Raw genomic sequence first — 72,089 nt, 5'->3', positions numbered from 1 at the left:
ATCTCCGTTTGATGGGGTAATAGACTGATCATTGCGGGTAAAAATAACCAAACAATGATAGTATAAATGATGAATGATGAGGATGGATAATTTTCAAGTGGAAGACAAAAATTTGCGGACTATTCTATTCAATATTACAGCTTTTTGGAGTAGGAGTTTCCCTCTCTACCACACAATGGAACTGGCACTCGTACGGTGCCTTCGTAGAATACTAAGAAGTGAGTTTCCCTCCTCTTAATCAATTTGTATTGCCATATATATTAATTAGTGTTCCTATTAAAAGCATTCGCAACGACTCGATATATGGTTTAATTTTAGAGTTTTCCATCACGGTAGATGTTTAATGTATAATATACTAGCTATGCCTGCGGTTATACCCGCGATATTTATAGCCTATACATTATTCTGATGTATAAACTATATTATTGTAAAGTTTTATCAAAATTTGTTTAGTAGTTTTTATGTGAAAGAGTAATAAACATCCATCAATACTCACAAACTTTCGCGTTTATAATAGCTTTAACCCGTGGCTTCGCTCACATTGAATATATTAAATAAGTTTATTACTGGCTGCAAGATAAAGTAACAAAATGTTATTTTTTATTTTTATAAAACACTAGCTGTCCCGACAAACGTTGTTTTGTCTTAAAATAAAAAAAAAATTAGGGGCTCTACCCCTAACATTTAGGGGGATGAAAAATAGATGTTGGCCGATTCTCAGACCTACTCAATACGCTCACAAAATTTCATGAGAATCGGTCAAGCCGTTTCGGAGGAGTATGGGAACGAAAACTGTGACACCAGAATTTTATATATAAGATTAAAAGTATTTATATAATGATTAAGACGGCGTGGTTAATTTAATTGACTTATATAAAAGGAGGCAATTCTAGCTTCTAATTATGAAAAATGTCATGTTTCTATTTAATCGACGATATATATTTTACTCACCTAGGAACGTGTCTCATATTAAACCAGTTTAATACAGTCCTTCCGTCACACTATTTGCTCCAGCTGGCTTTTCCAGCTTTAACGAACAATTGGTGAGAGCATAGCATAGAACCCACGGCATATTTACTTGACTTATGGAGCAGCTGAAGGCCAGTTTCTGTCTTACTGATATAACTTTAGTCTGAGGGCACCTCGAACTCGAACCTCGATTTCGAACGTCCTAATTTCGATCTCCGTTTGAATTGGACGGTAGATCAATCGGAAGCCCACATCCACCACTGCATCATCATCCATTTAAAAAATCTTCATAAAGTTAGAAGATTTTTTAAATTATCTCTTGTCGTACGTATATATTATATAAATACATAATTTTAGTGTCTACCGGTGCCCGAAACTGACTAAAATCAGTATTAATACTTTAATTGTTATCTTATCTGTGGTCTTAATTGTGTAGTCTTTAATAGTATAAGCTATTATACAGGTATAATATAATAATTTGAGTAATTACATTAGTACAGTTACATCAAAATGCAGACTATACTTTGTGCGTTATAGTATTATGCGAATGACAGTTGTTTTATGTAATAATAGCTACTCGCCCCGGTTTTGAACGAGTGTTCATGTATTATATATATAAAGCATCCTCTAGAATCACTCTATTAAAAAACAGCTTCAAAATCCGTTGCGTAGTTTTAAAGATTTAAGCATACATAGGGACAGACAGCGACAGCGACTTTATTTTATACTATGTAATGATGATTTAATTATTATGACGCACTCGTCACCCTACTGCGCCGTGCAACATTCTGCATCTGTGGCGCATTATTTTGCGCGGGAAAATGAAAGGCGACAAAATGGTTTCTTCTGCAGACATAGTAATAAATTGTCATGCTCTCTTTATATGCCTGTAATTTACTTATATTTCAATATACTACTTTTATATACAACAAACCGAATATTAATACAGCTGCTAGTAACATACCTAACACAGTTAAAAAAAGGAATTACGTGATACGGTGTGACTTCTCAACAGGGATGTTATGGATATGAAATTTCGGATAATTTCGGTTACGGATATTAATTTTTTATGTAAATTCTATAGGAAAATACAAATATATACATATAAATACAATTGGAGTGTCTGTTTGTAATATTGAAATAACCGGTTTTTAGTACATGCATATGAATATAAATAAGTAGCTAATAAAATGGTTACATAACGTGTCTCAATTAGGTTCAGCCCCTATCCGGTATTATCCGAAACTTTTATTTCGGTTTCGGTTACGGTTACGAATATTTTTTTATATCGGATATCCGATAGTTTCGGTTACGGTTACGGAGCGTAACATGCCACCTGCTTCTCAGTCCTCCGCAATGACAAAGCATGAACGGTATAATGTGCGTCACGTAACCACCTGAGATCCATAGTTCTGTTCTTGTATACCAGTTGAGGAAAATATAATGATTATGAATAATACGACTAACTTTTTTTTTTAAGGTTTACACTGGAAAGATGCACTCGCCTGCGCTGACGGTTTACGCTGGTGGGCTACCAGTGAAGGATGATAAATGAGGATGAAGTCGGGGCAATTAGCCAAGTTGGCAAATGATTTGTGATGACGACCTCGGTGGTATAGCGGTTAGCACACCGCTTTACGATCGATGGTCGCGGGTTCGATTCCTCATACGGCACAAACAATTGTATTCATTAGTATGATTGTTTGTATCGGTCTGGGTGTTTTCTATGTATAATAAGCATGTATTTACGAAAAAAAATATCTATGTATATGTATCAGTTCTCTAGTACCCATAACACAAGCTTAAGCTAGCTTAACTTGGGTCTAGATGGCGCTGTGTGAATTGTCCTGAGATTATTATTATTATTATTTATTACACCTACTTTTAAATTACTTGATTTACATGATGGTTTCTAAGTGGAACTGCATGGAGGTCAACCTGACATGGTACGTAGCTAACTATGGGTTTATCTGTCCATATTTCTAACAATACCCTTCCCCCCAATACGACCAGGTATTAGATTGACATAATTAAATTAAATTAAATTAAAATTAAACATAATTAGATAACAAGTTATAACTTCGGTGGTTTGGCAATTTAGCACACTGCCTAACTTTCTGATAGTCCAGGTTCGATTCCAATACCTGACAGACTTTTCTATAGATGTTGTTTGTCTTGTCTATATTATGAGTATATATATTTACAAAAAAGTATTTCTGTTAATTCACTAATACCTAATTAAGGATAGTTGTGTCTGTCTGTACTCTCTGCTTAGTTTGCCACTATATGGCGTATTATGAATTAGGTATTTAAATATTTATAATAAAAAGTGGTAAAATGTATCTGTCAACCGTAGCATACTACTGCGCGAGAGTTAAGATATTTCTTTATGACTTAAACACGTTTATAACTATGCGTATAGTCATTAAATTACAGTGACAAAACGGTGGGAATTTACACAGCGTTTTAACTTAGGAGAATCAAAAATAATTTTATTCTATAATATTCATTAGACTACTTTTGTATATATTAAATGAAAGGATTCAAGAAAAATAGAGATGTGCCTCGCAAAGTTTACGAGTTATGGGAGATCACGGAGAAGTTTGGCAAATATCAGGCATTGCAATACGCTTGCATTTCCTTCGGGACAATATTCGTTGCAATTGTCAATATTAATTATATATTTATTGCTAGTGACCTTAACTACAGGTAAGAAACAAAAAAAAATATTATATATTCAAGACATTACAATAATCTTTACATAGTATAAAACAAAGTCGCTTGCGCTCTTTGTTCGCTTATATCTTTTAAGTTACGCAACGGATTTTAATTCAATAGATAGAGTAATTCAAGAGGTACGTTCATATGTATTGTACATGCGTGTTATAGTATAGAACAACCCGAGAAATTCAAAGATCAGTAATGTGCCCGTGCAAAGCTGGAACGGGTTAGTATTATAATATATAAAATTCTCGTGTCACAGAGTTAGTTGCGATGCCTCCAAAACTTAGCAGTTTTTTATGAAGTTTTATACCTATATTCAGTAAGTTCTGAGAATAAGTGTGATATAAATAGTGTCATGTGATGATAGTGTGTATATAAATAAATAAATAAGTTCTTATCAATTTTTTGTACCCTAAGTGATAAGGATGGCACAATTTAATAACAATAATATCTCAAGACAATTCACACAGGCCCATCTAGTCCCAAGCTAAGTAGAGATTGTGTAATAGACATAGATTGGGTACTATACAACTGATATAAACAGTTGCCATGTACATGGATACATTTTTTTGTAAATAAACACATATTATACATAGAAAACACCCAGACAGATACAAACAATCATACTCATGAATACAAATGTTTGTACCGTGCGAGGAATCGAACCCACGAACATGGGATGGTAAAGCGGTGTGCTAAACCACTAGAGCACCGAGGCTGTCGATGATGTTTATAATTATAACATATTATATGAATAGAGTTAATAGGAGGGAAATATACTTTCATATATTATGTTATCTGTGCTTTCATTAAGGTTTCCGATATATAGGCAAAAAATAAAATATATTTTATATCCTTCCGGCGGTAGGACATGCTGACCTGATATGCAAAGAACTGGGATTACAAAAAACCCCTTGAAATATATTTTTATAATAACAAAATTTACCTTTTTCAGATGTCGAATCACAGAATGTGAGACTACGGAAGCTGCATATGAAACCCCACCGTGGGGGTCAAACGTGTCCGTAGACAGGTGTTCGAAGCCCGTTCTGAACGAAAGCTGGTCGCAAACACAGTCGTGTACGGCCGACAGTTTCTCCAGTTCTATAGAACCCTGCACGCAGTGGATCTACGAGAGTAACAACACCATTGTAGCGGATGTAAGTTATAACTTCAGACCAACATGATATGGGAATATAGTAATATTAAAACTACTCATAGGATTCCAAGCTAATTTACTTATAAACTGTTGACTGACACTGGTATTCTATATGCGTTGAAGAGGGACAAATGTTGGGGCCTTAGGGTGAGCCTCTATACCCTGGAAACAATCCCCGGGTAACTGACAAAAAATTGACAGCCTCTTGGGGCGATTTACTGGCTAACTTAAATTTTAAAAACTAAGCTAGGCATTATTATATACAGAAATTATTTACACTCTTAACTTATAAACTAGACGACCTCGGTGGTCTAGCGGTCTAGCACACCGCTTTACGATCGATGGTCGCGGGTTCGATTCCTCGCACGGCACAAACATTTGTATTCATGAGTATGATTGTTTGTATCAGTCTGCGTGTTTTGTATGTATAATGTGTATGTATTTACGTAAAAAAAAAAATGTATATATATATGTATCAGTTATCCAGTACCCATAACACAAGCTTTAGCTAGCTTAACTTGGGTCCAGATGCGCCGTGTGAATTGTGTGTGAACTTTACATGGGGTCTGGGATTTTTTAAATATTTTATTGTTTTTACTTTTTAATAATTACATCAAATTTTTATAACAGCAATTATTAGTATTGCATATACTAATAATTGCTATGAATATAATTCAGGCGCTTGTCAACTTATAATCTATGTCAATATTATTTTTCATGTCTTTTTAAAACACTTCAATATTTTAACAATTCCTACTGTACCACTACGTTAAAACAATAATACAAATTAAGAAGTGATTGCCATTAGCAAATGAACATGTTTCTATTACCGTGAATTTCAGACAATCTTCTAATATATAAAATTCTCGTGTCACAGTATTTGTAACAAATCACCTCAGAAATAGACAAAAAATACGGGACTACGCCGGGAAATACGGGACTTCTGGCAACGCTAGTGATAAGGGTGTTGCACCGCATTTTTCTTTTATTTATTTAATAATTTTCTACTCTCGGCGGCCGATAACTGATTCATTTATATGGAAGAACAACGTATGGAGTCAGCGTACAAGGTCAGCTAGTAAATAAAAAATATCTTCTACTGTATTCATTCTTCCAGTTGGACCTGGCCTGTGAACCTTGGAAGATGAACCTGGTGGGTACAGTGCATAGCGCCGGTATGCTGATCTCCATGATTGTAGCCGGCTGGATAGCAGATAGGTATAAGAATTAAAGACATTACGCTTCCCTCTTATCGATCCCCAGTCCAATTCAAACGAGGGGCCAGAGCCAAGGTTCGAACCACTAGTAGTGCCCTCAGACTAAAGTCGTATCAGTCAGGCGGGAGTTGACCTTCAGCCGCTCCGTAAGTCCTTCCGCGGAGTGCCAACTGCACTTGCTCCCTATCGTCCGGTGAAGCTGTAAAGGCCAGCTGCTGCAAATAACATTTTTGTAGTCCGAAAAAAAAAATGTGTTTTTTTTAAATTGATGGTAATGTAATGGCATACTCGTATGCGCTACTTGTTTACGCTGACGGGGCACCGATGCAGGATTATAATATGAGTATGAAGTTAAAGTCAATTAGCCCATCCTGACAAATTGGTGTCATAATGGTTTTAAGAGGGAACTGCGTGAAGATGGTACATTTACATACATGGTATGGATGGTACATAAATACAATTACAACCTGACATGGTACATTCCTACAATATTGAGGTTAGTCAACATTACTAACAGTCAGAGACATTTGTTATTGGAGATTTCATGGTGTTAATAACACTTGACAAGCCCACATTCCGTCGCATATATATATATTGAAGCCAAAGCCGGGGGTAAACTTATAGCCGCGTCTCGAATTAATGTTTGTTATTATTATAGGTGTTCACTTTAGCGGAGAGTCAGTCAGAAATATAAATTGACACACAAAGTTTTTTTGGTGACGACCAGATTTGAACTCACAACCTTTTGGATGTAAATTCAGGGTAATAAACCACTAGATCTCAACGCTGTCATATAATTTACTTTTAAATATAAATACTTGTTATGTTTACTAGGTTTGGACGTAAACCAGCCGTAATATTCTTCGTAGTGGGCACGTGTATGGGACACGTCAAGACTTTCGCCACGTCCTATTATATGTACATAGCCATAGAGTTCATTGAAGCGGCAATTTCCGGAGGTGCTTTCACTGCCAGTATGGTACTCTGTAAGATATTTTTTTATATAAATAACTCTTACTAACGCGGGAATATATGCCGATGGTTCACCATCAGATCTACACAGAAATTTACTATAAAATCTACTCTACTCACTGATCTGTAATAGATCATGTAGCAATTCTTTTGTGGACTCCTGCGATACGGGTTCACCTAATGCGGGGTCCAATGTATAATCAACTTTATAATATTTTGAATGTTTTAAAATAAACTGAAAGCTAATCTCGATCTCAAAAAGTCAGCTTTAACAGTAGTCTCGCGGAATACTTCTATCGGTTCCGTAGAATACCAGGAATTCGAACAACACCTTAATAACCATTGAACGGTGTACAGCTGTACGGGTATCTATTCCCCGTACTTGTTTGTAAGGTTGCGGGTGCAGGTGGAAACAAGAAAGACAAGTGTAATTATCCTCTCGAGCAGAGTTCGGTGGTCTGTACTAGCGATGGAAGCGGAATGAATTGTGCCGTTTTTTTTTTTTTTTTTTTTCGGACTACTCTAATGCTGTTGGCCGTAGCTGGCCTTTACAGCTTCACCGGACGTTATGGGGCGAGTGCAGATGGCACTCCAAACCCGCGGAAGGACTTATGGAGCGGCTGAAGGCCAACTCCTGCCCGACGGATACGACTTTAGTCTGAGGGCACCACTAGGGGTTCGAACCTCGGCTCAGGCCGTCGTAATTTCGATCCCCGTTTGAATTGGACGGGGGATCGATCGGAGGGGCGCCCGGGGGCGCCGGTGTGGAGCGCCCGGGCGCGCGCAGGCGCCCGGTTGAATGCGCGATATTGTGTGTTTGAGGTCGTCGTCTTCGCCGGCGAGGACGGTGTCGTGTGTGTGTGTAAAAGTGTGGTCGGGGTGGAACGGGTGGGCCCGTGGGGAGGTTACCTGCCGTTATGGGGTCGTCGGGGTCAATGAGAACGTGCCTCGGGCGACGTTGTCGCGTATGTCGGATATTACTCCTCGGTGCGTAGTCGACCGCACTGACTATAAGCGGATTAGGGTGGGATTGGGCAGAGTCGAAGTAGCGTCGAGACGCTTCCTTCATAAACTGCTTGATGGAGGGCAGATTAAGATCGCGGTGGAGATCTACGCTGCGAACGAACCACGGCGCACCGGTGGCTCGACGCAGAAACCTATTCTGAATGACCTGCAGTCTGTTGATTAAGCAGTAGGGTATGTGGGCGAATACGGGACTAGCGTAGGTCATGATGGGACGGATGCAAGCCTTGTATAATGTCAGCTTGTTGCGAAGCGACATTTTACTGTGCTTGTTAATAAAAGGATAGAGTCGCCCTAGTATAAAGGCGGCTCGGTCGCGGACACGCTTGATGTGAGGACGAAACGTTAGTTTCCTATCTAGGGTGACGCCGAGATATTTCGTTTTCGAAACCCACGGGATGTTTTGGCCGAATAGTTCGATCGGGTGATTCATAGAGTCGAATTCCCTGCTAAAGTACACTGCTGCACTTTTTTCGGGATTGACTTCTATGCGCCACCGACGGAACCATTCGCCCAGTATCGTTACGGCTTTCTGAAGCCGTCTGGCTATTGTCGCACGGGACTTGGCGGATGTAAAGAGAGCCGTGTCATCGGCAAACAGCGATATTTCGACTTTTAAGTCGGAGAATTTGGGGATGTCGTTGGTGTACAACGAGTAGAGCATCGGAGAGAGGACGGCGCCCTGAGGGACGCCGGCTCGTATGGGGTGCGGGTCGGATAACGCTCCGTTTATACGGTAGCGATAAGAGCGATTCGACAGGAAATCTCGTACAATGAGTACTAGCCTGTCGGGGACACCTAACTGATGAAGCTTGTAAATCAAGCCGTTGTGCCAGACTTTATCGAAAGCCTTAGCCACATCGAAAAATAGGACGCCTGTACCGCCTTTGGGGGACTTGGTGGCGAAGTACAGAGTGTTTTTGTGAATGTGCTCCGTGATGCGGTGCACTTGATGGACGCATGAGTGTTTGGCTCGGAAGCCAAACTGCTCATTGATGAGCAGGCCTTTGGAGTATATAAACTCCTTTAGGCGGGCGAGGAGGATTCGCTCGTAAAGCTTGCCTATAGCCTTGAGGAGGCTGATAGGACGATAACTGGACGGGTCGGATTTATTTTTACCGGGCTTGGGGATGCCAATGACCACGGCTTCTTTCCAGCTGTCTGGAAATATAGCGTTGGACAGCGCCGCGTTAAAAATAGCGACGAGTAATAACAAAAGTTGGGATGGCAGACTTTTGACTAATCTATTCGATATGCCGTCTGAGCCGGGTGATTTTTTGATAGGTAGTTGTTTAACTAGCGTTTTGACCTCATCAAGCGTGACTGGTGAGAGGGATTCGGTGGGCGGGGTGGACGCGATGCGTTCGACTTCGGTGTCTATCTTCTCGAGATGACCTGCCTCGACTGGGAGCGTGCTGGGGGAGCATTGGGCTTCTAAGTTGGACGCTAGACACTCAGCCTTGTCTTCGTCGAAGAAGGCTATAGTGTTGTCGGGTCGGTGAATTGTGCCGCGTTCGGCACCTATATTTATACTCCGCCCGCTCGCACCGTGTCACGTACTAGGTAACGATTGTGTTACGCACATAGGTGCGAGCGGGACGGATAGCGCGAAAAGACCACCTCTACTCGCTCCTTTATTTATTAATTTAAACTTTACAATACAATTATTTTTACCTATTAGGGAATTGAAACTACTACAATTATAAATTTTATTAAGCTAACAATAATCAAATATTTACAATAGTCGCGAACATATCTCCCGCCGCAGCTAAGCTGTATTTAATTCGAGTTCGCGTGGTTCGATTGGCAGGATTACTAATTTCTTCGTAGGCCGCCGAAGTATCCCCTTGTTAGTGCGCACGTCGACCGCCCGTATTTCACCATCCGGTCCCGGATACGTAGCCACCACCACGCCGCGCGGCCAGGAGTTCCGAGGCAGGTTGCCGTCCGCCACCAGCACCAAGTCTTCTAACTTGATGACTCCGTGTTTAGCTCGGGGCTCCCGCCGGTGTTGTAGCTGTATTGTGTGGGCGCGCTCTTCGCTTGTATTTTCCGTCTGGTGGGAATCGTCTTCATGAGACCACTCTTCTTCTGGTCGATATAGAAATTGCGGCCCCCGGAACCATCTGTGTGTTGAAGTGAAGTGGTGTGGTACGTCGCGTGTGGCATCATCCGCGACGTTGTCGGCCGTCGGCACCCATCTCCACTCGTTCGTTTTCGTATCTTCCATAATTTCAGCGACTCGGTGAGCGACGAAGGGCTTGAATGCACGTGGACCGGTGCGTAACCAAGACAGTACGGTACGCGAATCCGACCAGTAGACACGACGGGCAGGTTTCAGATCGTGTTCTTCGACCGCCGTGCGTGACAGGCGGCTCCCTAGTACGGCCGCTTGCAGCTCCAGACGTGGTATAGTGGTGACCTTGTTCAAAGGGGCCACTCTTCCCTTGGCTGCGATGAGTGACACACGCACCTCGCCGGTCACGCATACGGCCCGCCAGTATACGACACAGGCGTATTCATCTGAGCTCGCGTCGACGAATGTGTGAAGCTCCGTCGTACGTGCCGTCGCCACACCGGGGTAACACCGTGGTATTACCAAGTGGGGTAACTGCTGTGCGTGCGATATCCAGCTCCGCCACGCTGCTGCTTCCCGTTCTTGCAGTTCGGTGTCCCAGCCGATACCCGTGCGCCACGTTTCTTGTAATATCTTCTTGGCTTGTATTGTGACGGGTGTGGCCAGGCCCAATGGGTCGAACAGCGACATAACGGCGCGGAGGGCTTCTCTCTTCGTTGGGGTGCGTTCGTCTCGTATGATGTGTAACGGAAGTTTGTTCCCGTTGAAGTTGAACCCGAGACTGTCTTCCTCAGGCCGCCACACCATACCCAGTATCTTCTCAGCGTCGAGTTGCACCATGTTCTCTTCATTTCTATGTGAGAACTCTTCTCGTACATGGCGCGAGTTCGATGCCCAGCGCTGAAGATAGTAGTTCGCCCGGCTGTGGATGTAGGCGACCTCGCTTGAGACTCGTACGGCTTGCTCTTCAGTGTCGAAGCTAGCGAGGTAGTCGTCAACATAGTGATTGACAACCACCGCTGCAGCCGCCTCCGGGAACTCTTCTTTATGTAGTTCGGCGTTCTTGTTCTTCACGTATATCGCCGTGCATGGCGACGAAGTGGCCCCGAAGATGACGCTCTTCATCCTATATTCGACAGCTGGACCCTGGCGTCGATCTCCTCTCCATAGAAACCGTTGCATGTCTCGGTCTTCTTCTCGTATTGTGACACGCATGAACATATCCTTGATGTCCGCTGTGACCGCCACACGGCGCTGTCGGAACCTCATGAGGACCCCAGGTAGTGATTGGAGTAGGTCGGGTCCCGACAGCAGCATGTCGTTGAGACTAATGCCCCTTGTCTTGGCGGCGGCGTCGTGCACGATGCGCAGCTTGTCCGGTTTCTGTGGGTTGATGACAGCGAAGTGTGGCAGGTACCATACTCGTTCAGTCTTCACCGGTGGGGCGATTTCTGCATATCCCCTTTCTAACAGCGTGGTAATTTGCTGTTTATATCTGTTCTTCATGTCTTCATTCTTGTCGAGTTTTTTCTCAATTAACTCGAGGCGTCGCATTGCTGAGTCGTAGTTAGCCGGCGGCGTTGCGTTGTCGCGTTTCCATAGCAACGCGGTCTCGTAGCCTCCCGCCGGTAACGGGCGAGTTTTTTCTTGCAATATTTTCAGCGCGCGTTGTTCCTCTTCATTGTATGAGCGCTTCGGTGTGACGCCCAGTGATTCGAGAGCGAAGTGTTCTTTCATTAATCGCTCTATGGATTCTTCATTTTCTTGCCCGTCGACTAAGTGACTGATTCTGTGCACTTGCTGTCTCGCTCTCGCCGCTCCCGTGCCGTGCAACACCCAACCCAGGTCGGTGAGTGATGCGACCGGTTGTGTCTTATTGCCTCTTCTGACTTCATGTGCGAGCAGCAAATGCCAGTTGTCTTGACCCAGCAGAACCGTCGGTTGACCTTCTTCATATGTCAGCTGATCTATTATATCGTACAAGTGTGGACAGTCTTCTATTGCGCTGCGTGATACTGTTTGTGGAGATAACAGTAGTTTCTTCATGGTTCGCGCAGACACGGCATGATCTTCCGATCTTCGTCCCCGTATTGTGAAGTGGACAAGCTTCGATTCATCGGCGTTTATGCGTGTCCCGGCCACGGCCTCTATGTAGAAGGGTGCGGGAGGGCCAGTGGCGCCGATTTGCTTCGCTGTTGCTTCTTCGATGATGGTGCACGTTGCGCCGTCGTCCAGGAGTGCGTATGTATCGCACGTTCCTTTGGGACCGATCACTTGTATCGGCACTATCTTGAGGAATGCGATCTTCTTATCTTCTCTCGCAGACGCGACGACTGCGGCTGCTTTATCATCGGAGGGCTCGCTGTCCTTCTTCTCTATGGTGTCGACGTGCAGGAGTGGGTGATGTAGGTGTGTACACCCACCAACGTTGCATCTCTTCGTCTTGCAGTTGTGACGAAATCTTTTTATCCTCAGGCAACGGAAACATAGCCTGTGTTTTTTTGCTATCTCCCATCTTGCTTGTGGCTCGGCGTTCTTCACAGTGATGCAATCGGGTGGTGCGTGTCCCTCCCTGTTGCACGTCGGACACGGCGGTGAAGTCGGTTTCTCCTGCGTGATGTATGTTTTCACGCTTCTCTTCGTTGCTGGCTCCCGCCGGTCTTCATTTACTATTATTTCGGCGGGTGCGAAGTCACCGCACCTGGCTGCGGTGATTTGCAGGAACTTGGAGAGCGTTATCAGGTCCGGTTGATCAGCTGGCTGTTCTGCTACGAAGTCGTAGTATTTGAATCGTAGCGCAGAAGGCATCTTCTCCGTGATGGATCTTGTCACTTCTTCGTTGTACAAATAGTGGTTCTTCTTCAGGGCTTGAATTGTTGCAGTGACATTGGCTATTCTGGACGCGAATAGACAGATGTCCTTGGGGTTGTCTGACAGCCGCGGCAGCGCACGAAGTTTATTCATCTCGGCCATCACGAGTGCTCCTGGACGGCCGAACCTCGTAGCAAGTAATTGTATTACTTCTGCTGCAGACGTATCCCCAACGAAAAGACAGTGTGCAGCCTCTTTGGCCGCACCCTTTAAACACCGACGTAATCTACCCAAGTTTTCTTGCTCGGTCAGCTGCCCCGCAGACTCTTCGTAAGCCATCTTCCAGGGCAGCCATTCGCTTGACGCGCCGTTGAAGGGTGGTAGTTCTGTGACTCGCGGCACTGTGGAGGGCTGAATTGCGCGAGCTGCCATAGTCATAGCAGTCGCCAATTCCTTATAGTCGATGCCCCCTTTCAGTGAATCCTCTTCTTTCTTCGTTGGCATCATCGGTGCTATGGAGTCTTCCCTCGGACCGTTGTGGCTTGCATGGTCCCGTCGGAATGCGTCGCTGCACGGCTGCGGCTGCGGCGCTTTCGTTCCCTCTCCGGCGGGTATCGATGAGATATTAATCCCCTGATGCAAGTCGGCGGTCGTCCTCTCTGTGTGCGGCTCCATTGTGAGTGCCAATGTGCTCGTCCGGCGAATCCAGTCCGTAGTCCTCTCTCTTCTTAATGTGGCGGCGTCCTCTTCATTTTCGTCCTCCTCTTCGTCGTCCGTGTCCGCCTCCAATGCTGCGACGCGTGCGGCGGCCAGTTCTACCTCCTTGCGTAGCAATTCTTCTCTGGCTTTAGCCAATTCTTTCTTCTTTTTTGAAGCTGTGGTGCGCGGCGCCCTTGGAATTGTTGTGGTAGTCTCCGCAGAAGTCTCCGCGGAAGTCTCCGTGGTAGCAGTAGGTTCCGAGGACGTGTACGTCGTGGTGGTCGACGTAGTGGCGGCAGCAGGCGACGTAGTGGCGGCGACGGTCGGCGTAGCGGCGACAGGCGACGTGACGGCGGCGGTGTTTTCTTCGTTTGATTGAGCTTCCATGGCTGTTCTTTGGCTTCTTGTTGTTGGCATCTGTGATCTTGATCTCTGTGCAGTCTTGCTTTCTTCTTCCAACAATCCGGCTTCTCGAAGGACCAGATGGTCTTGCTTTCTTCTTCCAACAATCCGGCTTCTCGAAGGACCAGATGGTCTTGCTTTCTTCTTCCAACAATCCGGCTTCTCGAAGGACCAGATGTACGGGTATCTATTCCCCGTACTTGTTTGTAAGGTTGCGGGTGCAGGTGGAAACAAGAAAGACAAGTGTAATTATCCTCTCGAGCAGAGTTCGGTGGTCTGTACTAGCGATGGAAGCGGAATGAATTGTGCCGCGTTCGGCACCTATATTTATACTCCGCCCGCTCGCACCGTGTCACGTACTAGGTAACGATTGTGTTACGCACATAGGTGCGAGCGGGACGGATAGCGCGAAAAGACCACCTCTACTCGCTCCTTTATTTATTAATTTAAACTTTACAATACAATTATTTTTACCTATTAGGGAATTGAAACTACTACAATTATAAATTTTATTAAGCTAACAATAATCAAATATTTACAATAGTCGCGAACAACAGCAATATAATAATATTATACATATTAATTTTCTTTCCAGTGATAGCAATAAACGGAAAAAACAGACGTTTCTATCTTCTGTAACATTTGCCACAACGCTTATTTTTGATTACAACTCTTTCTACCCCATCTGGAATAACAGTTATAAGGCTACCTATGTAGATACATATGTAGATATATATAAGATATGGTATATATAGATATATATACCATATCTTATCTTATTATTAATATTATAAACCCAAATGTTGGATGGATGGTATGTTTGTTACTCTTTCACGCAAATACTACCGAACGGTTTTGATAAAACTTTACAGTAATATAGCTTGTGCATCGGAATAATATATAGGCTATAAATTTAGTGCAGGTGAAACCGCGGGTACAGCTAGTATACCATAATGTTATTACAATAGAATTAATAGTACATACCTATGTATATTAAAAAGTGTATACCACATATAGAAATCTTTGTTTCCAGTGATAGAAATAAGTGGAAAGAAACAGAGGCTTTTATCTTCTGTGCTATTTGCGTACGCCATTTACGTTGGAGAATCACTTTTCGCTGTCCTTGCAATGTTTATTCCATACTGGAAAACTCTTGCACGCATCATATACACACCAGGGATTGTTTATCTCGCTCTAATTTTCTTTATCAGAGAGAGTCCGCGATGGCAATTGTTAAATGGTAAAACTAAAGAGGCAATTGAAACCTTAAGATTAATAGCAAAGACGAATAATTTGAAAATCAACGACGTAGTAACAGAATCGGACGAGGAGAAATTAAAAAGTAAACTCAATATTGGGGAGACTGTTATGAAGGAAAGTTATAAGAAGATTTTTACATCAAAACAGATATTAAAACGTATATTGGTGGGGACAGTGAGTCGTTTTACATCAAGTTTTGTGTATTACGGGCTGATAATAAACGCAGTATGGCTGCCTGGGAACAGATATACAAACTTTTTGTTGTGCACAGTGATGTCGTTTCCAGGCGAACTTATATCTTTGTATTTAATGAATAAAATTGGAAGAAAACTGCCACTTATTGTTGGATTTGCCGTTTGTGGGGCGTTGTGTGTAGGATCTGGTTATGTACCTACATGTAAGTATAGGTATCTACATATTTTTTGTATTGTTAAATTTGAATGGCAAATAAAATTGGTACCACCTAGCATGAACAGCACTAAGAACATCATGTTACAACCATATTACCACTAATGCGTTGGTATTTCAGATGTCATGACTCTTATCCTACAATTTCACTACCTAATCTGACTCCTATAACAGAAGAATCTTAAAGCTTTTGTGGGCCTTCGACCGCTCTATAAGATCTTCCACGGGTTTGAAGTGTCCTCTGCACTTACCTCCAATTTTGTCTGGTGAAGCTGTCTGGCCAACTACGGCCAACAGTATTAGAAAGAACTTAAAATGAACAATAGAAAGCCCAAACAACGTTTAAATGAGTTTCTTATCACACTCTTTTTAAATCTTATTGCTTTACGAGTGCATTTCAATCTAACTTTTCTCTACAGCACTGGTTTGGTTGAAGATAACTCTGTTCCTATTGGGCAAAGTGGTGATATCTTCATGCTTCACTGGGGCTGTCACCTACAGTATGGAGCTGTTCCCCACCAACGCCAGAGGCACTCTACTCGGAGTGTGCGGCTTCGCTTCTATTCTGGGCAACATGCTTGCTCCTTTATCACCCATGTTGGTAAGTGATTTAATATATATTATATTTTTTTGAATGTCTGTTTATAATAGTAGTAACAGGTAACTTCTTGATTAGAAAATTTAGACAGAGAATAGATACTTTTACAGATATGTACATATTCTTTAACAACATATCATAAATTTATGTGGAAAAATATATCTTTGTAATGATTGCAAAATTGTAAAAAGATTATTATTATAATGGATATATTAAAAACCCTAGATTAAATTGTTTCATGAAAGCGGGTATTGTATGTTTGTTTGCTTGTAATATCTTTTATCTACTCGTGAACAAAACGTTTTTAAAGACATCGAAATATCACCTTCAATATCCCTTTTATACATTCAAACCAAAACGAAATGCTTGATAATTTAATATTTGAAAAATTTTTCACCTTTAAAAATATATTTTGTCATGGAGTAATATGACTTTTTTGCATATACACCACATGCAAAAAAGTCATATTACTCCGTGACAAAATATATTTTTAAAGGCTTAGCTAGCAACTACTAGCTACCCATTTCGACGGCCTTTGAGATAGCTATTCTATATCACTGTGATATATCTTTTTAAGAATTCACATGATATCCTACATCGAATATATTATTTTGTTTCAGTATGTAATATCATCCTCCCTTCCCACGATATTATTCGGAGTGTCTGCAGCTGTGACAGCTGTACTAATAACCATCACACCTGAGACGAAAGAACTGCCCCTATTCGACACCGTCGAACAAGTTGAAGCCAGTATGAAAGCGAAATCTCATCCAAGTAACGAGAAGACTACAATATCTACTATTACATGAGTATTATTACAAAGGCCTCACATTATTAAGTGCCCGAACTACTCGACGACGGTTTTCGATTGGTGCATTTCCAAAGAGGGCAGGGCCTAACAAAAAATACACCAATAGAATGGCGTCGTTCACAAACATCAGCTTATAATGTGAGCTGACTCTTATACGGAAATTATTGTTAGTGTAATATTCTTTGGAAATTTATTTATTGCCATTTGTGTACGAAAGTATAGAGAATGTAACGCGAAATAAGACAACACTGTCTTTTTTATTTAATATAACCTTTTATAAATATTTAGTATTTTTATTTCATCGGCTTCGAAATGATAGCTTTGATGTCACATAGGCTATAAATTTCATGCGAGTGAAACCGCAGGCACAGCTACTGTATTACAATATTACCTCACCCGGGCAATTTCGTCTTACTTTACATTTATAATTATATTTCGCCTAAATTGGGTAATATCTCTGTAAATGCGTTATCCTGAGTAAAAGCTATATTACTATAAAATTTCATCAAATTCATTCAATAGTTTTTGCTTGAAAGAGTAACAAACAACCGTTTATCCATGCAAACTCACGAGCTTTCGTATTAACTTTATAACGCTCGAGTGACTGAAATTATAAAAATGTGCTTTTGGCATATTATCGCAATATTTTTATTTTCTAAACCGTATTAGTGCTTAATATTTAACCGATACCAAAAACTTTCTTTGTAAATTTAAATTTCTTACGACTCTATGATATTTAAGGCACAGATAACAAACCAAATTGATGCCAGACCTTCGGCTGATGTTGGATTCAAATATACTCTGTGAAATGAGGGAAGCCAACGCGTTTGTAGTAGATAATGCCTACACTGATAATGTCTGATGTATGTAAGAAATGAAATGAAATGAAACGTTTATTTGCGAGGAATGTGATACGCATTATGGAATCGGTACATATAGTTCCACCCATTCTGCCTCCAAATTTTATATTAATGAATAGTAAAGGCTTTAGTAAAAAATTATATAATTCTAGACAGATTACATAATACAATAAAAAAATGTTATATAATAAATATTTATATTTATATTTCACCGCCAACAGTTATTCCCTGCACCACCCGAGATTGACTGGTAGATAATGCCGCATGGTGTTAAGTCCGACATATGTTCTTTGAAATTATTAAATTATATGCGTTAAAGTAAAATAAATAAATATTATTGTTTAGTCATTTTTAGCATTCATTATATAACAATTTAGTCCTTCTCGACTAAAGGACTTTAAGTAACTGGATCAAGCTGATGGTCCACACGATGGTAAGTGGTAACAGTTAAAAATATGTTAAACGCGGGTGTCACATTATAACATGACATCTCGCTATCAAGTAGCCCATGATACTACTCATTCCGAATTACTGTTTCTTTCACCGCCCTATCTTACCGACCGAAAATACAACTTACAAAGCAGAAAACTCTACTGAGTACAAAAAAATGTATATTGTAAGTACGGCTTACAAATCTTGACTAGAAATAATTCAGAGGTTAGATAGGAAGTGCTCAATGTTGTGGATGTATTATATAAAAAGAGCAATGTCCGCTACACTACTAATCTCAGCTATAAAACAGCAGAAAAGTGATAAAAAGTGCTGACGGTGATCTCAATTTCAATATTTTTAGACATATATATTCAATATATTCGACAGTTTTGGAATATTATTAATATCATATTAACAACATTAAATAAATTCTTGAGGCAATTGAGATTTGCGTTACGAGCTAACGAACACATTTGTTTACACTTCGAACGGTTCGCAACTTTTTTAGTTACAGGTTTAGTTAGTAAATTTTTTTACAGTATTTAGACTGTAAATTATTAAATCTAATTCTTGAATTTATGTTAGAAATACGTAGTTTAAATAATTTTATTTTAGCTTTGCGTAAAACGTAATATCTAAGTTTATGTTCATATTCACAATAACGATTCTAATTTCATAGATATTAAGATTTATGTTAATATCTATATTCAGGAGATCAAGTCCGGATAATCTTTTCTGTGGTAATCGTTCAACTAAGATTTTACTTTGAAAAGTGTAGAAAACGATGTACCTGTCTGCTACAACTCACAGACTGACATAGTTGTCAGTATTTGTAAGAATTTTTTCCTTAAATGTATGTAGACATTCAGTAAGAACGATGCTTGTTATAAAGAAAACAATCAATTACTTATCAATAAATTGTACATTATTTACGATACAAAATTAAAGTTTAAACTTACTACAATAAATTATATTGTAACTTAATAAAAGAACATAACAATGAAATATTTATAAGATTATAAATTTTAGGTGCCCCCGGCTGTAAAGATTTACACTATCGGACACCAGTGGAGGATCACGCACAACGGCCCACATGATATTGCGGAGAATGGAGTCCAACTTACATTGCATTACATTACATCACTAGTAGAGGATGAAAACGTGAATGATGTCTAGTCATAACTAACTCATTCATGTTTAACAAGGGCAACGCCCTTACTGACAAATTCAACAAAAATTTATCTCGATGCTTTCCAGGGGAAACTAGGTAGAAGTCAACATGGTACACAGCTGAGAGTGGGGTTATTAGTCTATTACTAACTATTAGAGTTGTGGAAAAGTCCGTGCCCACAACGGCGAATCTTCGCTTACTAGACGCAAATAATTAATATGGAATTGGCCCCATTAATATTAATAAAACAGGACCAATGTTTCAATCATTCAAATCACTTGTTATTATATTATTTGCCTTTCGCTTTATTGCGGTCTATAGCTATAAACATTTTTATTATTCTTTCTCTCAATAATTTGACATTCTGTAAACATCTTAAGTATTTCATTCTGGCAAATACAATTATACGTATGAGTGAGAAGCACAAACATATTTCTTCTATAAATTCAACCGAAAAAATATTTTTTTCGAGGCTAATTTTAGACATCCAATCTATGTAACATCATATGATAAAGTAGAATATCATAAGCACTTCTAAAGCATTAAATTTTTGGTTTATGAGTTAACAACACTGCCACTTTGAAAGATAATGAAAAAATGGTCTATGATTAAGAATGAACAAATATAATATATTATCATTTATCACTATTTATTTTTAATGCTTTACAAATTAGTATAATAATAATAATTCTTTATTTATATGACGTCATTTAATTAAATTAATGCAAGGAATTTTCTGAAAGGATATTTGGGGACACGACAACGAAATTAGAAAATTAGTATTTTAATGAGTTCAGATATAAATTTATGTACATACATTATAATGTTGTTTCTATGTATCCAGTAATTAATATTTCTGTGCATTTTTAGAGGACCCATCACCAAAATACAAGTGGTATTCATAATATATACATATAAATGCTGATGTACTGATTATGCTGATGTGTGTTGTCCTGATCTCAATGAGGAGCTTCTTAATAAGTTGGATCAGCTCATAAATAACTCCATTCGTTTCATTTTCAACCTTTATAAATATGATCATATTTCTTCATAGCGTTATCAACTAAAATGGCTCCGTATTCGCCAGCGTAGGCAACAGCAATTAATTTGCACTCTTTACTCTATCCGTTTTGATCCTGCTTCCCCGAAATATTTGAAATGTAAATTTCAATACTTCCGGAATTCTCGTGATCGTCAGCTGTGATCTATAAATGGTCTCCTTCTTCTTACTCCTCTTCATAAAACTTCTTTCGTCCCCCACTCATTTAGGCTACAAATTTCACGGCTCTGGAACTCACTCCCAGAACACATTCGAGTACTTACCAATTAAGTATGTAATTATTGTATTTATTGTATTAAAAAGTAGGTTAATTCTATATATGTATGTAAGTATTTAGTTATGTGTATTTTTTTTATTAAAATTCTATTTTAATTTTAATAGCCGCATTCATGTATCCTTAAGGTTGACTGGGAGAGAATGCTGTAGCATTAAGTCCACCTTTTGTACCAATTTTAGAGGTCAATAAAGCAAATAAATAAGTAAAATAAATATATATATACAAGATTTGTTCATATTATATAGTTATGTAATACTACTATTACACAACCTCGTGTTCATTTTATTGAGATAATTATGATCCGTGACCCCTATTTATCTATAACAGACATCACAATCATTAAATGTCATACAGACAAAATATAATTTAGTACATAATTTGTGCAATATAGACAAAAAAACTGATATGTAATTATGAAGAACACATTAGTTATGGGGCCGACTATGGAACTCAGTACACTATTGTAAAACAAAATATTATCATGCAATCAAACGATGGAATATATGTAATATATTCTTGGTGTTTCCATTACTGAAGACTATATATGTAAATATATATATATGTATAAACATACATACAAAGTTTTATTGATATTAAGTACAAATACCCGACGTTATGATATATAGTAAACCACTGAGCTGAAACGTCCTCAACCAATCAATTTATAATTAACCAAGTTCATTATCATCTACCTTGGTGGTATTTATGATCTAAGTACATAATATAATATATGATATTTGTCCGACATAAGCTATATATACATACTAGTATATGTATATAATAACATCTCTCCACAATGTATCGTCGCTGTTACGCGGTTTAATTGCCAATTAATTATTACACACATCTTCGAATCAAGCGCACGCGTTTTTTTTTAATATTCGCATATCAGAAGAGTTCGTGCGTATAAAATACACAATCACATTAAATACATTATGAATTATAAATAATAAAGAATAATACTAGCAAAGCTATTTTTTCTTTTATTGTGTGTTAAATGAAATATAAATTTGTGTGAAAAAATACTAGTAATATATATATTGTTTTAATTTGTTGTACATAGTGTCAGTGCTGGCCGTTTTCATAAATTAAATGGGGGGAAGTAAAAAAAATAAAGATGTACCGCCTAAAGTATACGACATGTGGGAGATTACGGAAAAGTTTGGAAAGTATCAAATATTACAATATGTTTGCATATGCTTCGGTATCGTATTTGTTACAATTGCAAACATTAATTATGTATTTATTGCTGGTGATCTTAACTACAGGTAAGAAATAGAATAGACATTATTTCCTTAGTAGTATTATATATAAACTCGAATGATAATTAAAATTTTTATACCCTAATGGATTTTGAAACGTTACTAATCTATATATCTAATCTATAAAACACAGTGGTTGTAACAAAACTCCTCGGAAAGAGCTTGTCCAAATCTTATAAAATTTTATATGTGTATGTTCAGTAGATCTGAGAATAGGATGTAATTTATTTTTCATACCCCTAAGTGCTAAGGATGATCCTCCTCAAGTTTTTTGAAAATTATTTTATATTATTTTTGCAACCCTAAATTTTTAGATTTAACATGACATCTTTTTTTCCAGGTGTCGAATACCAGAATGTGAGAGTACGGAGGCTGCATATGAACCCCCACCGTGGGGGTCTAACGAGTCCGTTGACAGATGTTCGAAGCCTATTCTGAACGAAAGCTGGTCGCAAACACAGTCGTGTACGGCCGACAGTTTCTCCAATTTAATAGAACCCTGTACAGGGTGGATCTACGAGACTAACAACACTATTGTAGCGGATGTAAGTTGCATTTTATCAACGATATTATAATGCAAACATGGGAAAATTTATTAAGCAGTGAAATTTCTTGATACGGCCGCATGACATCGTAGACCTCCTAACAGACAATGTATAAGAGGTTCCATGCGTGTCCCGACATAGCAAGATTTTTATAGTACTGTTAACTTATATACAAGACGTTTGTTACTTAACGTTTGCCGTTTCAATTACATAAAAGAAAATTATCTTTTTCTTAGTAAATCTCATTTAATTATCACATGATTTTTGTTTTCTGCAATATATATATTTCATTCATAATAATTTAAGAGGCACGCTCTTGTCGGTGGAGCTGTTGCCATTTTCCACTACCTTCCGTCATTTACCTTAAATTTTCATACGACACGAATCCAGTTTTGTCTTTAATTTGCCAATGCAATTGTAACTATGCCCTGTTCTTCCTCTCTCGTTTTTTCTTCATAAACTTATTGTGGCATATCAAGTGTTTGTCCAAAATTTTCCTTCGTCTATTTTCAATAGTATTCAATATTTGCCTTTTTCTACCATTTTTTTTTATAATTTATCTCAATACTAATATTCATAAAATTACTGTGCCATATCAAGTGTTTTAGGGCGAGCACAATAGATCTATGTAGGTCGCAGTGCTACAGGTGCTACAAACATCTGGCAATAGCCCACACAACCCAATAAAAAAAAATAAAAAAAAGTGTTCCCCCAATGTTTTCCCAGATGCTTTTAATTATATTCTGTAAGTTTTAATTATTATATCACGGGGAGTGTTCTGAGGAATTGTTCGGATTAATACCAGCTGCTGAGTTTCACCACCGTACCACACGCCAGCAACTAAAATACCATCCTGATCATCTGGATGAATGGCGGTCTTCCACAGTACGGTTTTCTAGAAACGTTTTGCCTCGCACAACCACATTGTGGAATCACCTTCCAGCAATGGTATTTCCGAACCGATACGATATCGAAACCTTCAAGAAAAGGGCTTATTCCTTTTTAAAAGGCCGACAACGTACTTGCAATTCCCCTGGTGTTGCGGGTGCTCATGGGCGGCGGTAATCACTTACCATCAGGTGAGCCGCATGCTCGTTTGTCCCCTGTGTTATAAAAAAATATATATTATTAAAACTTACAGAATATAATTAAAAGCATCCGTCTATTCTGAATAATTCGAACATGCTGTTTAAAAAAAATGCTTTAAATATACTTTAGAGAAATATTAATTCTATTTAGAAAAATAATAGTCTCTTTTAAAATACCAGTATGCACTTCTACTTATTGGATTACTTGTTCTTATTGAATTACATGTACCGTAAAATCTACTTCAGAGAAATGTTTATTAAAGAAAACAATAAAATCTCTTTTAATAAACTTCATAATACCACCTGTAAATGATTATTACCACTATTTATTAACAAATTAGAGGACGACTGATAATGTAATCTCTGTGTGGGGTAATAAAATATATTTTTGCTACACACTGTCACTTCCTCACTAAAATGACATAACAATTACACATGTGCAAATTGTACACAGATAATGCGGTTATTTAAGGAGCCCTAGTTGAGAAAACCCAACACGTAAATTTACGTGTTTAAATAGATCGTCATGGAAATGATAACTGTTTAAATAGTATAGAATACAATTCAGCATGACAAACTATTAAGTTGTTCATAATAGGAGTTTTTAAGATGCTATCAACATTCTAAGAATTAAAATAAATATTATTAGAAATCCAAATTTACAAAAAAGACATTAAATTTGTATTAAATATCGAAAATAGCGTGTACATATGGCGGACTCAACACCTTGCGGCGTCATCTACCAAGCAACCATGAGTGGTGTAGAGAAAGATCGTTGGCGATGCACTAATATAAATGAGACATGTCAAAAATATGTATATAAGGCAAAACATATATAAATTTCTACAAATTTCTAATATCTCAGGTCAATTAAAACAGCGGCAATTAGTTACAAGCAGAGCTTGTGTTATGGGTACTACACAACTTATATATATTCATAGATACGTTTTTTGTAAATACTTATATATAATATAAATAGAAAATTGAATGCATTGTCACTTGTCATTTGGACAAAATTTTGTTTCTATTATTATGTAACTGGATACTTACTTAATTTAATTTGTGAACTTATGTGTGATAAAGTGAATTTGATTTGTAACATGTAATAACTTTTTTTTTTTTTTTTTTTCTTTTTAATTTTTTCTTTACAAGTAGTCATATTATATGTAATAGTAATGTTTATTTGTATGTAAATTTTGCATTCAATAACGTAAATTGTGAACTTGTAGTAATAAATATTGTTCGTTTTAAGTTTTTATCAGCAGTTGGCCGGCGGTTTGTGCATTGCAACAGTGTTGGCGTATCGTTGCATTTAATTATTTATATATTGTATATACTTATATTGTAGGATATATATATATATATATATATTATTTTTATCTAGTTTATTCTAAAATGTCTGATAATGATTCATTTTATACAGCCCATAGTTCTAATAATTCATTCGAAGCACTTGATGAGTCACTATCCGAGCGTTCTCTCTCCGCGCATCTCTCTAATGAACTTGTGAACACACGACGTAATTTGAATATTTGCCATATTAACGCTCAAAGTTTACCACAGCACCATGGAGAAATTATGAACACCTTTACTTCTAATACTGTGGATGTAATCCTGGTGTCTGAAAGCTGGTTAAAACCCACCATACCCTCAACCTATGTAAGTTTACCTGGCTATATTCTGTTGCGGAATGATCGGACTGATAGACGGGGAGGTGGCGTAGCTATTTACCTACGAAGTGGTTTCACTCATAGAACTTTGTTTAGTTCATCCCTCTCGGGAAGTGCTGAATATTTATTCGTGGCGGTTGATGTTAGGGGAACTAAGATCGTTCTCGGTGTTGTTTACTGTCCTCCTTCCGTTGATTACTTTCAAGACGTCGAATCTGTTTTTGAGGTAGTTATGGCGGAACACACACATCACATTATTATGGGTGATTTTAATACTGATTTGCTCCATGACACACACAGATCCCTTAAACTGCGCAATATAATGAAGTCAGCAGGCCTTTCGGTATTACCCCTTGGGCCTACTCATACTAATATAAATTCTCCAGACACTTGGCTCGATCACGTTTTTATTTCATCACCAGAATCTGTACTGAAACATGGTCAGTTTTCTGCACCAGAATTCTCAAGACATGACCTTATATTTGTTTCGTACAACATTAAAACTTTTAAGCCAAAACCAGCCGTAGTTCGCCTTCGCAATTTCTCCAGAATTGATATAACGAAATTAGACCAGGATATGACTAACGTGGATTGGTCATGTGTACTTTCTGCTTCTTGTATAAATGACATGGTGTCCGCGTTTAATCTCTCTGTGCTCCATATCATGAATAAGCATGCACCGGCCCACCTTGTCAGGGTTAAAAGACGACCAGCTCCCTGGATAACAGAAGCAGTACGCATGTCCATGAGAAAACGTGATCGGGCTTTTAGGGTTTTCAAAAGGGATCGTTGCGAGGAGAACTGGAAGAATTTTAAATTAGCACGTAACCGTTGCAACTATATGGTAAGAGCTGCTAAACGCCGTTACATCCACTCTAATATTCAAAATTCCTCATCGGCCAATATCTGGAAATTTCTCAAATCACTTGGGCTGTGCAATCAGCCAAATGATTTTTCCTCACAGTTTTCATTAAATGACCTGAACAGGCACTTTTCCACCGTTCCCATTTTGAGCGATTCTCAGAAATCCATTACTTTAGCTGAGATAACTTCATGGCCTAGACTTTCTGTAGATTTTTTATTTTCACCAGTTACTGACGATGAAGTCTACAAGATAATATCTTCCATAAAGTCCAATTGTATTGGTTCAGATGATGTGAGTAGGATTATGGTTACTCTCTCACTTAAACACTTGCTTCCTATCATTACTCACATCATTAACTTTTCTTTAATTTCTTCCGAGTTTCCTGCAGCATGGCTAAATGCTTTCGTTCTACCACTACCTAAAGTATCATCCCCACAACTTCTTAAGGACTTTAGACCTATATCAATCCTGCCTTTCCTCTCTAAAATACTAGAAGCTGTGGTCCACAGACAGTTATCTGATTTTGTTTTTAAAAACAACTTAGTAAGCCCCTACCAGTCTGGTTTTCGCCCTGGACACAGCACCACTACTGCTCTTCTGAAAATTACTGAGGATGTGAGGGAAGGTATGGAGCAATCTAAATTAACAGTTCTCGTTTTAGTCGATTTCTCTAATGCATTTAATATCGTTGACCATGATGTCTTACTCGCTATCCTTTCACGTCTTGGGATTTCATCGTCAGTTGTTAAATGGTTTAGCTCCTATCTTCGTGGACGTCAGCAGGCAGTTCGTGCCAATCAGGCATTATCGGATTGGTGCGATCTTGTTACTGGTGTTCCTCAAGGCGGTATTTTGTCTCCATTACTTTTCTCTATCTTTATAGATTTTATTACTAAAGTTCTTAAATGCTCTTACCATTTGTACGCAGATGATCTCCAGATCTACTCCCAGGCTGTTGCATCGGAGCTCAGTGATACCATCGGCCAATTGAATATTGATCTTGATCATATACTCAATTGGTCCAAAAAGTTTGGTGTTGCTGTTAATCCCTCCAAATGTCAGGCAATAGTCCTCGGAAGCAGTAAACAACTAAATAAAATTAATTTCAACACTTTACCTCCTGTTCTATTTAATAAACAACCAATTGCGTATAGTTCTCAAGTAAAAAATCTCGGTTTAATTATAGACAGTACTCTAAGTTGGAACAACTATGTTAGTGACGTTAGTCGTAAAGTCACAATTACACTGCGTAACTTACATAGATTGAAAAACTTTCTCCCTATAAGTACTAAAACTCTCCTTGTCCAATCATTAGTTCTCCCCACTCTTGATTATGCTGATGTGTGCTGTTCTGACATGAACGTAGACCTTTTAAACAAATTGGATCGGCTTCTCAACAATTCTATCCGCTTCATTTTTAACTTGCGCAAATTCGATCATATCTCTTCTTTTCGTTCACAGCTTAAATGGCGACCTATCCGTTATCGTAGAAATGTTCGTATGCTATGTACTCTCTATTCTTTTCTATATGATTCTAATTCTCCTGATTACATTAGCAATCAATTTCATTTCCATGGGGACAACACCATTCGCTCTATTCGCACGACCAGAAAATGTTTACTTCTTATACCGGCTCATTTGTCCGGTTTCATCCACTATTCTTTCGCCGTTCAGGCTATCAAACTTTGGAACGACTTACCCCTTGATATCAAGACCGCCACGAGTAAGTTTTCTTTAAAGCGTAAATTGCGGGAATACTATTCCAGCATGTAACTTTTCTATTATGTAGAATAGTTTTCCATTTTATCTTTTTGCGTTACTCATTGTTATCTGTACATCTTTTCTATGTTATAGTTGCTGAATTTGTTTTTTTTTTTTTTATTATGTTCTATCTGCTGTTGCTATATCATTGTCTGACTATTAAGTATGTTATATGTATGTATAAGTTATATGATGTGTATATGGTATATTTAGGTATGTATTTTATTCATATTTATCTATAGCTTTATATATATTGTATGTATTTGTATATGTATGTTTACATGTACTTACGTTTAGTAAATATATATTATTATTATTGATTACATTTGCACCGTCTACAGTTTCTCTGCACAACCTGTGGTTGACTGGTAGAAAATGCCGTAAGGTGTTAAGCCCGCCATATGTACTTTTACCTTGGTATGTTGTGCGTTGAAGTTATATAAATAAATAAATAAATAAAATTACCAGACCAATACAAACTATCATACTCATGAATTCAAATGTTTGAATCGATCCCGTAGCCCGCGGAAGTAATGCAGTATGCTGTACCGCTAGACCATCATGGCCGTCAATTTGATTTGTTGATGTTTTTTGTGTAATGAATTAATGGCATACAAGCTGACGGTCCATATGGTGGTAAGCAGTTACCGTCGCCTTTATACATATATAAAAAACAGCATTACGGACATCACGTTATCACGTGGCACCCATGATACCACTCAAGCCACTATTCCACAATGGCAAAGCGTGAGTGGTATCGCGAGGGGTAAGAGAACTAAGATGTCTCTTATGCTGTAATTTCACTTACAGTTGGACCTGGCGTGTGAACCTTGGAAAATAAATCTGATTGGTACAGTGCACAGCGTCGGCATGCTGGTCTCCATGGTAGTGGCCGGCTGGATGGCAGATAGGTATAAACCAAATCATCCTAACTCCTTACTAATATTATAAATGCGAAAGTAACTTTGTCAGTCTTGAAGTCAGAAAACGAAATTTGGTACACAGATACTCTAGACCTTGAAAAAGGTCATTGGTCATGAGTTGTAAAGGAGCGATGAATTGTATGGAAGTATTGTCATTTTTGAAGGTAGAACGATGAAACTTCTTATATTAGCTTCTTTGGGTTAGGTTTTTGAATTTTTTTTCATTTTTTATAATGAAGCAGACTAAGTCACAGACAAACTAGCACAACATTAAATACGAAATTAAATTGTTATGTTTCCTAGGTTTGGACGTAAACCAGCCGTAATATTCTGCGTAGTGGGCACGTGTATGGGGCATGTCAAGACTTTCGCCACGTCCTATTATTTGTACATAGCCATAGAGTGTATTGAAGCGACTTTCTCTGGAGGTGCTTTTCCTGCCGGCATGGTGCTTAGTAAGTTGATTGTACACTGAAATTAACAAGATATATTTATTTATTTTGAGAAATATAACGGTATAATTTCACACGTTATTAATCATATTGAATTGTCTATACTAATTAATAATGTTTAGCAATAATAAGTATAGCATCTAGTATAAGAAATGTGGGTATGTCAAGTATTACATTTGTCACAACGTTTATCTTTGACTAAAACTCTGACTACCGCATCCGGAATAACAGATATGAGGATAGCTATTAGGGTTCATGATTTCTCGAGCTTTTCAATTTCTCGGGTCTCGAAAATTCTCGAGATTAATTTCTCGGGTCTTCTCGGGTTGTCGAAAAAGAGAAATTTACATTTACGTACGTTTTCTCATATTATTTGGTTCCAATAACGTCAAAAAATTCAGTGGTTTTCCTCTCAAATAAAAGTATCAAATTAAACTTTTATTGAGTATATTTAAAAACATTAATATTATGAATAAATTATTATTTTTTTAATTAGAGAAATAATATTAGGTCCTTACATATGAAATTGGCGTTTTGTCGTACTGGCCACTTTGATCTCAAATATCTCCTCTTTTTTAGGAATTCCATTTCCAAATTTATACAGCTATTCACTTTGGGTCACTCATCTACTCGTTGTACACCAACGACATCCCTAAATTCTCCGACTTAAAAGTCGAAATATCGCTGTTTGCCGATGACATACCGATGACTGGCTCTCTTTACATCCGCCAAGTCCCGTGCGACAATAGCCAGACGGCTTCAGAAAGCCGTAACCATATTGGGCGAATGGTTCCGTCGGTGGCGCATAGAAGTCAATCCCGAAAAAAGTGCAGCAGTGTACTTTAGCAGGGAATTCCACTCTATGAATCACCCGATCGAACTATTCGGCCAAAACATCCCGTGGGTTTCGAAAACGAAATATCTCGGCGTCACCCTAGATAGGAAACTAACGTTTCGTCCTCACATCAAGCGTGTCTGCGACCGAGCCGCCTTTATACTAGTAAAATGTCGCTTCGCAACAAGCTGACACTATACAAGGCTTGCATCCGTCCCATCATGACTTACGCTAGTCCCGTATTCGCCCACATACCCTACTGTTTAATCAACCGACTACAAATCATACAGAATAGGTTTCTGCGTCGAGCCACCGGTGCGCCGTGGTTCGTTCGCAGCGTAGACCTCCACCGCGATCTTAATCTGCCCTCCATCAAGCAGTTTATGAAGGAAGCGTCTCGATGCTACTTCGATTGTGCCCAATCCCACCCTAACCCGCTTATAGTCAGTGCGGTCGACTACGCACCAAGGAGTAATATCAGACATACGCGACAACGTCGCCCGAGGCACGTTCTCATTGACTCCGACGACCCCATAACGGCAGGTAACCTCCCCACGGACCTACCCGTTCTACCCCGACCACACTTTTACACACACACACGACACCGTCCTCGCCGGCGAAGACGACGACCTCAAACACACAATATCGCGCATTCAACCGGGCGCCTGTGCGCTCCACACCGGCGCCCCTTCGATCGATCCCCAGTCCAATTCAAACGGGGATCGAAATTACGACGGCCTGAACCGAGGTTCGAACCCCTAGTGGTGCCCTCAGACTAAAGTCGTATCCGTCAGGCAGGAGTTGGCCTTCAGCCGCTCCATAAGTCCTTCCGCGGGTTTGGAGTGCCATCTGCACTCGCCCCCTAACGTCCGGTGAAGTTGTAAAGGCCAGCTGGGGCCAACAGCATCAGAGTAGTCCAAAAAAAACAAAATGGGTCACTCACAGCATACAAAATGAAAAAACTTAAAGTATCGCGTTATTTACGAATACGAGTTCCGCTGTGGCACCAGTGCTACACGTTGCTAAGTGGTCTCGCAAAAGAAAACACGTGCATTTTTAGGTTCAACGTTTTCGTTCTGGAAATTTTGACCTGCAAAGCAATCTCGGTGGGCGGCCGGAATCCAAGGTTGATAATGAAGAATTGAAGGCTATTGTGGAAGCGGATGCATCGCAAACCCGTCCGAGTTAGCTGCAGGCTGCGGTGTTAATGACAAAACTGTTTTAATCCTTTAGCAAATTGGGACGGTGAAAAAGCTTGAAAAGTGGGTCCCTCATGAATTCAATGGAGTAAATCGACAAACGCGCGTAGCTTGCTGCGTTACATTAATCAACCGGCATAATAATGAAGGGATTTTAAATCAAATCATTTCCTGTGATGGAAAGTGGATCTTGTACGATAATCGGAAACACTCATTGCAATGGCTAAACCCTGGCGAACCAACCAAATCCTGCCCCAAGCGAAAATTGCCTCAAAAAATGTTACTTGTGAACGTTTGGTGGACTATTTCCGGTGTTGTTCACTTTGGCAATGTGTATTGTCAGCAATTGAGAAACCATGATGGAAAAGCTAGCTGCTAAACAACCGAGGCTGGTCAAACGCCAAGAACGCTTGACCACATACTGCACAACAGACAGTTACCAAATTAGAAGAACTTCAATTGAAATGTCTAAGACAACCACCGTACTTCCCGGACCTTGCTCCAACAGATTACCATTTTTTTCAAAGTTTACTAAGTAATTTTAATAACTTCTTGCAAGGGAAAAAATTAAACTCCGATGGGGCAGTCCGAAGTGCAAAAACAAAAGGCAAAAGTGCATAAATAGAAATGGTACATAGGTACCTAGATTAAATAAATATATTATATTTTGAAAAAAAATACTTCAGGTTATTCCCTTACAAAACGCCAATTTCAATTTTTCAGGACCTAATTGTTCTTATAATTAGACTTATTTATAATGACATATATTATATATTTATAATGACAGCACCATTTTTGGCTGCTTATTTAGAAAATAAAAACAACGTAAACAAAAATAGTTTCTACAAAATAAAAAAAATAACATGAATTTAAACAAAAACGTTAATATCTTAAATTATTGCGCCGCCACGCAACAAAACAAAGGGCAATTTAATATCTATATAGGTACATGATTTCTCGAGTTCTCGACTTTTCTCGAGCTTGATTTCCCGGGAACAAAACCCATGAATTTCCCGGGAATTCTCGAACCGAGAATTCCCGGGAATGAACCCTAATAGCTATGTATCTAGGTATCATAATGTTAGTACTATAGTATTAATAGTTTTACAAAAAAAATTGTTCCTTTTTCCAGTAGCTGGAATTATGTTTTCTGCCATAAAAAATCAAAATTGTTTCTATGGAATGATTAATTGTATACCTAACTATAAATCTTTCTTTCCAGTGATAGAAATAAGTGGAAAAAAACAGAGGCTTCTATCATCTGTGCTATTTGCGTACGCGATTTACGTTGGAGAATCGCTTTTCGCCATTATTGCAATGTTTGTTCCGTATTGGAAAACTCTTGCACGCATCATATACACACCGGGCATTATTTGTCTCGCTCTAGTCTTCGTGATCAGAGAGAGTCCGCGATGGCAACTGCTAAACGGCAAAACTAAAGAGGCGATTGAAACTTTACGATTAACAGCGGAGACGAATAATATTAAATTTAATGATGTTATAACAGAATCGGACGAAGCTATATTAAAAAATAAACTGAATATTGGAAAGACAACTGTGAAGGAAGGTTACAAGAAGATTTTTTCATCGAAACAAATATTATTGCGTATACTAGTGGGTGCAGCTAGTCGATTCAGTGCAAGTTTCGTATATTATGGACTTATGATCAATTCAGTGTGGTTGCCGGGAAATAAATACACGAACTTTCTATTGTCTACAGTGATGTCGTTTCCAGGCGAACTTATATCTTTGTATTTTATGAACAGGATAGGAAGAAAACTGCCACTTATTGTTGGATTTGCCATTTGTGGGACGTTATGCATAGCATCTGGATATGTGCCTGCAAGTTAGTTTCTTTTTGGGTTCTTATAGTATGTACGACACGATTTATACCCATTACATTGTTGGTCGGTATTTTGGTACACGTCAGAACCTCCTTCCGTGTAAATTTGTTAAGTTTTTTTTTATGTTTATGATGATTACGTCACAATCCTTTAAGCAGGCAGTCTAGTGAAGGAGAAAAGGACTATGTTAGTCATTCTTTATTGAGTATCTACTGTACCAATTTCAGTCAGTGTATACTGCCTGGACTGACGGAATTTGAAATGGCAACTCTTTTATGATATCACGGACATCACAAGAACATGTGATGTCCGTGCTGTTGTTCATGTATATAGGCGACGGTTACCACTTACCATGTGGTGGACCGTTAGCTTACTTAATATTAAAATTCATTCATTCATTCATAATTTAAGAGCTACGCTCTTGTCGGTGGAGCTCTTGAATATTAAAATTACATAAACAAAATACAAATAATGTAAATAGGACTATTTTCCGTAATCAGTTTCTCATCTGGGCCGTTGTACGTGTAGAACTGAGACTACTAAAGTAGCCAGCCAAACTCCTCCCAGAAGCGCAGAAGTCTCTAAAGAAAAAAGATTCTAAAAGACTTTCATAAATTACTCCACAGGCTTGGTATGGTTGAAAATAACTCTGTTCCTATTGGGCAAAGTGGTGATATCTTCATGCTTCACTGTGGCTGTCACATACAGCATGGAGCTGTTCCCCACCACTGCTAGAGGCACCCTGCTCGGAGTATGCGCCTTCGCTTCCAGACTGGGCAACATGCTCGCCCCTTTGACACCTATGCTGGTAGGTTATTTAATTATAAATTGCATATTAATTGAGAATTAATTATAATAATAACATTGTATTATTTACCACAATAGTGTTATGGATACTAGACAACTCGCAGAAATACTTAAATTAATTTTTATTATGTGTTCTGGGTTGACGCAGTTGACAGAAATACATTTTTTTAATAAATAAATAATAATAATATCTCAAGACATTGAACACTATGTCTTCTAGTACCATACTAAGCAGAGCTTGTTTTATAGATACTGGATAGCTGATATAAGTAGGTACATACATATATTTTTTGTAATTCATACATAATATATATAGAAAACACACAGACCAATACTACAAATTTCTACCACTGTTCTGTCCTCATTGTTCTTATATTTTTTTATGAATGATAATAGTTTTATGCTCCTGCCTACGCTAACAATATAAGCTGCCGGCACTAGTGGAGGATGATAAGATGAGCATGAGGTCAGGACAGTTAGCACATCGTGGATAATTCACTAGGAATTTATTATGATGGTTTCCAGAGGGAACCATATCATCAGAACGACATGGGGTATCAGTCCACATTATTAACAAGTCCCTTCCCCAACTGCTCTTGTTTATTAACTCCAAATTTATTTACTTATTCCAGTACGACATATCAGCGTCTCTCCCCGCCATACTGTTCGGAGTATCTTCAGCTGTGACAGCCGCACTCATAACCCTCACTCCTGAGACGAAGGAACTGCCACTGTTTGACACCGTGGAGCAAGTAGAAGCCAGCATGAAGGTGAAACGTGACGAGAAGACCACAATATCTACGATTGCATGAAATTTGCAACTACGTACCTTAAGGTTTATTCTTCAGACCCGAGAAGGTCCAATTTCAAATATCCAACAGCTGTCATTTCAGTTTTGATTGGATTGTCTGTCTGTCTTGTTTCGTACTTCTTGAGTATTCACGAACATTACAGAAGGTGTAAATATAAAATCCGCTTCCAACACTTTTCGATTATTCCTCCAAATCCTCCTATCAAATACCTTTAAATTAGAATATTGACTGCTTCCTTCTTCGTGAAATAAAAATAACTGTCGATTTATAATAATAATATATTTATTTTTATTTTATTTCCAAATGGATGATGATTTATTTCCTAGTAAAATCCAGATAATGTTTTATTTCCAAAGTCAAAGAGTATAATTATTTGAACAAGTAATCAGTAAGTAATTTTTTTCAAATATAATAAAATACGAGATGAAAATAAACAGTATCTAAACCTATTTGTTTATTACTTTTTTTATCTCCTATCTCTGAGTATTTTAATTATTTATAGAATTAAAGTAATAAGGTTAAGAAATCATGATTCGAACTGAGATTTTACCACATCTGGGTTCATTTCCTAAGCTAAAAGTGCATTCCACAAACTATCCTACTTATCCCATCGACAAAAAATTAACAATTGTGTGTAGAGACATTGTTAATATTTTGTCGATGGGATAAGGCATCTAGTATTAAAGAGGATCTTCAGATTAAAGTATTCCCTCAATTAGACCGATTTTCTTTGAACAACTTCATTTTAGAATTACCTACACGTAACTATAAAACAAAAAGGACCCAACAGCAAATTATTGTACAAGAATTCACGACAGCACAATAATTTGAAAAAATACTGAAAGCATTAGAATTATAATGACATAATAAAGTAGTAAATAAAAAACGATCTTGTAAAATATCCTAGAGCAAGTTTAAATTAAAATACATTAATATAACTTAAAAACGAATTACACTATCATATACATAAACGCCTGCTAATTCTGAAACCGGTATTTGGGGAGTTTGCGAAATATTTTTTTAATTGTGGCAGGAAAGTTATTTAATATTGAAAATTTTTAAAATATCCACGCAAGGGCTTATTTGAAGTAGCTATATTTTCCAAAGAAATAGATATAGGATAAGGTTTTTACTCTAATTAATCAAGTTATCCAATTAATTAGTTAGTTAACAAGTTATTAAGTTAAGTTATAAAAAAATTGTTCATGTCAGGCACATGAACAATGCGAATATTTTTTTATAACACAACCAGATTGCAGTGTTATGTAGTTATGTTATAATTGAATATTCAGAAATACAATTTTCTTCATGAAAACGACAGTTATATCTTTGTAGTTTGTACTTAATAATCACTACATAGTATAAAACAAAGTCGCTGTCGCTTTCTGTCCGTCCCTATGTATACTTAAATCTTTAAATCTACGCAACGGAGTTTGAAGCCAATTTTTTAATAGATAGAGTGATTCAAAAGGAAGTTTTATATATATAATACATGTACACCCGTGCGAAGCCGGGGCGAGTAGCTAGTACGAGTATAAATGAAACATCCATTATTATTTATTTAATTATAATGTTAAAAATACCAGGTATATTTTTTTATGTAATACTAAAATACATGTAGTTATACAAAATATCGCAAACATAATAGCAAAATACTCTCTCAAGGTTGTTCATTCATAATGTTCCTGATCCAAACATGTACACTTAACAACAGAAAACAATACCGAATAACAGTTTTACCCCCTTTATTCATAAAAACCGCTAAAAGTTTATTAAACCAGTTTTAGCCAATGACTCGCTCTCATCATTTTCTTAAGAAGAAAGAAAATGACAAAACATTATAATAGTGGAAATGGATTTCACGCAAACATTCTTGCAAAATGTATTAAATTAATAATGTCAAATGCAACAGGTAAGTTTCTTGCTCATTCTTCTAGGTTGAATCAGCATACCAAAGGAACGGTAAAATAGAAATAGACTATTAAAAATTGGACTGAAATTAAATTTTTATGTATATTTAGTTTTTTTTATGAATAATGGGGTAAAGTAATAATAATGAGAACATTATGTGTTACATACAGTCTTCAAAAATACACATTTTCTTTTAAAGATTAGGTATATATGTATAATTCGATATACGATGACTCGGCCCATTCTACAAATTAACGTAAAGGAAGCATCGTTTGAGCTGACCATAGTGACCATAAAGGAATAGTTCTTAATTTTATTGGTATATAATAATGGAAGTAACTAGTGACTGAACGTTACGTCAATTAGTTTCGGCGCTACAGTTAAGCCTCGGTTTCTCTAATTAATTAAACGAAAATCACATTGCTAGTAGTAAAAGGGAACTAATACAAAACTATCAGTTTTAACCAAATCTCTATTAGAACCTAATTTCGTGTCGGATACTATACTAGTAGCACAGTTGTGTTACAAGCACGCAAGATTCTTAAGAAATAGGTTACTGCAAAAAAACATAGGGCCAAGTCATCGTACAATTCCTACAGCAACTCTTGATATAAACCTCCTCTAGTTAAACACCTTCAACATTCAGTTGGTGGCGCAGCCGCAACGTACTCCTTCACCTTTGGCAAGGACTGTACTGTATCGTACAACTTCTTGAATCTGGGGTACTTTGTGTCCAGGTCCGGAGCCTGCATCATCACCTTGAGGTAATCGTACAATCCCGTGAACACGAAATCTCCCCATGTCAACTGGAAACAAAATAGATGAAATATTGTATTTATGAATATGACTTTTAATTTTAATATTAAGTACAAGGGGGGAAGGGGATTGTTAGTAATGTGGAATGATGACCCCATTGTTAAAAATGTACCATGTCAGGTAGACCTCCACGCGGTTCCCCCTGGAAAACATCGTGATAGATTCTTGGGGAATTTGTCCACATGGGCTAACACTGACCTGACCTGTCACTGACTGTCACTGGTCAGATTAGTGTTAGCCCATGTGGACTCATCTTATCATCCTCCACATGTGCCCTGCCAGCGTAAACCATTAGCGCAGGCGGGAGCACCATTATCATCCATAAAAAATATATATTAAGTACATATACTAGTATAATATTAAATACTATATGTTATGTAGTTTATTCATTGTTTTGTATATTTTACAATCGATGATTAGATCGCTGATAATGTAATTACAACAGACCACCGATTGAGGACCTCGCTGGTCTAGTAGTTTAGGACACATCTTTATCACGTCACATGTATGTATGTAATTCGTAGAATCTTTTTAACCAATACTCTCCCGCCGAAGTCAAACACAATAATAACAATATTAAAGTGATACACACCTTTCCGCCTACAAGGTAGCCGTTGTTTTGCTTTATAATCTCATCCAGTTTCTGCAGCAGGAAGGGGTACAGGGTTTTCGCGTTCTCCTCGTGTTTCTTTGCCTTGAGTGCAGCGTCTGTTTCGTAGTGTACTGTAGCTGACTCTGTAATCATCATGTTATCATGTCATCATGATATAATCGTGGCCATTTTAATTATATCTTACTAATATTATAAACGCGAAAATTTGTGACTATTGATAGACATTTGTTTTTTTATTTTATTGGGAAGTTTGGGCTTTTATTAGGTGTTTAGATTTGTACTGCTACTTACATAGATACATATATTATGTTCGTTATCTAGACCCATTAGTGACAAGAATTGGTGGATATTCTTAGGAGCGATGATTTTTATCCGTTTAGGATGTCTCTCTCTCCAAAAGAGATAAAAATCTTCTTCCACAATCTCCCAATTCTATTACAACATTAGGTTCTGACATACATAGCGGTCTACTGATTGATTTTTCCACCTATATATATATACATCACTTTGAATCAAGTACAGCATATTAACTACTATGGAAAATTTATCTATATATTTTTTTCTTATTTAGGGACTTTTATTTTATTTATATGCCAGTCCCATTGTACCCTAAAACAAATTACTCCATATCCTCACCAGTGAACAAATTGCCTATATTTATTCCTTTCTAATTTAATGCAGTCAAAGTCAGACACACAAACCAAGCAAAGCTTTTAAATCTGGACTCACTTGAACGGATATCGTTGAGGAAGTCCACGTACTGGTCGATGAGGAAGTCTTCTTCAATATCAGCACCGGTCAGCCCGTACTTACGGCCCAGATATCTTGCAATCGCCACACTCTGGGTGTATACCTTACCATTCAGCTCCAGAACTGGCATCTGGCCAAATGGGGTCTCTGTAAAGTGGTAACGACATTTTTTTAATAAATTTATTTATTCATTTATTTCGGATATCCATCTATATTATGTTTGTATACAAATTAAAAACTATGTTAGTAAATTACAATATATATCAGTGACGCAGTTCTATTCCGCGTTATAGCTTTAAAGCCATCTACCAGACCAGCTGATGGTAAGCGACAAGCGTGGCCTGCACATCATCCATCTTATGCCGTGTGTAGTGGTCATCTTGCCATTTGGTGGACTAAGATCTAAATGGAAGATGAGTAATGTCTGACGACCATAAATTAGTAACCTGCTAATTATAATAATAATATCCATGGACAATTGAGCTTAGTGCAGGGATTGCTGTTAATTGTCTTGTCTACAACCATCGATGTAATGTGTACAAAATAAATAAATAAATAAATAAATAAATAAACATTGAGTCATCACGGTAAGCAGAGCCTGTGTTATGGTTATACTAGACAACTGATAGAAATATTGATTTTTTTTTATGGTAAATAAAGGTATTTACATCTCCCGACATTTCGACTAGGTTGCACTAGCCATGTTCATGTGCTTATTAACTTAACCGTGGTTATGTGCTATGTGGCGTGTGTGTAACAATATAAATAATGTGTGTAATAAACACGAAAGTTTAACTTTTTAAAACTCTACCTTGTTGTTCTACCTCTACTTCAAATAGATAATAGTGATTGACAATATCCTGAATATATGGTAATAAAGTTCTCAAAATGATTCCTGTTGCTATAGATGTTATAGATATTAAAGTCATACACATAGAGTCGAAAATATAACAAACGGAAAGCTACCAAAACTCAGACCGTCGTCGTGACATAATAGAGATCCAATTATATTGACCTTGACAACGACAATCTGTTCATGGCCATCTATTTCTGAACTCTATTTCAATGGCATTGAATTACAATATGCATTGAACAACAATAGAGTCTAAGGAATAATACTTTTTTCATTTCCTAAGTTACTTGTTAATTCAATCATCATGGCACAGCGCTTATTCTGCGTGTTTGTCCATTTTTTGCACTGTTATTTTAGTGAGAAAAACATGTTGTATACTATATATTTATACCAAGGAAGAAAATATAGATATAATCATAAAAATAAGATATAGTGTAACAACCTCTTTACTGTTATCATTTATAAACAGGGCCGGATTGAGGTTATGCAATTCTCAGAACCCTGTTTTAAAATAATTATTAAAAAGAAGTCGTCTGAGGTCGTCGACAGAATCTACAATATTTTTAATAGGGTTTTAGAATCATTTGTCTTTTCAATTTGATGTAGGGATAAAAAAATATTTATAAGTTTTATCATAAAATGTACGCAACCTATCCATATTACTTTTGTTACTCGAAATGTTTATGACAGTCAGACAATATGGAAAACAAACAGACTACCCTTGATGGTACATTTGATGGTAAACAGTAACCGTCGTCTTTAAACATGTACAGCTGCTTTGCCAGAGCACTAAGATGGTATTAAGCATATACAGCAGCAGATGACTAAGATGACTAAGATGGCATGCCTCTTATACTGTAATTTCACTGCTCTGTAAGTCTGAAGCATTTAGTAAATCTAAATTTTCTGTCTATGAAACATTTTGAATTTTATTTGTGTGCGCGCGTGGAGCCCATTATCAAATCGGGCCCTTAGGCAACTTTAGGCCTAATAGTTTATCCGGCCCTTATCTGTTATCTGGCATGGTAACAAACCAGAATTTGTATTTGTGTTGCTATGACAGATTAGATAATATGATTCATAACATGTAAACAGAATATAGAGTTTAGTCGCGACGTTACTCGCCGTATTTCCCAGCCCACAAGATACAGATCTGACCCAGTTTAGAGACTATTGATAAGAGAAATGAAATTCTATTGTAGTAAATAAATAAATTAATGGATGAAGTATAGGCTCATGTATAGGGTTTTTCATGGGTCGTCAATGAGTACTTGATATCCCTGCTGTTTCAGACGTCCATAAGTCACGGTTCATTCCATTTACTTTATTAAATTTACGATTTGAATTAAGATTTCTATTATATTCGTATTATAAATACGTACTGCCCACGTAACATACGGCTCAGGCAGCCGCCATTTTCAATGCTCTTTTTTGTTTATTATTTATTTTCACGTAGCCTCAAGTGTGTTGAACTGAAAATCAGTGCTTTATTCTTTAAACAATTTCCGACAAGTAACTTAGTCCTTTTTGTATTACCGCTGATCACATGTAAAGCGTAAACTTGTTAATATTATGTCGATCTATGTCTAGTCCATATTCATATTAGTGTAATTGTGTGTAATTTGTAAGAATTTAAATAAACGTCTTATCTATCTATCTAAATGTTTACCATCGAATATGTTTACCATCATCGTTGGACAGTTCGATTTTGTTAATATTAATGTCTACCTATGTATATTCCATATTCATATAAGTGTAATTGTGTGTAATTTGTAAGAATTTAAATAAACGTCTTATCTATTTATCTAAAAGTTTACCATAGGATATGTTTACCATCATCGTTCAACAGTTCGATTTTGTTAATATTAATGTCGATCTATGTATATTCCATGTTTATATGAGTGTAATTATGTGTAATTTGTAATAATTTAAATAAACATCTTATCTATCTATCTAACTGTTTACCATCGAATATGTTTACCGTCATCGTTGGACAGTTCGATTTTGTTTTAAAAATAAATAGCTTTATATAAGGGTCTTTTACATAACTCACAATAACAAGGAGAAAGGGATTTTTTAGTAACGTGGATTGTTGACCCCATTGCTAACAATGTATGGTATCAAATTGACTTCCACGTTGTTCTCCCTGGAAACCATCATGATAAATCACTGATGATTTTGTCACTATAGGCTAACTGACCTGACCTCATGCTCATCTTATCATCCTCCAATGGTACCTTGCCAGCGTATACCGTTAGCGCAGGCGGATGCACCAATCCATTATCATACATTAAAAAAACAACAAGAACCCTGAGATCCTAACGCCCGTAAGAGTTTATCAATAACATGGATTCTTGCAATAACCTTAAGTACAGTAAGTACTATAAGAATATAAGAGCATTCTTTATGTTGAAACTTTATAATACATTTTTTATATCACATACATTATCTGTGTAGTTTATACAGATAATAAAAAACGCATGCATTCATAATAATGCACTTATAATAATTATGACGTCTGTAATAGTCTGTATGCATCTCGATAAAAAGATTATTCTACTGTACTGCATTGGGGTCGCATTATCAGAAGCAGTTATTGTTACATGCTATGTAAACATAGTAGCGTCCGTATTATACTTAACTAGCTGTACCCACGACTTTGTCCGCGTGAAATAGTCACCTTGACCAAAAATTATTTCATAATCTAACCCAAAAAAGTTAAAGAAAAAAGGGTCATCGTTGAAGCTACAGAAATGGCGAATTTTCAAACTAATTTTCATCACCTATTTTATTTAACCTCCTTAAGGGTAAAATTTTGACACACTTTGAAAGTCATATTTACTTATATTTAATCAAAAGCTCAAAAAATAAGTTCAGGCTTCTAAAAATGAAGATACTTCCATACAATCTTCCATCTTCTCTTTCAATCCCTTACAACCCTTTTTTCACTTCAAAAAGTAGCCAATGTCCTTCCTCAGGGTCTAGACTTCCTATGTACCAAATTTCATTTATGTCAGTTCACTAGTTTTGGCGTGAAAGCGAGACAGACAGACAACATTACCTCATCCTTCGCACCACGCCCTATTAAAATTTCGCGAAAAAGAGTAACCTATTGCCGTCTCCAGGGTCTCGTTATACTTTACATCGACAATTCATCATAATCGATCCAGCTGTTTAGGCGTCAAAGTATAACAAACTTAGTATTGCCACAGATAAGATAATACTACATACATTTATAATAATTAGGTTTATAGGAATATTTCAGGTGTATTGCTTATTATGACGCAATCCAGTAGAAATGCTTGTAAAAAGTCATTACGCCTGATATCAAGGCCGTTCCTTTTAAATTGCCTAACACAAAGTGTATTAGATGGTCTATTTTTACAATATGGTAAATAACCTGACAACTGGGTTGACAAATGACAGCCTGACTTCTGATGATCGCGGGTTCGATTCCTCGCACGATGCAAATATTTGTATTCATAAGTGTTTGAGTTGGTTTGTGTTTTCTATGTTTATGTAGGTATATATTTGCCAAATGTTGTTTATACTTTTCTATCAGTTGTATAGACACTAGTAACGCAAGATCCGCTTAACTGAGGACTAGTAGGCGCTGTGAGAATTGAAGATTATTATTCTATACTAGCTGCGCCTACGATTTCGTGCATATAGAATAGAGAATAAGAACTATTCTGGAACTGGAATAGAGAACTTGACCAAATAAATAAAATATATTTAGTTAGATTCTAACCCAAAAAATGTTTTATCGGTCAACTTAGAATATGACAATATTTTCATACAACCTTTCATCTCCGCTTTCAACCCCTTACAACCCTTTTTGCATTTTTAGGTTCAATTTATAAAAAAAATATAAATGGATCTCACTACGAATCACGTTCGAGCATAATATTAAATACTAGCTATACCCGCCTGAAATTTATAGCCTATGTGTTATTGTGATATATTGCTATATTGTTATAAAATTTCATTAAAATCCATTCAGTAGTTTTTGCGTGAAAGAGTAACAAACATCCATCTACACTCACAAACTTCTGCGTTTATAATATCAGTAAGATATAACATTCTCGTGTCACACTGCTAGTTGTCGTACTTCGAAACGGCTTAACCGATTTTGATGAAATTTATATGTATACTCGGTAGATCTGAGAATATTGTTATCTATTTTTTATAGCCATTAGTGATAAGGCCTAGTTTAATTGTTTTTATTAATATTGGACAAATGTTTTATTTATTATTTCATGGTTGCATTAAAAATGTCATGCATTTTCTTTTTCATAGCGATATACTTACTTTTATAATTTTCCATTCTCGACGGTCGATAACTGCTAATAATATATTATTTACTAATTAAATTGATTATGAAGTTTACTAATATTCCTACTCACTTGGTTTGTACTCCGGCCAATTATCATATGGAATACGATCATCCTGGAACTCTTGGCCGCCGTAAGATAGCAGCAGACGGATAGGCTCGCCCAAAGCCTTGATGGGGAAATAGTGATATACGGCAGCCGGCATTTTCTGTATTTTTTTTAATAATATGTAATTATTATTATTATTTACAGAGAAGAAATACTTAAAGAATAGGTTTGGTAGTTCTTACATGCAAACTAAACTCTTTTTTATATATGTATTGTTTTTACTTATTTTATATATAATGTACAAATTCTTATCTATCTATTTTCATTAATAATTACGATATGAGCCATTCAAGGTTCTTAGCCGATCCTTCAGATAGCGCTGCAAAGCAATTTGCTCATTTTTGAAGTGATATTTTATAGTTTTAAGAACAATAGAACTGGCATGTATTTTTAGCTTGTACAAAAACTCATTTCGATATTCAAATTTTTAGTTGTGCATTCAAAATTTCAATTTTTACTCTCGAAATATTAATTTTTCATATTCGAAATTTCAATTTTTAATTTATATTAGATTTTCGAGATGTGATATTACTATATTCATATTTTTTTAGTTCAAATTCACACTTTAGTCCATTTTATAAAGTAGCGGATAAGAACACATTTGGATATTCGAATTTCAAGAACTGCACTCGAAATTTCAAATTTTTATTTAGTATTCTATTTTTGAAATGACACCTAAGTGTATATTGAATATTTCTTTTAGATTGAATTTACCCCTTACTCCATTTTATAAATCAACGGATAAGAACTCATTTCGATATTCGAATATCGAGGTGTGCATTCGAAATTTAATTTTTTAATTTAGCCCCTTTTTCTATATTTAGGTACTTTACTTTTTTCGAATTGATATTTATGTACTTTATATTGATATAAATTTTTTTTGGTTTGAATTGATACCTTATTCAATTTTATAAAGTACCGAGTAACGATAACGGTAAAACCACCATATTTATTACCGAAGCGATTGTTAACGGACTCCGATAAAGAGCAAGTATATTGCTTTGGCTAAATTAATTTCGATTATATATTTGCAATCATTATAGTTTATGAACCTGATTCGAAACAAAACTACATGTTTCAGATCGCTATAGACTCTTTGTTATTGAGTACCTATGTACTACATGTATCTATGTACATACAGTGCATGTTATTGTCCATTGTTGATTCGTTGAAATGCGTTACAATACAACATCCTTCCAGCATATACCCAATACACAGAATATAAAGTACCTACGTAGCTATAGTACCTATAGTTAAATACCATTAAAAACGCAAAAACAATAATGACCTAAGTACTAACATGGTGAACGAAATAAACAAAAAAAATATTGAAAAAATTATTCACGTCATACTTACGTTACCTTCAAAATTTGATCATTTGATTAAAAAATTAAAAAGTTCCTTTCCGTGTGTTATTTAAAAAATATTAAATATAAAAATATATTGAATATAATACAAAATTTAATTTTCTTAGGTCTCTACAGGTTTCGAAAATTACTCTTCTACATTTATTTAAACATTGGCTGAAATATGCGATTCTGTAAAATAGCATCATTAACAAAATATAACTCGTCTACCCACACGTAAATTAATACAAACAGAAAACATTTCAGTTTTACTTTGTAATGATTACTTAGAAAAAACACAAGAACAAATTAATAAATATTCTTATTGGAAGGTTTAACAGCCCGTCTGTATGTCATTATAAATAAAGATGAATGTAGTTATACTAAAGATCGCGGGGCGGATCGTTAATCCGTACTAATATTTTAAATGTGAAAATGTGCCTATCTATCCATGACTTTTATTTTATGACTTAACGGCTGAACAGATTATAATCAAATTTGTTTTTTTTTCGGACTACTCTAATGCTGTTGGCCGCAGCTGGCCTTTACAGCTTCACCGGACGTTAGGGGGCGAGAGCAGATGGCACTCCAAACCCGCGGAAGGACTTATGAAGCGGCTGAAGGCCAACTCCTGCCTGACGGATACGACTTTAGTCTGAGGACCGCTAGGGGTTCGAACCTCGGCTCAGGCCGTGGTAATTTCGATCCCCGTTTGAATTGGACGGGGGATCGATAGGAGGGGTAAAATTTGGTATATAAATAGATTGTATCAAGATGACAGACATAGCAGAACAGGTGACAATGTATATCTTATCTGGTACTAGGTATAAGAATAGCAAAAGTAACCACATTAATAATACTATATGTAATCACAAGCAATTTACATTTCATTAAGGGCCACTATTTATAAATAAATATAACTATTAATAAGTAATACTTTATTTTATTTATTTGTCCACTTTATTGTACCATTTATACAGAAAAATATTAATATAATATACTTAAATGGGCTTGTACAATAAGCGGTCTTATTTCTAAGTAATTTCTGCCAGACAACCTTTAGGTAAAAGAAAAATATATGAGAGGAAGAGTAGGTAGTAACAAAACTAACTAATACATGAATGTAAATTTATAGCATAAATGTGCTATAAATTGAAGAGTGATATTTAGTATCACTCTATGTGCTAAATAGTACATAGAATATTTAGACTCACCGCAAAACAAAGAATACATGAATGAAAAATATAGCATATTTAGTACATAGTGTATTTTGTCTTACCAGTTAATATGTGGAGGTAAGGAAGCAAGTGCTGAATCGAACTGCGTGTCAACACGGCAGTACTGGCTATGAACAGTAATCGACTGAACTGATGTGAGCCCACGCGACTGGTTTGGTTTGCGGGCAAACTCGGTGCGGTGGGATGAGTTTGAGTGAGACTGACTGAATAAGGGCTAGGGTTGCCAACTGTGACTGGATGGGGCGCTAAACAATTATTAAAAAAAAAGGAAAAATATTGCGTGTTTATATTACCCAAGAGGGACTACAAGACAACCAAAATTGTCATATAAAAAAGGAATACTAAAATAACATAAATATTTCTAAAAAGAAAGGTGGGCAAGCTACCAACCAACTGATAGATTTTGCAATAGTTATTTTTAAACTATTGAGTTTAGTATACATTTTTAATATCACAGAACAGGTATCGAATATTTTTATTATAAATAAGGTAGACCTCTAACTAGATAACTAAGGTAGGTAAGGTAAACCTCACTAGAGGCTTCGAATAGTTCGCACTAGCCGTGATCACGAGAGAACGTCGAAAGAGGTAAATACCTTCATTTACTATGATATTATCTGTAATTGATATGCCTTGCCTTAAACAGATACGTTCGTATATATGGTATATTTTTTTAAATGGTAAATATGGATTGCTGCCCCGACTCTGTTACACAGTAGTGGCAAAATAATGAAGGGTGACAAAATTAGAACAAGTTAGGTCCATCCTAGCGAATTCACTTGGAGTTTGTCATGGGTACAGTAGAGTAGATACCGACTTTCTAATAAATGGATTGCGTAGTTTCACCTATCTCAATCGCCAAGCAGCTTCCTTTGTATGTTTCGTTTTAAACCTTTAAAACGAAACACATCTTACTATCTGTAGGATGTGTATCAACAATCAACATCATTTTTCATCATCATCATGGCAACATCTATTTTTCAACGATAAAGGTAACCCACCTATATATATATATACTTTTTTGTAATTTTTTTATCTTTGTTTTTTAATGATTTTAATTTATATTGCAAAACAAGGTTTTCCGGGACAGCTAGTATATAATATGTCATTCTAAGTGATTTCCCAAAATACAGCTAACCTTTTTAGAGATATCGAGAGACTGTTGACAACCCTGACATGGGCTTGGGCGTTTGTGTGTTGTTGGCCTGTTGCTACACAACTTCACCGGCCGGCCGGCCGGCGAGCGTGCATGAGGCACGCGTTGCTATTGCCAACAGTTTTATTTATCTTGTGACGCCCGCCGTAAGTAAGTGACGGCTACCAGCGTCTACTATGGAAAATAACCGACCTGATACGATAGCGTGATTTATAAGGAAACTAGCGACACGTCCAACTTCGCCTACCCAAACATGCATTTATTATTTCACTTTTATTACAGCGAACCGTCTTCCCTTCGCACGGATGCATTATAAATCTTTAAATTTCTCGGCTTGTTCCATACTATAACACGCATGTATTATATTATACATATTATAAAGCTGAGAGCTTGTTTATTTGTTTTAAAGCGCTAATCTCAGGACTACTCGTTCGAATTGATTTTTTTTTTGTGTCGCGTAATCCTTTTGTCGAGGAAGCTTTAAGCTACATAACATTACGCTACGACTAATAGAAGCGAAGCAACAGTGAAATATGTTGCAAAAACGGGGAAAATTATTCATATTTATGGGCTTCCGAAGCGTGCGCTGCGCGAACGCAGTAGCGGGCAAAGCTAGTGTATTATACATATAAACCTCCCTCTTGAATCACTCGATCTATTGCTGAAAACTGCCATAAAATCCGTTGTGTAATTTAAAAGATTTATGCGAACAAACAACAGAGGAATTTGCCTATCTGCAATCAGTACAGGTACCTACTATAAGCGAGTTGTTGGTAGATTGCGTGGGAGGATATCCATCCTTTGACAAAGTACTCATATTTCAGCTAACTAAAAATCTTTCATCCAGCAGCAGGATATTTGCTCTTTTTAGTCTCTTTGTTGGATTGCCCTTTGCTATTGACTAGAAGCTTCTGAGGTAGTTCTTTCGGATGAATAGAAAGGCGCACCTTATATTTGGTGCTTATTTTCTCAATTTCTTCCCTGAATATGGCAATGTTGGCAAAGTGAACCTCAGAATTGGTGATGAACCTTGGTGCTTTTAAGATGCACTTTAGGATGCAGGTTTTATAGTGTTGGAGTATTTCAATATTCGAGTAACAATCGCTTCCCCATAGCTGAATACCGTAAGTCTAAATTGGTTTGAGCGCAACCTTGTATATGAGAAGTTTGTTCTTCAAGGACAAAGATGACCTCCTGGCAAGTAGGAATTCGCGTCTTCATCTCAGACAAATGCTGATACATTTATAATTTAAATCAGATTGAAAGTTAAAAATTTGCTATATTTATTGACTAACTCAAGCGCGCGTCTAATTCAACTTTTTATGAAAATTAAAAGATTTTGTTATTACGATACTTTTAATTATTAATAAATTAAAAGAAACGAACAGTCAAGACACACTTTCTTTATAATATCTAGTATATACTATATTGCACGGAGGTTGAATGAATATAGAATAGAAGTAATTTTAATAGTGTTTTATTGCACGTGTAGATAAATATATCATAGTTAAACATAAATTTTACCAACAACATCATTGAGAATTATACATATATATGTGCCTAAGTGAAGGGCCAATGCCCTTGGAGGTGCGGACGAATGCAAAAACGTAGCCGCGATCCCGACAATAAGCGCTTATTCTAAAATCCTTGGAATTGTATTGAGTGGGAGTACATTCTCCTGGAGCGGACGGGTCTCCTCCTCTCATATGACTTTTCTCCAAGTAAAGAAAAAGGTCAGCAAAGGCTTCGAGTGGCGACCGCAGACCGGCAGATGCAGTTTGGGAATGCCTGCAGCATGGTGGACGATCTGGTCAAGATGGCTGGAAGCCGTTCGATGCGGACAGCGCAGGACCGATCGTCGTGGAGATCTTTAGGGGTGACCTTTGATCAGCAGTGGTCGTCTTCCGGGCGGAAATGGTGATGACGATTATGAAAGGAAAAGGTTTCGCGCCAATTTTACAAGTTAGTATGAGGTGCAGATGCTACGAAATCTTTCACTTTGGGCAATGATGTAACTGTGTCCTGGAGTTCTTTGAAGCTCGGATATGCCGCATCCAAATCTGGTGCTTGCAGTATGACCTTCAAGTAGTCATACAATCCCGCGAAGTAGAAGTCGCCCCATGTAAGCTAAAAACAAAACAAACAAAATTAGAATACGTTCTTTTCCTTTGACGCACTTCAAAATTTGACAGTTATTAGTTTATATGATATTTTGATTAAATAAATTTGTCTGTAACGCGGTGGGAATCCTGTCAGTGGTACAATAATTTTCTCACGGCCCGTCCTGGACACCAATATGCTATTTTCCTAGTTAATTCACCACTTCGGATAAACTAACCTGACAGGTTTATGAACACCCTGTCCCCTACCGCCCCATCAACGTACACCGTTTGCGAAGTACAAATATCTGAGATTAAATTACTTGTCCTAATCTTTATTTATAAACTAGCTGTTCCTGCGACTTCGTCCACGTGGAATTTAACTTTATTTTTCTAAAATAAAAGATTTTTTTCTAAAACAAAAATAGCCTAAGTTACTCCTTATTACATCAGCTACCTGCCAAAAAAGTCTCATCTAAATAGGACGAGCCATTTCAGCGATTAGCCGGAACATACAGACAGACAGATAACAATTAAAACAAATGTTATTTTGGTGTATGTACCGTATTTGCATGTAGTAAAAAAACGGTTATTTCAATATTACAAACAGACACTCCAATTTTATTTATATGAATAGAGTATTTATATATAGATACCTTCCCAGCGGCGATATGTCCGTTGTTTTTCTTGATGATTTCGTCCAATTTATCCAGGAGGAATGGATATATATTATTTGCAAAATCCTCATGCTTCTTTGCTTTGACTTCAGGATCTTTTTCATAGTGCACGGCCACACCCTCTATTCAAATATTAAAATTCACTATATTTTACTCATTACTGTTAAATAGAAATGAAATGAAAATGAAATGAAATGATATATATTCAGTAGAAAACTAAAACACACATTAAACAAACAAAAAATAGAATAACAAACAGTGCGAACAATTACATACAAATAACAGTACACAAATTACATATGTGAGCGTGTGCACATGTATGTCTGTGGAAGCATCCACTGAATAGGTCCGTGCTCAGCATAATGCTGCAGCGGCTGGAGCGCTGCAACGCTGTTTTTCAGCACAAGACCTGGGGTGGTGTATTGCCGTGTTGTACACGATTTATGATATGATACAATACTTAATATATAATAAATTGATATAAATTAATATACATAAATACACATTTAGCTAAAATAGAGATAGTACACAAATGACAAGGCGATAATAGATATAAATACAGTCAAATAAAAGAGATACAGGAGAGGGTATATAAAGATACAGATATATAAATTGGTAATGTATTTTTGCCTAGATTGATTTTTGTACCTGCATGAAGTATTTTTTTAGGTGTCGTTTAAAAGTGTGAATTGATTTTAGATCTTGAATAGGTGGTGGTATGTTATTCCAGCAGTGAGTGGCGGCATATTTAAAACTTCCCCTAAATGCAGCTGTATTATGACTTGGAATTTTAAGTATATTGACATTTAATCGTATCGCGTATTGGTAACAGTTTTGCCTCCAGGTTAATTTATGGTACAGATAATGAGGCTGATTGGATGCCATTATACCGAACAGCAAAGTGGCCAGGTGGAGATTTCTCCTAGCGGTCATTTTGAGAATGTCATTATTATTCAAATATGGTGTTATGTGACTTCTGGGCGGTATTCTAAAACAGAAGCGAGCACAAGCGTTTTGGACTCGTTGAATTAAACGTTCTGTTCTTGATAACAAACATGGTCCATATGCTACATCTCCGTAATTTAATTTTGACAAAACCAGTGAATCCACTAAGCGTTTACGTAACTCCACTGATAGAAAATCGCGCATTTTATACAGGACTTTGAGTCTATAAAAACATTTCTGTACAGTGTTATTAATATGATCCTCGAACCGAAGTCCCGGGTCCATTTTTAAGCCCAAAACACGCACTGTGTCTACACGTTCTATCGTCTCGTCCATTATTTTGACAACTGGTTTACCTGACATTATTTTGGTAATTTGTTTCTTGCTACCCAAAATTATAAACTGAGATTTTAGCGGGTTTAAGACCAGTGAGTTCAATTCTGACCATTTAGAAATTCTGTTTAGATCTTCATTTATATGTTGAATAGCAGTAGATGTCTCACTAGGCATAAATGATATATACAGCTGCAAATCGTCAGCATATAATTGGTACTGACAGTAATGTATGCACTTAACAATATCCGCCGTATATATTATGAACAGCAATGGTCCAAGAATCGAGCCCTGAGGAACACCCCTACGTATTGCAAGTGGCTGTGATGATAAAATAGTTCCGTCCTCTTTTGTAATTTCAACAATTTGTTTTCTTTTTGAAAAGTAACTGTGAAACCAGTTTACCGTAACAGTGTCAAAGCCGTAATAAGCCAACTTAGAAAGAAGCAGTTGCACTTGAATAGCATCGAATGCTCGAGAATAATCCAAAAGAGACAATAGCGTACCCCTACCAACGTCTCGTGCTTCCAGGATGTTACCTATCACGTCTAATAAAGCTGTGGTTGTACTACGTTTCTTCCTAAAGCCAGACTGCAAGTCAGGCAATATAGCATTTGTCTCTAAGTATTCTACCACCTGCGAATGTACCACACGCTCAATAACTTTGGACAGACAAGGCAATATACTTATAGGGCGAAGATCTTTAAATTCAGTGGGATTATTATTTTTGGGAATTGGTCGCACTACAGCCATTTGCCAAGCTTCCGGAAAGCAACCACTTATAATGGATTTATTTATAATAGCCGTGATTGCTTCCAGCGAGTAAGGCAGAGTTAACTTTACCATTTCTAGGGTAATGCCATCATTCCCCTGCGCATTAGATTTAAGGTTATTTATAATTTTGAGTACGGCTGCCTGACTAATTGGTTTAAGGGTAAAAGTACAAGTACCATATCGATTGAACTCATAGAAAGTTAAATAAGATACACTGCTTATATTATGATCACCTGGAATATTTAAAAATGATTTATTAATTTTATCTGGGTCATCAAAAAATGAAGGTAATTCATGTTCATTAGCTAAAGGCAAAAGATCATTTTTAATATTCTGCCACAACTTCTTTGAGTTGTTTATATTATTATTTATGTATTGATTGTAATAAGCTTTTTTTTCAGTATGTAAAGCAATGGTAGTGTGGCGCTTTAATTCCTTGTAATATATTTTATCACCATCTAGATTTGAGTTACGAAACTTAGCGTGTGCGTCATTTCTTAATTTTATTAGTAATTTTATATTATCAGTGAGCCAGGGAGTAGGACGAGATGTAATTTTTTTTATTTTTACTGGTGCATGAAGGTCAAATAATTGTAATATCATATTATTGAACGTTACTACCATTTCGTTAACATCATTATAGTCACAGATTGCATTCCATGGCATATGCTCTAAATCCGCAGAAAACAAGTGAGGCAAGATGTCCTTCATCGGGCGAAACTTAACAGTTTTAGGACGCGGCTTCTCTTTTTTTAACAGTAACTCACACGACAGGAATGAGTGGTGGCCGAGTTCAATTACGTGGTCGACACAGACGTTTCTAGCATTTGTATCAGTACATATTATGTCGATAAGTGTCTGACTGTTATTTATAAAATGTGTAGGCGTGTTAATAATTTGAGTCAGACTACAACGTTTAAAAAAGGCAAGCAACTTCTTTGATTTGCAGTCATTGACATCTATCAAATTAATATTGAGATCTCCGAGAAGAACTAGGTTATCGCAATGAGCGAATGAGGTTATGCTGTCCGTAATAGCATCCAGGAAAACGTCCGTATCGAGCCATGGCGGTCGGTAAGCCGTACCGATAAGTATTCGTTTATTATTTAAATTTAATGTCAGCCACATTTGTTCTACTGAGGGATGGACGGGATGCGCCCGCGCGCGAGCATTAACTCCCACTCTGATGTAAAATCCAACCCCGCCGCCGCGGCCCCCGCGCACCGCCGCCGAACGCGGCGTGTGCCGTAGCCGGTAGCCAGGAACTACGGGCGCGAGCCCCTTCTTGCTCGCACGCAGCCATGTCTCATTAATGGCCATGATGTCGACCGAGTGGCGACTCAGCCAGCCAGCAAAAACTCATCGTGTTTAGTCCCTAAATATCCTACATTGAAAAACCCAAATTTAAAAAATTAATGTCGAGTCATTATGGAATGAGTGATATGAAATATTGATATATCTGAAATAGCATACGAAAATTATGGTAATATAGAGTAATATCACAGATAACATAATACTTGGTAATATGTTTAAGTGTAAAATGACGCTGCGATGCTATACTATACATATAAATCGTGTTGTCATATACAGAATTAAATACAGAAAAAATATTGTACAATGTATTAAGACTTAAGATATTTGTCGGATAATAGTGTAGTTTGATTACATTTGAACGGTCATTGTTAAAACAATTTAACCAATTCTTATAATTGATGGGAAAAGGATATATATAAATTTCAAATATAGGTGTTTGAAGTTCCACAACTAATATAATATAAGAAAAATATAGTAAAGCTAAAATTAGATTTCTGCTCGGTAACATTACAACAACCAAGACATATTTATTTTTACATTTAATACAGTTCGCAATGGTTATAAAGTTATATAAGTCCAGTAGGTATAAAAATTGTATTGAGATCAGTTTCACGGCGCAGCACATGAGAGGGACTTGCAGAATCCTTCCTGGCGTAAATACGCCCTCGACGTGACCATACAAACCTCCAGCCCAGACGGCGACCCATTTCCCGCGCTTTTTGAAATAATGCACGGTTATATTTAGTAAGGCGCTCGTTGACATAGAACGGACGTGGAGATGAGGATGTATCGAAGTCCTCTGTAGTAGCACCCCGCCTGACACGAGCATTCCGGAGAATTTCATCTCGTACGTCACGCCGAGCGAGACGTACCGCGATGGGACGCGGGCGGATGGGCACGGCACCTTCGGCGCTCGTCGCATTTATATGGCGCGCTCCCATTCGTTCGGCACTCACGATATCTTGCTGAGTCAGACCAATACCCAACTTACTGGCAACTTGCATGACAATGTGCACAGGATTTTCTCCTTTTTCTTCAGGTATGTTGCTTATATCAATGTCATTTGCGAGTAGTTCCTGGTCCCTGTCGTTCAAGTCCTGCTTAAGTTGATTTATTACATCATTCAGCGGGGATACATCCGTAGGTTCTGATGGTATAGCGAGACGTTTCTCAATCTCGTTAATCCTAATATCCATCTTATCCATACGCTCATTACTAGATTTTATGCATAAACGCAAGTCTGTTAAGTCCGCTCGGAATTCCTGGAATTCACTCCGAATAGCACGCAATTCGTCTCTGACAAATCCAAGCTCAGTCATAATTTCCCTATTTGAGTTATGTTTCGACTCGGCGACGGAATCATCCAAAATGCTAGTATCCATAGCCATGCTCTCCGCAGGGGTGCCTTGTGACACAAAATGTTGAGGACCCCTAACTGGAGTATCAGGCTTGTTGTTCCGGATTACATTTTTATTACACTCAGGACACCGCCAGGTTGGAGCCACAGTGCCAGACATGGGCAATGCCACGCAGGCTCGGTGATATGTATTATGGCAGCTATTACATTTTGCAGCGTCCGATGCATTCAGAAACCTACCGCAACCTCCGCACTTAGCCATTTGTAGTGAATATTGTTTGTTTTCAAACAAACTCCTCCAAGCGTCGTGAGATGGCGTTACTTGTATCAAGACTATGTATCACTGATTGAAGTGCGCCCATAAAATATTGTTATAAGGAGGGTAGGTTACGTATTTACCAGATTTCGTTAGTGGTTTGATTCCGTTTTTCTTTCACAAGACACTGAATTTAGACTGGATAACACTGTATACACTGTATCACAAATAGGTTTGTATGTATATATACTTTTCAGAATGAATTAGTACGTTTATCTAATTATTATAAAGCACAAAGTGACAACACAACCGCTATCAAAGACTGCTGGTGGCGCCCCCGTAGCGTCTATATGCTGTAGTCTAACAGTTTAATAAACTGCCAAAATTCCAAGTCGCAGGTTCGATACTCTCTTCATTTAAACATTTATGTTCAAGAGTATTGATTATTATATGTTGTAGTATTGATTATTCTAGGATTTATACATAAAAGGATTTCAATATTGTAGTCGTAGCCCTTGGTACAAAGCCTGTATAAATGGGTAATAATTGTATTGGGTTATAGTAGTTTATTGCAGTTGTTTCCTACCATAAACTACTACTACCTCAAATATCAAGTGAGAAATAAATCTAGCTTTAAGTTACTTTCAACTATTCTAGTTCTACTTCAGTTTATTTAGAATTTTAAAATTCTAAAAGAATATATATATATATATATAATTATTAGTACTATATATATGCACTTGGTATTTTATACTAATTATTATTATAACTATATAGATACTTGAGAGAGAGACTGCGCGATGACGAACTAAAAGAAAGAGTTCGTAAGAGCTGAGAACTAAATTGAGCTTTTCGAGAACGCTCAAGACTCCTTAGTCATTCATCATGGTGATGAACATGCCACTGAATACAATAATAATTTTAGCTTACTTGCTCGGATATCGTTGAGGAAGTCCACGTTTTGATCGATGAGAAAATCCTCTTCTGCATCAGCGCCGGCGAGTCCGAAATGGCGATACTCTGCGTATATTCCTTGCCATTCATCTCCAATACCGGCATTTGTCCAAATGGTGTCTCTGAATATAGAATTATCCTTTTTTTATAATTATATTTATAAAGCGTAGAAGAGTGTGGCCTAAATTTCTTGTTTGTTTGTTCTTGCTAACGTCTGGTAGTCAGGAAATTTAGGCCTAAAATAACGGCTAAACGGCTGAACCGATTTTGACAGGAATTTCAATCGCAATGGCTAATATTATAAGGAGTAATTTAAGCAAATTAAGGGGGAATGGGATTGTTAGTAATGTGGACAAATGACCCCATTGCTACCAATGTACCATGTTAAGTTGACCTTCAGGCAGTTGCCCCTAGAAACCATCGTGATAAATTCCTTTTGGATTTGTCACGATGGGTTAACTGGCCGGTAGTCATTCATCTTATTATCCTCCACTGGTGCCCCGCCAGCGTAAATCATAATCGTAACTGTAGCGCAGAGGGAAAACTACTCCATTATCACTGATTAAAAACCTAGATTTATTTATTTTAAATAAATTTCATATATTTCAATAAAAAAAAGTCAAATTCTATACGGACGAAGGCAGATAAAAGCTATATATAATAAGACAAAAGCATTGAGTCGTAAACAAGTTCGTCAATAAATAATTCATTTACAGTAAGCTGTAAGAGGGTATTAAAATTGGTACCAACGTAAGCAGGTGCCTTCAATGATTGTATGAAGGTTTCCATGGAATCGCCAATCGATAGGATGTCACCTTCATTCGAGGTTCATACACTTTTTATAGTGGTAAAGCTAAATGAAAATACAACCCATCGGTCTATAAGCAATCATCTATTATATAGACACATTGATCATCATCATCATCTGCTTCTTCCTTATCCCATTTATTTGGGGTCGGCGTAATATGTTTTCTTTTCCATTCATCTCTGTTCGCAGTCGTCGCGTTATTTACCTCCTTTCTTACCATATCATCTTTCACACAGTCCCTTCATCTCTTTTTCCTTACTTAAAATATATAATAGACACAATAATCTCAGGACAATTCACACAGCGCCATCTAGATCCTAGTCCTAGCTAAAGCTTGTGTTATGGGTACTAGATAAGCGATACAAATACATAGATTTTTTTTTCGTAATTACATACGTATAATATTATACATAGTAATAGAAAACACCGATCAAATCAGACCGATACAAACAATCATACTCATGAATATAAGTGTTTGTGCCGTGCGAGGAATCGAATCCGCGACCATCGGAAGTAAGGCGGTATGCTTAACCGCTATGCCACCGAGGCCGTGTCGATTAGTACGAACTACTTAATGATTTCAGGTAGACGAGTAGTCCTGAATAACTTCCGATAGGAAGGGATACACCAAAAAACTACTTTTTAAGCAAATTAAATTCATACTTGGCTTATATTCCGGCCATTTATCCATGGGAATCCGGTCATCTTCGAACTCCTGCCCACCAAATGCTAGTAGCATTCGAATACTCTCGCCCAATGCTTTCGCGGGGAAATAGTGAAATACGACATTCGCCATCTTTCTGAAACAAAATAATTAAAAATCTTATTATAATAATACTTTTGAATAGTCATATTTTTTTATTCTACCACTCATTCGGAACGCAGACTCATCACAAAAAGAACGAGCAGGAAACTTGCGTGTTGCTGTTTTAAATAAGTATTGTTCAGAATTAAATTATTTAGGAATTTTGTGTGAATTAAAACTATATATCAGTTTGTTTAACAGGACTTAACTTTGTAGAAACTTGTCTGCGTGACCTCTGTCTCACCTTTTTTAGCACCAAAGAACCACCATTCTGGTACACACGTGGACTGTCTAATACCGTCAACCCTACCCTAGTTTGTATACCCAATGAATAAATATCCTATTTGTTGGGAACTTTTTTATACATGTTATATGTCTATATTTTTGTACTAATTGTTTTAATTATACATGGAAAATATTTGCAACTATACCGGTGCCTTTTGTGGTCTCGTACAATCATACTCGTCTTTGATCTCCCTCCCATACACTACCTATTACACTTTATTTTGTTTACAAACACGACTCAGTTCAGTAGCTAAATGCAGATAATACATACGGTACATTGCTAGCAATGAGATCATCAGTCCATATTACTAACAATCCCCTTTCTATAGATAGGTAGGGGTAGATAGTACGTTCCTTTCAGTTAGTTAAGACACGCAATTTGGTCGAAATAAAGTTGCCCGTTCGGTCATTTGTATATAACGAAATGAAACAGCTTATCATAAAAGGGCCTTTAACTCACACCATACAACCCCTGAGATCCACACGCTTATAAACGTATTTTTAATTTACAAGAGTAATATTCAACTCACCAACGTACGATGTTGCTCCGTTGTTGTCGTGGTTATAGTTAGACAATTACTGAGTCCTACGGTGCTATAGACTAATACTGACAGATCGAAATTGTAGTCCCCTTCCATAAGGTTGGTGTGTGTGCCGCGGATATAAATATTAAAGTCAATTATTTATTCATAAAAATCAAGATTATTTTTCTTTTATAGGTATATCTATGTTCTTCTGTTTTTGTATGGGTTGTTCAGTACTCAAACTATTATATGATTACTGTTACGGAAGGACTGTATTAACGCTGGTTTTTTTTTAAGGATGATAATGGAATGGTGCACCCGCCTGCGCTGACGGTTTACGCTGGCGGGGCACCAGTGGAGGATGATAAGATGAACATGAGGTCAGGTCAGTTAGCCCATCGTGACAAATTCACCAGAAATTTATCACTATGGTTTAGGGGGAACCGCGTGGAGGTCAACCTGACATGGTACATAGCTAGTAATGGGTTATTAAGTCCACATTACTAACAATCCCCTTTGGTTTAAAATGATACACGTTCCCAGGTGAGGTAAAATAAGTGTAATCAGCTCGTTAGCAAAAACATAAAGACAATTAATATGGCATAAGAAAACAAACGGTATATCAAAACAGAACGTCAAAAAATAAAATTCAAATATATATAAAAAACATAAAAACTATCAAAAAGGTTGCCATCGGCAACAAATACTAACAATTAGTACATTTAACGAGGATTATTATTTTTACATAGTACCTATAAAACAAAGTGACTGCCGCTGTCTGTTCTTATATCTTTTAAATTACGCAAGGGATTTTAATGCAGTTTTCAGCTATAGATAAAGTGATTCATGTAAGTGAGGTTTATATGTATAATACATGCGTTTAGAGTATAGAACAAGCCGTGAAATTCAAAGATTTTTAATTCGTCCGTGCGAAACCGGGACTTCTAGTCTATATAATAAGTGAAAGATAATAACTGCATGTTTGGATAAGGTTTTACTGTGATTTTGTGTTCATTATTTTTTCCATTAGATGCCAATATTCCATATTGTATGAAATTACCTATAAAATAAGCAATTTTTCAGAGCAGAATTAATTAATTGGCTTCGTAACTAAATAAAAACGTAGGACCCATACACATGTAAAAAATTGGTGGGAAATGCTTTCATTTTATTTGTACCTAATAGTTTATTGTTACCGTATTTTAATTCCTTTATTATTGTAATACCGACGTAACACTACGCTATATAGTAGAAAATTTAGTAACAGCTTAAATATAGCGTCACGATTGTAATCCTAGATGAGATAGTCAGAAGCATTGAAAAAAATCGTTGTTTGCTCTTCCAGTTATATTAAAAAAATATTCTATACATATAAATATAAGTCTATACATACAAATATATTCTATTTATATGTATAGACTAGTTGTACCCGAGACTTCGTCCGCGTGGAATATAACTTTTATTTTTCTAAAATAAAAGTAGCATAACTTACTCTTTATTACATCAGCTACCTGCCAAAAAAAATCCCGTCAAAATCGGTCCAGCCATTTCAGAGATTAGCCGGAACAAACAGACAGACACACAAAATTTTTTAATAATGTTCTTTTAGTGTATGTTATTTCAATATTACAAACAGACTAGACACTCCAATTTTATTTATATGTATAAATTTCAACATCAATGTCCTATTAGCATTTTATTTGAATTAAAGTGATATAAAGTATAAGTAAAAGTGGTAAAGTAAATATTTGTCTATAGTAACAGTAACTCTATAGTGTGGCGTCGTATTATTGTAAAGTACTTGTATTATGAACACGAATGAAAACATAATAAATAAACATACATAAGAATTGGCCTTTGGCCTCATCACTTGTTCAAATATGAAGAAGTTTAATAGTAGACTAGGCTGTACGGTCTAAGGATCTTTGCCTGTTCCATCACTGAAAAGGAGATGGAAGAATATGGGGAAAAAAAAAGTACTTGTATTATATTCTGTGGTCAAGTGTCAAACATTTTGACAGTTTGGTTTTATTCGAATAGAATTTTGATATATTTAGATATACATAGGAGGTTTAAAAAAGTGTGTGTTGTGTTTATAAAGAACTATACCAATAAACATTATAACCAATTTTGGTAATGGCTACAGTCTTCATGAACACATAAATTAGCACTGAAACAGGCTCACTGATTTTCAAAATGTCTCAGCGCCGCCAAAATATATCCATGGAAACAGAAGAAAATCTAGGGGGAGCGATCAACGAATGTGTTCGCTACATAGTCATTCGTGAAGGCAGCAAAATACCTATAAAACGCGCTGAAATCGCGAAACACTTGAATTCTACGTGTCAAACACCTTCGAACCAAGTGAACAGTGTAGTTATTGAAGCAAATAAAATATTAAAAAAAGTAAGTATAGTTTGTGTGAGTACCTTTATCTAACGTAATTCTGCAGCTAAGCACCTACCTTTGCAAGTTTTAGTTTGAAGCATGAGATTTGGCAGTGAAATTACAAAAGTGGGTATTAAGACCTAAGTTTTCAGGAATGTAAATGCATAAACCATCAAATAGGTGTTATTTATTTTAGTTATGTTAGGTAACATGTGAGGCTAAATTGTACAATCTATATAATTGATTTGGAAGTTGAAAATATTATGGCTACATATATAGCTATTGGTTTTGTTACTCCTAAAATTTCAACTTACAGAAAGTTATAGTTTTGGAGATATTAATTTTTGAAATTATAATTAAAATATGTGAAAATAATTCTATTTTAGCTTCGAAAAACACTTATGACTGGTACAGTTATTGTCGAGAAACAATCATAATTTATGAACTAGAGAATCAAATTTATGAAACCAAAATAAAAATAAACCCAATTTGATTATGACAAATTGATGAGTCATAATTTAGAAAGAGAAAATATAATAGAAGGGTAATGGAAGAAATCTAGGTCCTCAGGATGATAGATAATAGCAGTGACAACCTAAAATTAGAAGTCTGTTGCAATGAGAGATCTGTAGAAGTATTGGTGCCTCAACTCTTTCAAAAGCATGTCATAGAACAGTCTTTTAAGAAAAAGATAATTTTGGAGGGCATATGACTCCCTTCCAGAATATGGATATAACCATAAAAAAGTTACCCATAAGCAACCAAGATAATCAGTTTGTGTGTGTGTATGAATGTATTATAGCTTAAGTTAGTTGTAAGTATAGATTAAACTAGTTGTAACTATAGAATAGTATAAATTTGTAACTATAGAATAGTAATAATTTTTAACAGTAAATAAAGATTATTATTATTTTTATTTTAAGTATAGATAAGTAGATCAGTACAGAGTGTGAGCTGATATGATAATGATAGATGAGTTATCATTATTTCAATGTTGTACCTATAATTTGTAGTTTTGTAATATATGTGTTAATTATTATTTTTGTTTTATTTCAATTTATTTATAAAATACATATACAAATACAAAAGCTAAGGAAGAGATAAAGCCAGAAGGCATGCAAAAGAGGTCCTTCACTACACTTCGACGAGGGAACTCTAACCCCCAAAGAGATTCCCCTCAGTAATGGAGCCTCCGCAAGTAATGATTACCCCCCACCGCCCCAAAATTTATTGGATATATTACAAAAAATGCTTCCTAATCTTAAAATTTTCATATAAAAACAACTATGAGTATATATATACCTTTATTTCATTTTATTTCTATTTTTTTTTATTTAAAGGTTTATGGTTATAAGCTGATTCAAGTTGAATCCAAGAGTGGTATCCAGTATATCGTAGTGCTTAATGAAGAGAGTGACTTGGAGCCAAGTTGTGTCTCCAATCCTCATCATAGACGGATGTTGATTGCTGCTCTCACACACATTTATATGACTGGAGGACCAGTCAAGGAAGGTATACCAACATTTTACATGTAAGAACTTGTCTATTTACAATTTGACTATTGAGATTTTTAATTTTATTTGGTTACAATGTTCAGATGAAATGTGGAAGTTTTTGTCTGAAGCTGGTCTCATGGAAGAGGATGACCACACAGCAAGGAAAGTTCTGACCAACACTCTCACTAGACAACTATATTTGCAATTTTCTAAGGTAGTATTTTTATGGTCTTCACATACATGATAATTATAAAAATAGTCCTGGACAATTCACACCGCGCCATCTAGTCCTAAGCTAAGCAAAGCTTGTGTTATGGGTTCTAAACAACTCATATTTATATATAGAGTCAATATATATTGATGAACTCGGTGGTCTAGCGGTATAGACACATCGTTTTACATCCGATTGTCATGGGTTCGAGTCCTCGCACAGCACAAACATTAATATTCATGAGTATGAGTATTTATATTGGTCTGGGTGTGAAATATGTGTAATATGTATGTATTTACAAAAAAAACTATGTATTTGTATTATTTATCTAGTACCCATAACACAAGCTTTAGTTAGCTTAACTTGGGTCTAGACGGCGCTGTGAGAATTGTCCTGATATTATTATTATTATATATATCAATACATACACACTAACAAATAACTGGCTGTATTAATAGAACTTTATTCTCTATAATATACAATTTACCATGATTACTTGAACTTATTAGCGACTAGGCGGTAAGCAGATGGGCTAACTGACCTAACTTCATATTCATCCTATCATCCTCCATAAAATATATTTCTTTCTTTCTCCACTAGTGCCCCGCCAGCATATACCGTTAGAGTAGGCTGGTGCACAATACCAATATTAAAAAAAGGGTTTGTTAGTCCATATTACCACAGATAACATAATATTACATACAGATACCCCATCCCATACAAGAAAATGGTTCCTTCCTAACTCGGGCTATTCTTCGGGCTATTTTATTTCGCCACCGTAGACGCTAGATGTCGCTAGATCTGAAGCAGTTCGGATTACTAGTGGGTGCTTAGTAACAAAGCATGAAAATAGATGGCAGTCAATTCAGTCTACATGACATCTGTTTTGCAAAGATATGTATATAATAGATATTTAGGTAACTGTATCGTGTACCTCATTAGGGACGATTCAAGATTCAATGTAAATGTGCAGGTATAATATCGTTAGCCGACACTCTGCAGATATGGCTTATGTGCCAATGTATATACCTATTATGTTATGGTTTATTTTACATTCCATGCCTATTTTTTTGATATGTTGTAACGCGTCTGCGCTATACGTATAGCCCGATTTTGATACTTTTATACTCGTACGTATCAAAATCGGGCTATATGATTTTTTATTTCAATCGTTATGTGTAAGAGACTGGTTTTAGCTACAATTAATTTACTGGTATATACCTCATGTATTCTACGATGTACCCCTCTTTTCCCTAATGAGAATTCCGCTATATCTTATATATAAATTTTGTATCACAGTGTTAGTTGCCATATTTCTCCCACATTTTGATGAAATTTGATATGTATACTTGCCAGGTCTGAGGTAGGGTTGTTATCTATTTTTTATACCCCTAAGTCATAGGGGTGGCCTACCCCGAAAAAATATTTTTTTGTATTATGGACAATTTTTTATTTATTTATCATGTTACATTGAAAATACATACACGCCTAAATTTTCACCCGTCTTTCACCAACCCCTATTTTTAATAGCGATATTCTTACAAATATTATAAATGCTAAAGTAACTCAGTCTGTCTGTTTGTCTCGCTTTCACGCCAAAACTACTGAACTGATTTAATTGAAATTTGGTAGACAGATAATGTAGACCATGAGAAAGGCTACTTTTTAATGCGAAAAAGTATTGAAAGGGGAAATGAAAGGCTATATGAGGATATCGTAATTTTTAAAGTCAGATCTTGTAAGATTAAGTGAACAGGGTTGGTCTAGGTTTTTCATTATTAGAAATGTGTAACGGGGTAACACGTTATTTAGTGCGAAATTGTGTATATTACAATAAAATTTAACGAGAAAATATTATAATGATGTCACTGGGACACTCATTGCCTTACTACTATATCGTCCGTTAGACGCGAACTTTCTGGAAACACGAGAGGCGCGCTCCTATTGGTCAGTAGATGAGGTAGACGAGTCTTACGGCGCCGCAGCGTAAGTACTTACTATACATACATAGTATACATATGGGTGTTACAAATGTTTTTATTACGAGTAATATTACTCTGTTATCTAAGCAAGTAATGTGTGCTTATTTTGAACTTGATAACATTCTGAATTACTCGTATATCTTTCAATATCTTTAGCGGTATAAACCAGGTTATGTACTACTACTAGTATTATTAGTGAGGGATAAAGTTGATGAACAAAAATAAAACAATATTCGTATTAAAAATATATTCATCTAATATTTTTGGCATTATTTTTAAGTTTCTTCCAAATACAAGGGGTCTGACATGGGGTGTTATGTACCTACATTAAAAGATACTTTTTGAAATGTATGAAATGTATGTACCTACATTAAAAGATAATTTTTGAAATGTATGAAAGAAATGTATGTACCTACATAAAAAGTTCATTTTTGCAATGTATGAAATTTTTTAAATGTATGAAATGTATGAAAGTAATGTATGTACCTACATTAAAATATAATTTTTTAAATGTATGAGATGTATGAAAGAAATGTATGTACCTACATAAAAAGTTCATTTTTGAAATGTATGAAATGTATGTACCTACATTAAAAGATAATTTTTGACATGTATGAAATGTATGTACCTACATTAAAATATAATTTTTGAAATGTATGAGATGTATGAAAGAAATATATGTACCTACAAGTTCATTTTTGAAATGTATGAAATGTATGAAAGAAATGTATGTATGTACCTACATTAGAAGATAATTTTTGACATGTATGAAATGTATGTACCTACATTAAAATATAATTTTTTAAATGTATGAGATGTATGAAAGAAATGTATGTACCTACATAAAAAGTTCATTTTTGAAATGTATGAAATGTATGAAAGAAATGTATGTACCTACATTAAAAGATAATTTTTGACATGCATGAAATGTGTGTACCTACATTAAAAGATAATTTTTGACATGTATGAAATGTGTGTACCTACATTAAAATATAATTTTTGAAATGTATGCACCGTACGGAGTCATACGCAAGTTAAAAAACAAACTGCTATGATATATTAATGAGAAAGGAAAATCAACTTTATGGTATTCGAGTTAGGGTCGATTTCTCTCTTTTTTTTAAATACTATTTTAATCTTACCAGTTGCCAGTATTCGAAGACAGCTACGATTCGTACTCGATATTTTAAATTATTATGTAATCGATTATTCAGTACAAATGTAAATAACCAACGACACTAATAATGTACTACTATATTCCGTTCTTTGAAACGGAACACTGCTATAATACATAATAATAAAAATTTACTGTTCACAACGACTCATTAAAAGCATCATCGAATAATGCGCTGTAATAAAATCCTGTTATTGATTATTCAAAAAAATCGATAATACATGTATTTATTTTTAATATGACAACACTTCATACATAAGTATTATTGGAAATAGTATTACTTGCTTGTTCGGCTATTTTTAATTTACTTAAAAAATTTTTATATGTTTAATTTACAATAATAATATATTAAGTGCTTATTATTGGAAAATATAAAAAAGACATTTAATTAGGCCGATACAAATGACGACAATGCCATCTATGAAAGCATTTTGAAAACATTGAGCCCCATATTAGCACTGATTAAAGTGTAATTAAGTACTGGAAAATAACAAAATGAGTAAATATATGAAAATTACTTTTCTAAACGCATTATTTCCTTTTAACATGTATATATAACTTTTTAAAAATTGATTAAACATTTTTGAAAACACAGTTTTGTTTTTTAAAACGTTTGCAAAACTATGAAGAATTCCATCGATACCAATCACGCCATCTATATGCAACTTTTAGCAATAATAATGGCTACTTCCTCATTGAGTGCCACTGATATTACTAACAATCTCTTCCCTCCAATATGTATTATTATTGCTGTCACTCAAAATTATTGTCTCTCCACAGGTAGGCGAAGGGGAACTGGCTAGAAATGTATTTGAATGGGGTCAACGGGCGATGGAAGAGGTACCTAAAATGTTTCTCCTGAATAAAATGGCAGAGGTAAATATGTAGCATAATTTAGATATAATTCATTTATTTGAAAGAGCAACATGCATGTTTGTAATTCATTCTCCTTTGATGAGTCTGCGTCTGCGTTCCAAATGAGTAGTACAATTAAAAATATATAGCTATTCAAAAGTGCTTTTGTTATTTGAATTAAGAATTTGAAATATGAATTTTCATGTTTTGTTAAATATTAGTTTCAATATTAATTTTCTCTGTCATTTAGATTCATTAAGATTGTCGACATTCAAAAGACGCTGCATTGCGGTTGGCTGAAATTAATGAGGCAGAAATACCTTTTAATTAAATTGAAATATTTATTTTACAGGCTTTCGGAAAAGATCCTAATCATTGGCATGAACAATATAAAGAAGCCACAGAAGAAACTAATTCATAACTACATTGTCCCTAGTTGTATTGAAGTTTTCTATTATTATACGTAAATTTGCCAGAATTCTGTATTTATCTTGTCAGCTTGTTACGGATTTGCAATCGCGGTACGCGAAAACTAGGTATGTGTTACATATAATAAAAATATATCAACTATGTACATGACAATACCATGGATACCACATTATTATATGTTAGTTCACTTTTTCTTTTCGGACTACTCTAATGCTGATTACCGCAGATGGCCTTTACAGCTGTACCGAATGTTAGGCCGCGAGTGCAGATGGCAGTCCACACCCTCGGAAGGACTTATGGAGCGGCTGAAGGCCAACTCCCGCCTGACGGATACGACTTTAGTCTGGAGGCTAGGGGTTCGAAGCTCTGCTCAGATTGTAATTTCAATCCCCCTTTGAATTATACGGAGGATCGATCGGATCAGACCCTTCACGGAATGGGACGCGTTTATATATATATAGTCTAGCATACACACACATTTATTCTTACCTATCATACATACACATCAGATCCCTACAAGTGTTGGAGATTTTACACAGCCAACTGCTTTGTAATAGATGAGACGGGTTGGGTACTTGCAGACGACTTTTAACAAAGTATACCAAAGTATTATTAATTTTGTTTATAAAAAGAAACTATTGAAAGTAATAGAATTTATTTACAGTTATAACAATCAATAGAGAAAGAAGTTTAATGGAAAGAATTATCAAGACTCTACCTCATTAAAATTTGAATATAATGATTGTGTTGTAATACAATTTCGGAAGAGTTCATGTGTTATTGCATATTCCTTCGAAAATGGCACATCATGTAATAAGTCTAACAATTCAAATATTTCCGTGTAGACGCCGGCGACTTTCGTAATATCTGTAGAGTTATGATAAAGCTCATTTGTGAGTTTAATTTTAAATTTCTTTTTTTGTTCATCAGATAGAGGGTTGGCGTTTCTTATTGCTTCCAAGTCTTTAGGTTCTGCTTCACACAATACACAACTGCACACAGTTCCATTAATGTTATACATCATTTCTTGTCTATTCTCTTTTGTTAGTGGATGCTGTAACCAATGATTTCTGAAAAATATAATTTATACTAACTTTATATACATGAAAGATGTAATAAAAAACAAGAACATCTTTATAAAACATAAGAAAAACATACGAGTCCTGTATTTTTCCGTCTAATATATGTCTGCCAAACGTGGGATTGGACAACAAAAACTGAGTAAAATAAAAATATGCCAAAATACCATGCAAAGAAGCTTCTTAAATATCCAACTCAGTGACAACGTCAAACTTACCAATTTATGAGAAAAAACCAAATTGACAGATGCAACCAGAACAGTCGAGAAACTGAAATGGAAGTGGACTGGACATGCAATAAGAAAGAGAATTGGACCCAGCATGTTTTAGATTGATAATTATCCAAGAAAGGAAATATGAAAATGCGGGCAACAGAACAAGAAGCGAGAGGTTGATATAAGGACAGTGGCTGGACCAACATGAAGAAAAGCGTTGGACAGAGGTTTATAGAGTTTTGAAGAAGGACAAGCAGATGAAATCGAGACAGTGAAATAGAAATAAATGTCTCTCTATGAATTATATAAATATGTCTATCATAATAAAGACTATAAGTAAATAATCTTTATTACAGTCTAAACACAATACTAATGATGAAAAACAACGATAATAACTCGTGCAACTCTTGTTTAATTCAATATATCATCAAATATTGTTGATTCAAATTCAAAATGGTGTAATATTTTTTTAATATATTTCGAATAGATACAATATGTAAGTGATAAAGCTCTGCATATTAAATGCAAATTGTTTCTGTAAATTGAATAAGTGACAGACATACTATATAATATAGACAGAAAAAGAGGGACTGAGGGAGGGAGATTGGAGAGAAATAAAATAAGAGAAGAACAAGGGTATAGCGAGAAAAGATAGCGCCATCTACTAGTTATGTATTATATATAGAAAATAAGACGTATTATTTAAAGAAGAAAATATTTATCTGGTTATTTCTTCATTACCGAAATCACAAAGTACAATGATAACGTGTAAAATATGTTTGCTATTTCTGAATTGTTCAGGCCTATTTTTATAATTATCATGTATGTAAATACCATTAAAATATTATTTACCTTAGAAAATTGAAAATATAGTGTGAGTGTGTTGGTCAGAACTTATATAAAATAAAATATTATTTTAGCTTTTCTAAACTGAATACAAATCTTTTTTTTGTACAGAAATAATAGTAAACTTTACGTTATAGTAAACAAATACAACAACCAATTAGATTTACTTACATGGGGCTGACAGACAATTCAGTTCCTGCTCTTATAGTTTGTGTCGCTACCAAAGCCGTAGTATTATTATTGATTACTGTGCTGTATGTATTTGGTATACAGGACCGTTTTAATTTTCCAATGAATGGAAAGAGTCCAAGTCTTGGCGTCACCCACCGTGTAATTATCTGTGGCTTCGTTTTTAGACAATTATTTGTAGCTAAAAGCATTGGGTGTGCAAATATTGTTAGGTGCATCAGTATTCTTGCAAAAGCACGAATTGCATACCTTTTGTCCTGAATTCTTACTGGGAAAAAACATCCAGAAGAGTCAATTATGGAAATGTAATGAGACCAAATTATTGTTGTATTAAAAAACATACCATGCATAAAGTGCACAGCATGGTTGAATGTTAGAAGGGAAGTACAGTTTCTTGAATCATATATATCTTTTATTTGGTTTATTTTTTGCTTATTATTAACATATTTCTTTGACAGTTCGATCATTTCATCCCACGATTTGCACATGTTTCTCATTTTTATTGCAGCTTTGAGTACCATTTGAGTAATTGGCCAGTTCACTAACTCTAAGATCTGACATTCAATATTATGATATTCTTTCATGCAATTGTCTTTACACTGTTTGCTGCAGAATAGTGCTTTGCAACAGCCTTCACAAGGGAATAAATTGAAAGAAAGTTTACAGCAGTGGTAGCAAGATATCCAAGTTGCATCTGAATTTTGAATTAGGTCTACAAAGCCGGCAAATACTTTCTCTAAAGCCAACACAGTCCCAACTTTAATGTCTGTCTTGGCCACTATTTTAGGACCGTTGGTATTCATAATAATATCTATTTCTGCGCTCGCGCATGGTATATCCGGATGGCGTTTAGGTATTTTAAAAAAAATTTCACCACTATACCTGGAATATTTAAAAATTATTACATTTTCACATTTTCTTAATTTAATAATGGTTATCTGTTAAAATTTAATCAACAAGTCTACCAATTGACAAAAACATCATGTTATGTCACAAGCAAGTAGCATAAACAAAGTTATTTAGGTGGATTGATACTTCAAAGCCTCAAAACAGGGGGCTAATGGAGAAAAGCATCAAAAACAGAGAAATGGGTAATGTTGAATAATAGTATACATAATTAGTTTTATCTTACTAATATTATAAACGCGAAAGTTTGTCAGTATGAAATTATGAATGGATAGATAGATGGATGGATACAGTAAAGTCCATTTAATATAGATCAATATGGCCCTTGACAGCATGTAATTTAAATTAATATTTCCAAAGATATTACAGATCTGAAATGCAGGGACATAGCGGTGTGGCGCTAAACAAAACATGTTTGTACTGTCTAATGACAATAATGCTTTTACAGCGTTGTTTATAAGGACATTCTGTAGGTAGGTACGTATATTTAGTACCAGCATGCACCCGTGCGAAGCCGAGGCGTGTCGCTAGTTTTCTATATATGTTAGTCCTTAAGATATATATATAATATGGGCCAATATTGTTACATAATAATATTAAGTTGCCTGAAATAAATAAGACTGGGGACCTTTTATAAGTACTTACTTTATTTGTGTACTTTCTGTCCACAGAGAGTTTTCAGCTTGTTCTCTGCGTTTATATAATTTTTCCAATATGTCATCAGGACATCCCATAGTTATACAAGTATTGATGTCTTTGAGACAAGCTCTGTAGCACTGCAATGTGAATAGTACTGCGGACCGATTACTATATGCAAGTTTCATTGCAATGGACATATTTGGTGCATATGCAAGAGCTGTATTGTAACACTTTAATGCCACCTCATACATTTTGTTTTTATAAGCACTATTACCTTCATTTCTGTATTCATTGGAAGTAGAATCATTCTTAATCTCTCTCTTAAAAGATGGAACAACAAAATGTGGATGGGTTATCAGTGTCATGATTGGATCTGATATGTCAGAGCTTCTCATGGCTTCATATATTTCCTTTACCAAAATACTATTGTC

General features: G+C 36.2%; 5 protein-coding genes and 1 pseudogene across 5 annotated transcripts; 3 read left to right on the top strand and 3 right to left on the bottom strand.

Annotated features, from left to right (window-relative positions):
• The first annotated feature begins 3,502 nt into the window (after positions 1 to 3,502).
• On the top strand, positions 3,503 to 17,128 carry LOC131843930 (solute carrier family 22 member 3-like). The gene is made up of 7 exons (XM_059192716.1): positions 3,503 to 3,678; positions 4,649 to 4,853; positions 5,970 to 6,070; positions 6,904 to 7,055; positions 15,087 to 15,710; positions 16,141 to 16,322; positions 16,940 to 17,128. The coding sequence occupies exons 1-7, from the start codon at positions 3,503 to 3,505 to the stop codon at positions 17,126 to 17,128; spliced, it is 1,629 nt and encodes a 542-aa protein (XP_059048699.1).
• A 4,886-nt stretch (positions 17,129 to 22,014) lies between these two features.
• LOC131843942 (solute carrier family 22 member 3-like) lies at positions 22,015 to 35,198 on the top strand. The gene is made up of 7 exons (XM_059192728.1): positions 22,015 to 22,198; positions 22,533 to 22,737; positions 28,932 to 29,032; positions 29,348 to 29,499; positions 32,753 to 33,376; positions 34,001 to 34,182; positions 34,814 to 35,198. Exons 1-7 carry the CDS (start codon positions 22,023 to 22,025, stop codon positions 34,991 to 34,993), a joined length of 1,620 nt encoding a protein of 539 aa, XP_059048711.1. The 5' UTR covers positions 22,015 to 22,022; the 3' UTR covers positions 34,994 to 35,198.
• Positions 35,199 to 37,471: 2,273 nt separating this feature from the next.
• LOC131843974 (glutathione S-transferase 2-like) lies at positions 37,472 to 44,475 on the bottom strand. Its single transcript, XM_059192761.1, has 4 exons — positions 44,343 to 44,475; positions 39,063 to 39,230; positions 38,313 to 38,455; positions 37,472 to 37,710 (listed from the first exon to the last, which is right to left on the bottom strand). The coding sequence occupies exons 1-4, from the start codon at positions 44,473 to 44,475 to the stop codon at positions 37,540 to 37,542; spliced, it is 615 nt and encodes a 204-aa protein (XP_059048744.1). The 3' UTR covers positions 37,472 to 37,539.
• A 5,151-nt stretch (positions 44,476 to 49,626) lies between these two features.
• On the bottom strand, positions 49,627 to 59,639 carry LOC131843975 (glutathione S-transferase 2-like; annotated as a pseudogene).
• Positions 59,640 to 61,325: 1,686 nt separating this feature from the next.
• LOC131843968 (non-structural maintenance of chromosomes element 3 homolog) lies at positions 61,326 to 67,857 on the top strand. The gene is made up of 5 exons (XM_059192755.1): positions 61,326 to 61,655; positions 62,978 to 63,149; positions 63,235 to 63,347; positions 67,281 to 67,376; positions 67,708 to 67,857. Exons 1-5 carry the CDS (start codon positions 61,446 to 61,448, stop codon positions 67,774 to 67,776), a joined length of 660 nt encoding a protein of 219 aa, XP_059048738.1. The 5' UTR covers positions 61,326 to 61,445; the 3' UTR covers positions 67,777 to 67,857.
• Positions 67,858 to 68,490: 633 nt separating this feature from the next.
• LOC131843984 (uncharacterized) lies at positions 68,491 to 72,079 on the bottom strand. Its single transcript, XM_059192775.1, has 3 exons — positions 71,665 to 72,079; positions 70,096 to 70,995; positions 68,491 to 68,854 (listed from the first exon to the last, which is right to left on the bottom strand). The coding sequence occupies exons 1-3, from the start codon at positions 72,051 to 72,053 to the stop codon at positions 68,491 to 68,493; spliced, it is 1,653 nt and encodes a 550-aa protein (XP_059048758.1). The 5' UTR covers positions 72,054 to 72,079.
• Positions 72,080 to 72,089: the final 10 nt, after the last annotated feature.

Source organism: Achroia grisella, unplaced genomic scaffold, assembly GCF_030625045.1.
Source record: "Achroia grisella isolate CSIRO2021 unplaced genomic scaffold, CSIRO_AGI_Agris_v1 utg359, whole genome shotgun sequence".
Classification (NCBI taxonomy): Eukaryota; Metazoa; Arthropoda; class Insecta; order Lepidoptera; family Pyralidae; genus Achroia; species Achroia grisella.
This window is presented reverse-complemented; position numbering and strand designations above follow the sequence as displayed.

Excerpts from the sequence above, each read along its gene's own strand:
- LOC131843984 (XM_059192775.1), bottom strand. The coding sequence starts at position 72,053 with ATGAGAAGCTCTGACATATCAGATCCAATCATGACACTGATAACCCAT. Across the intron at positions 70,996-71,664 it reads ACAGAAAGTACACAAATAAA|GTATAGTGGTGAAATTTTTT; the intron begins GTAAGTACTTAT and ends TAAATATTCCAG. Across the intron at positions 68,855-70,095 it reads GAATTGTCTGTCAGCCCCAT|AAATCATTGGTTACAGCATC; the intron begins GTAAGTAAATCT and ends TATATTTTTCAG.
- LOC131843942 (XM_059192728.1), top strand. The coding sequence starts at position 22,023 with ATGGGGGGAAGTAAAAAAAATAAAGATGTACCGCCTAAAGTATACGAC. Across the intron at positions 22,738-28,931 it reads ACAACACTATTGTAGCGGAT|TTGGACCTGGCGTGTGAACC; the intron begins GTAAGTTGCATT and ends TTTCACTTACAG. Across the intron at positions 29,500-32,752 it reads TCCTGCCGGCATGGTGCTTA|TGATAGAAATAAGTGGAAAA; the intron begins GTAAGTTGATTG and ends CTTTCTTTCCAG.
- LOC131843930 (XM_059192716.1), top strand. The coding sequence starts at position 3,503 with ATGAAAGGATTCAAGAAAAATAGAGATGTGCCTCGCAAAGTTTACGAG. Across the intron at positions 6,071-6,903 it reads GCCGGCTGGATAGCAGATAG|GTTTGGACGTAAACCAGCCG; the intron begins GTATAAGAATTA and ends TATGTTTACTAG. Across the intron at positions 7,056-15,086 it reads CACTGCCAGTATGGTACTCT|TGATAGAAATAAGTGGAAAG; the intron begins GTAAGATATTTT and ends CTTTGTTTCCAG.
- LOC131843974 (XM_059192761.1), bottom strand. The coding sequence starts at position 44,475 with ATGCCGGCTGCCGTATATCACTATTTCCCCATCAAGGCTTTGGGCGAG. Across the intron at positions 39,231-44,342 it reads TTGGCCGGAGTACAAACCAA|AGACCCCATTTGGCCAGATG; the intron begins GTGAGTAGGAAT and ends ACCACTTTACAG. Across the intron at positions 38,456-39,062 it reads CCTCAACGATATCCGTTCAA|AGTCAGCTACAGTACACTAC; the intron begins GTGAGTCCAGAT and ends TGATGATTACAG.
- LOC131843968 (XM_059192755.1), top strand. The coding sequence starts at position 61,446 with ATGTCTCAGCGCCGCCAAAATATATCCATGGAAACAGAAGAAAATCTA. Across the intron at positions 63,150-63,234 it reads TGGAGGACCAGTCAAGGAAG|ATGAAATGTGGAAGTTTTTG; the intron begins GTATACCAACAT and ends TACAATGTTCAG. Across the intron at positions 63,348-67,280 it reads TATATTTGCAATTTTCTAAG|GTAGGCGAAGGGGAACTGGC; the intron begins GTAGTATTTTTA and ends GTCTCTCCACAG.